Source organism: Oncorhynchus keta, unplaced genomic scaffold (assembly GCF_023373465.1).
Source record: "Oncorhynchus keta strain PuntledgeMale-10-30-2019 unplaced genomic scaffold, Oket_V2 Un_contig_24430_pilon_pilon, whole genome shotgun sequence".
NCBI lineage: Eukaryota > Metazoa > Chordata > Actinopteri > Salmoniformes > Salmonidae > Oncorhynchus > Oncorhynchus keta.
The window spans coordinates 1-62989 of record NW_026283898.1 but is presented as its reverse complement, the minus strand read 5'-3'; the positions used below and the strand labels follow the sequence as shown (position 1 = coordinate 62989).

General features: G+C 46.4%; 2 long non-coding RNA genes and 1 pseudogene across 46 annotated transcripts; 2 read left to right on the top strand and 1 right to left on the bottom strand.

Moving 5' to 3' along the window:
* Nucleotides 1-18998: 18998 nt before the first annotated feature.
* On the top strand, nucleotides 18999-20089 carry LOC127922049 (uncharacterized). 44 transcript variants are annotated; one of them, XR_008110331.1, is made up of 6 exons: nucleotides 19006-19127; nucleotides 19165-19361; nucleotides 19540-19679; nucleotides 19756-19805; nucleotides 19929-19954; nucleotides 20062-20089. It is a non-coding gene; the product is annotated as an uncharacterized LOC127922049 (long non-coding RNA). The 44 variants fall into 44 exon arrangements; XR_008110316.1 differs by having other exon boundaries at nucleotides 19756-19843; nucleotides 19891-19954; XR_008110315.1 differs by having other exon boundaries at nucleotides 19756-19869; nucleotides 19917-19954.
* Nucleotides 20090-21081: 992 nt separating this feature from the next.
* Nucleotides 21082-21586, top strand: LOC127922050 (uncharacterized). Of its 2 annotated transcripts, none has more exons than XR_008110341.1 (3): nucleotides 21082-21229; nucleotides 21291-21450; nucleotides 21514-21586. It is a non-coding gene; the product is annotated as an uncharacterized LOC127922050 (long non-coding RNA). The 2 variants fall into 2 exon arrangements; XR_008110340.1 differs by having other exon boundaries at nucleotides 21482-21586.
* Nucleotides 21587-24307: 2721 nt separating this feature from the next.
* Nucleotides 24308-62880, bottom strand: LOC118383387 (dual specificity protein phosphatase 16-like; annotated as a pseudogene).
* Nucleotides 62881-62989: the final 109 nt, after the last annotated feature.

Here is a 62989-nt window from a genome sequence, read left to right as displayed (position 1 = left end):
CACAGCATGGTAGCACCACAACATGACAACACAGCATGGTAGCACCACAACATGACAACACAGCATGGCAACAACACATGACAACACAGCATGGTAGCAACACATGACAACACAGCATGGTAGCAACACAACATGACAACACAGCATGCTAGCAACACAACATGACAACACAGCATGGTAGCAACACATGACAACACAGCATGGCAACAACACATGACAACACAGCATGGAGCAACACATGACAACACATGACAACACAGCATGGTAGCAACACATGACAACATAGCATGGTAGCAACACATGACAACAACACATGACAACACAGCATGGCAACAACACATGACAACACAGCATGGCAACAACACATGACAACACAGCATGGCAGCACCACAACATGGCAGCACCACAACATGGTAGCACCACAACATGGTAGCGTTACAACATGCAGCACCACAACATGGTAGCGTTACAACATGCAGCACCACAACATGGCATCACCACAACATGGTAGCATTACAACATGGTAGCAGTACAACATGGTAGCACCACAACATGGCAGCACCACTACATGGTAGCAGTGCAACATGGCAGCACCACAACATGGCAGCACCACAACATGGCAGCACCACAACATGGCAGCAGCACTACATGGCAGCACCACAACATGGTAGCAGCACTACATGGCAGCACCACTACATGGCAGCACCACAACATGGTAGCAGCACTACAGTGCAGCACCACTACATTGCAGCACCACTACATGGCAGCACCACAACATGGTAGCAGCACCACAACATGGTAGCAGCACTACAGTGCAGCACCACAACATGGCAGCACCACAACATGGTAGCACCACAACATGGCAGCACCACAACATGGCAGCACCACAACATGGCAGCACCACAACATGGCAGCACCACTACATGGCAGCACCACTACATGGCAGCACCACTACATGGTAGCACCACAACATGGTAGCACCACAACATGGTAGCACCACTACATGGCAGCACCACTACATGGTAGCAGCACGAGCATCAAAGCAGCCCAGGACCTTGAAGGAACCCTTGAACACAGCGAAAGAGTAGCAGGACATTCTTAGTCACCATGTAATCTTGCAGTGTGTGTGTGGGTGGTACCATACACTGGAGAGGAACGGCTAACAGAAGATAATGTATTTGGTCACGGTGCAGCGGACAGCATAGAGGTCAGAGTGATGAGAGGAAACAGAGAGACAGGGTGCAGCGGACAGCATAGAGGTCAAGTGAATGAGGAAGCAGAGACAGGGTGCAGCGGACAGCATAAGAGGTCAAGTGAATGAGAGCAGAGAGACAGGGTGCAGCGAAGAGGAATGAGGAAGCAGAGAGACAGGGTGCAGCGGACAGCATAGAGGTCAAGTGAATGAGGAAGCAGAGAGACAGGGTGCAGCGGACAGCATAGAGGTCAAGTGAATGAGGAAGCAGAGAGACAGGGTGCAGCGGACAGCATAGAGGTCAAGTGAATGAGGAAGCAGAGAGACAGGGTGCAGCGGACAGCATAGAGGTCAAGTGAATGAGGAAGCAGAGAGACAGGGTGCAGCGGACAGCATAGAGGTCAAGTGAATGAGGAAGCAGAGAGACAGGGTGCAGCGGACAGCATAGAGGTCAAGTGAATGAGGAAGCAGAGAGACAGGGTGCAGCGGACAGCATAGAGGTCAAGTGAATGAGGAAGCAGAGAGACAGGGTGTTGAGAACGACCATGTCTCAGAAGCGTAGTGATCTGAAGCGATGCAGGAAATAGCAGTGTACAGGTCTTTCTTCTCGTTAAAGACCATGTTTCATTCCCAAAGACTGGAAGACAGAGGGGACAGCAAGAATGTCCCAGTATTGACTTTTCTCTTTAACACTTTGACTTGGACTCAGAATTGACCCACAATGCTTCAACAGCCCATATTCTACATGATTTAACGGTATGCCTTTTTGTCTTGAATTACTTACGCTACGATCCAAATCAATTCAAAGTGTGTGAAAATATGTTGAAATGACATCCTAGCAGTTTGATTGACATTAGGAAGGAAGGGCTGGATCTCAAAGATATCAACGAGACCTCTGGTCCACCCCGCTATAAAAACAGAGAACACCCGTCCTACCAACCAGGGAACACCCTCCTACCAACCAGAGAACACCCTCCTACCAACCAGAGAACACCCTCCTACCAACCAGGGAACACCCTCCTACCAACCAGGGAACACCCTCCTACCAACCAGGGAACACCCTCCTACCAACCAGGGAACACCCTCCTACCAACCAGGGAACACCCTCCTACCAACCAGGGAACACCCTCCTACCAACCAGGGAACACCCTCCTACCAACCAGGGAACACCCTCCTACCAACCAGGGAACACCCTCCTACCAACCAGGGAACACCCTCCTACCAACCAGGGAACACCCTCCTACCAACCAGGGAACACCCTCCTACCAACCAGGGAACACCCTCCTACCAACCAGGGAACACCCTCCTACCAACCAGGGAACACCCTCCTACCAACCAGGGAACACCCTCCTACCAACCAGGGAACACCCTCCTACCAACCAGGGAACACCCTCCTACCAACCAGGGAACACCCTCCTACCAACCAGGGAACACCCTCCTACCAACCAGGGAACACCCTCCTACCAACCAGGGAACACCCTCCTGCCAACCAGGGAACACCCTCCTGCCAACCAGCGAACACCCTCCTACCAACCAGGGAACACCCTCCTACCAACCAGGGAACACCCTCCTACCAACCAGGGAACACCCTCCTACCAACCAGGGAACACCCTCCTACCAACCAGGGAACACCCTCCTGCCAACCAGCGAACACCCTCCTACCAACCAGGGAACACCCTCCTACCAACCAGGGAACACCCTCCTACCAACCAGGGAACACCGTCCTACCAACCAGGGAACACCGTCCTACCAACCAGGGAACACCCTCCTACCAACCAGGGAACACCTTCCTGCCAACCAGGGAACACCCTCCTACCAACCAGGGAACACCGGAACACAGTCCTACCAACCAGGGAACACCGGAACACCCTCCTACCAACCAGGGAACACCGGAACACCCTCCTACCAACCAGGGAACACCGGAACACAGTCCTACCAACCAGGGAACACCGGAACACCCTCCTACCAACCAGGGAACACCCTCCTACCAACCAGGGAACACCCTCCTACCAACCAGGGAACAGCCTCCTACCAACCAGGGAACAGCCTCCTACCAACCAGGGAACACCCTCCTACCAACCAGGGAACACCCTCCTACCAACCAGGGAACACCGGAACACCGTCCTACCAACCAGGGAACACCGGAACACCGTCCTACCAACCAGGGAACACCGGAACACCCTCCTACCAACCAGGGAACACCGGAACACCGTCCTACCAACCAGGGAACACCGAACACCGTCCTACCAACCAGGGAACACCGAACACCGTCCTACCAACCAGGGAACACCGGAACACCCTCCTACCAACCAGGGAACACCGGAACACCCTCCTACCAACCAGGGAACACCGGAACACCGTCCTACCAACCAGGGAACACCGGAACACCCTCCTACCAACCAGGGAACACCGGAACACCCTCCTACCAACCAGGGAACACCGGAACACCGTCCTACCAACCAGGGAACACCGAACACCCTCCTACCAACCAGGGAACACCCTCCTACCAACCAGGGAACACCCTCCTACCAACCAGGGAACACCCTCCTACCAACCAGGGAACACCCTCCTACCAACCAGGGAACACCCTCCTACCAACCAGGGAACACCCTCCTACCAACCAGGGAACACCGGAACACCGTCCTACCAACCAGGGAACACCGGAACACCCTCCTACCAACCAGGGAACACCGGAACACCCTCCTACCAACCAGGGAACACCGGAACACCCTCCTACCAACCAGGGAACACCGGAACACACTCCTACCAACCAGGGAACACCGGAACACAGTCCTACCAACCAGGGAACACCGGAACACAGTCCTACCAACCAGGGAACACCGGAACACCCTCCTACCAACCAGGGAACACCGGAACACCCTCCTACCAACCAGGGAACACCGGAACACCCTCCTACCAACCAGGGAACACCGGAACACCCTCCTACCAACCAGGGAACACCGGAACACCCTCCTACCAACCAGGGAACACCGGAACACCGTCCTACCAACCAGGGAACACCGGAACACAGTCCTACCAACCAGGGAACACCGGAACACCGTCCTACCAACCAGGGAACACCGGAACACCGTCCTACCAACCAGGGAACACCAGAACACAGTCCCCGAACCATAATAAAGGATGGCCAGCGGCCTGCCTCATCCGGCTGTGTTCACACAAACACTACTAACCTATTATTAGAATCTGCAGTAAGGATCAATAATGATGATTCCCGATGCTTAATTGATTGATAATCAATAAAGGGTATTTCATTGCACTAAGCTGTTTGATTCAGGAATAATAAATATATTTCATCTGATAGAGAACGGGCCTTCGGATAAGACTACCATCATTCATCACTGTGAATATATTTTCTTCAACAGTTATTGATTCTGTAGGCTATTCTGAAATAGCATCCTAAGCACCTATAGCTATGACAGAGAACGGAGCATGAGTTCCCAGCCCTAGTTACAGACAGCAGACAACCCTTTAGTAATGAGTTCCCCAGCCCTAGTTACAGACAGCAGACAACCCTTTAGTAATGAGTTCCCCAGCCCTAGTTACAGACAGCAGACAACCCTTTAGTAATGAGTTCCCCAGCCCTAGTTACATACAGCAGACAACCCTTCAGTAATGAGTTCCCCAGCCCTAGTTACAGACAGCAGACAACCCTTTAGTAATGAGTTCCCCAGCCCTAGTTACATACAGCAGACAACCCTTTAGTAATGAGTTCCCCAGCCCTAGTTACATACAGCAGACAACCCTTTAGTAATGAGTTCCCCAGCCCTAGTTACAGACAGCAGACAGCCCTTTAGTAATGAGTTCCCCAGCCCTAGTTACATACAGCAGACAGCCCTTTAGTAATGAGTTCCCCAGCCCTAGTTACATACAGCAGACAACCCTTTAGTAATGAGTTCCCCAGCCCTAGTTACATAGAGCAGACAACCCTTTAGTAATGAGTTCCCCAGCCCTAGTTACAGACAGCAGACAACCCTTTAGTAATGAGTTCCCCAGCCCTAGTTACATACAGCAGACAACCCTTTAGTAATGAGTTCCCCAGCCCTAGTTACATACAGCAGACAACCCTTTAGTAATGAGTTCCCCAGCCCTAGTTACAGACAGCAGACAACCCTTTAGTAATGAGTTCCCCAGCCCTAGTTACATACAGCAGACAACCCTTTAGTAATGAGTTCCCCAGCCCTAGTTACATACAGCAGACAACCCGTTAGTAATGAGTTCCCCAGCCCTAGTAACATACAGCAGACAACCCTTTAGTAATGAGTTCCCCAGCCCTAGTTACATACAGCAGACAACCCTTTAGTAATGAGTTCCCCAGCACTAGTTACAGACAGCAGACAACCCTTTAGTAATGAGTTCCCCAGCCCTAGTTACAGACAGCAGACAACCCTTCAGTAATGAGTTCCCCAGCCCTAGTTACAGACAGCAGACAGCCCTTTAGTAATGAGTTCCCCAGCCCTAGTTACAGACAGCAGACAGCCCTTTAGTAATGAGTTCCCCAGCCCTAGTTACATACAGCAGACAGCCCTTTAGTAATGAGTTCCCCAGCCCTAGTTACATACAGCAGACAACCCTTTAGTAATGAGTTCCCCAGCCCTAGTTACAGACAGCAGACAACCCTTTAGTAATGAGTTCCCCAGCCCTAGTTACAGACAGCAGACAACCCTTTAGTAATGAGTTCCCCAGCCCTAGTTACAGACAGCAGACAGCCCTTTAGTAATGAGTTCCCCAGCCCTAGTTACATACAGCAGACAACCCTTTAGTAATGAGTTCCCCAGCCCTAGTTACAGACAGCAGACAACCCTTTAGTAATGAGTTCCCCAGCCCTAGTTACATACAGCAGACAACCCTTTAGTAATGAGTTCCCCAGCCCTAGTTACATACAGCAGACAACCCGTTAGTAATGAGTTCCCCAGCCCTAGTAACATACAGCAGACAACCCTTTAGTAATGAGTTCCCCAGCCCTAGTTACATACAGCAGACAACCCTTTAGTAATGAGTTCCCCAGCACTAGTTACAGACAGCAGACAACCCTTTAGTAATGAGTTCCCCAGCCCTAGTTACAGACAGCAGACAACCCTTTAGTAATGAGTTCCCCAGCCCTAGTTACATACAGCAGACAACCCTTTAGTAATGCGTTACCCAGCCCTAGTTACAGACAGCAGACAACCCTTTAGTAATGAGTTCCCCAGCCCTAGTTACATACAGCAGACAACCCTTTAGTAATGAGTTCCCCAGCCCTAGTTACATACAGCAGACAACCCTTTAGTAATGAGTTCCCCAGCCCTAGTTACAGACAGCAGACAACCCTTTAGTAATGAGTTCCCCAGCCCTAGTTACATACAGCAGACAACCCTTTAGTAATGAGTTCCCCAGCCCTAGTTACATACAGCTGACAACCCTTTAGTAATGAGTTCCCCAGCCCTAGTTACAGACAGCAGACAACCCTTTAGTAATGAGTTCCCCAGCCCTAGTTAAGATACAGCAGACAAATTCTTTAGTAATGAGTTCCCAGCCCTAGTTATGGACAGCAGACAACCCTTAGTAATGAGTTCCTCAGCCCTAGTTACATACAGCAGACAACCCTTTAGCAATGAGTCTCAGCCCTAGTTACAGACAGCAGACAACCCTTAGTAATGAGCTCCCCAGCCCTAGTTACATGCCAGCACAACCCTTTAGCAATGAGTTCCCCAGCCCTAGCAGACAGACAACCCTTTAGTAATGAGTTCCCCAGCCCTATGCACCTCATCTACCTACGTTATACAGGTATGCACCTCATCTACCTACGTTATACAGGTATGCACCTCATCTACCTACGTTATACAGGTATGCACCTCATCTACCTACGTATACAGGTATGTACCTCATCTACCTACGTTATACAGGTATGCACCTCATCTACCTACGTGCGTGTATGTACCTCATCTACCTACGTTATACAGGTATGCACCTCATCTACCTACATTATACAGGTATGCACCTCATCTACCTACGTTATACAGGTATGTACCTCATCTACCTACGTTATACAGGTATGCACCTCATCTACCTACGTTATACAGGTATGTACCTCATCTACCTACGTTATACAGGTATGCACCTCATCTACCTACGTTATACAGGTATACACCTCATCTACCTACGTTATACAGGTATACACCTCATCTACCTACGTTATACAGGTATGCACCTCCTCTACCTACGTTATACAGGTATGCACCTCATCTACCTACGTTATACAGGTATGTACCTCATCTACCTACGTTATACAGGTATGCACGGTAGCTTTGACATCGGTTTTTAACATCTGCGTTAAACTAGACATCTGGCCGATACCGATGTTGGCATTTTTAGCTAATATCGTCCGATTCCGATATGTTCACCGATATATCGTCCGATTCCGATATGTTCACCGATATATCGTCCAATTCCGATATGTTCACCGATATATCCTACGTTATACAGGTATGCACCCATCTTACCTACGTTATACAGGTATGCACCTCCTCTTACCTACGTTATACAGGTATGCACTATAGCTTGACATCGGTTTTTAACATCTGCTAAACTAGACATCTGGCCGATACCGATGTTGGCATTTTTAGCTAATATCAGTCCGATTCCGATATGTTCACCGATATATCGTCCAATTACAGACAGCAGCCGACAAGTAGAAAAATAGAACTGTTGACCATGACATTCATTTAAATATTTAAATATTGGGGCGGCAGGGTCCTATATGTTCACCGAGCATCGTGCATCCTAGTTAAGACATATTATGCCTATTGGTTATAACAGGTAGCCTATTGGTTAGAGCAGGTAGCGGTTAGATCAGGTAGCCAAGGTTAGAGCAGGTAGCCTTTGGTTAGAGCAGGTACCCAATGGTAACGCAACAAATGGTTACATAGCCTAGTGGTTAAGAGCAGGTAGCCTATGGTTAGAGCGTGGACTTGGCTACAAATCAGCCATGGTTTAGCTACAAATCAGCCTAGTGGTTTAGAGCAAATCAGCCTATTGGTTTAGCCACAAATCAGCCTAGTGGTTAGGCAGGTCAGCCTATGGTTTAGCGTTGGACAAATCACCAGCATGATGGCGCATGGTTAGAGGCGTTGGACTAATAACTACATGGTAGCCTAGTGGTTAGATGCGTTTGGACTAGTAATCAGGTAGCCTAGTGGTTTGGCTACAAATCATCACATGGTTTAGCGTTGGACAAATCAGCAGGATGGCGCATGGTTTGGCTACAAATCATCACATGATGGCGCATGGTTTGGCTACAAATCATCACATGGTTTAGTTCAAATCATCAGCTGACAAGGTACAAATCATCTGGTTTGCCCCGAATCATCTCATGATGGCGCATGGTTCCTAGGCCGTCATTGAAAATAAGAATGTGTTTGGCTTAAATCCTTGCCTGATGGCGCATAAATTGGCTATTTCAAATCTACTGTTTTTATTTTACAAATCATCACATTGAATTTGGCATCTGTTCATCTTCACTGATGGCGCATTAATGGCAAAAACCTTGTCAACTTTGTTTGTCCTACAAATCATCTGCATGGTCACAGAGCTACAACGGATAAACCGTGTGGTTCCATGTTCAGCAGAGATCTTCTGTGTTAAAACATGCAGGAGAGGAAAAGATCTAACGACGCTCTTACAGTAGCCTTTCAATAGGATGGTTTTGGCTAGCAGAGATTGACCGATGTTCCTACGAAATCTAACGATTAATTTATTAGCAAAGACGCATTTTGGAAAAACCGGGCCCAGGTTTACGGTGCAACGGTCTAAGGCTACGGTCTATACGGTACGGTGATCGAGTTCAATACATGGTTTGAATAATAGTAAGTCAACACGTTCAATTGAATGTCTTGTCAGCGATGCAGGCTATGGATAGGATTCATATTACCTGGTTTGTAAATAATCAAAGGTGAATTCACCAATCGAGAGTCAATAGGTTACTGTTTTCATACACGAATAGGACCATATATATATGGTGTTTATTTAGTGGGAAAAAGCGAGAGAAGTCTGCACTTACCTGCTGAAAATGTCTTCACAAACCCTCTGTATTAGCGCATGGCACAAGCAGACCCCTATTATTTCTGGGAAGAATACAATAGCCCCGAAGTAGAGCATTAGTTGACTTCTATCACCTTGGTTTCCGAGCGGCGCGTCGCCGTATCCAGACCGCCTCGTCCTCTGCGACGCACCTGGCGTCAAAAGGTCACGCACAGGCTGGCAAAAGTGGAAAGTCGCAGGACCGTAGAAAACAGCGTTTGAACTAAACGGTTACGGTACTTCTATTGCAAATGTGTGGTCTGTTTCATCAAACTAAGATCCGCCTTTACCTCCCTCCCTCTCCCCTCTCTTCTCCCTCCCCTCTGGTCTGCAGGCACCGTTGCCGCTTTGGCACAAACGCCCTCTACCGCAATCAGGCCGTTTACGCACGAGCCGTACCGTATTCGGATTGTGCTACAAATCCCATGGACCTTGCTACAGGTCCTGAACCGGGAATGCGGAACCGTGGACCCACCGGGTGTGCAGGTTTTCCAGTGGAGGATGCTTAGTGGAGGAGGGTTTATAATAATGTCTGGAACGGAGTGGATGGAATCTAACTAAGAATGGTATTTGATACCATTCCACAAATTCCGCTCCAGCCATTACCAGGAGCCCGTCCTTCCCAATTAAGGTGCCACAAACCTCCTGTGGTTCCAACCCAACAACAAACATGTTCCAGCCAATGAAGAACTGACTGGCTGAATCAGGTGTTCAGAAGAAATAGAAGGTTTTCGTTGAATCAACGTTGTTTTCACATCATCATTTCAATTAAATGTCGTTGAACCAACGATGAATAGACGTTGTCTTGACGTCTGTGCCCAGTGGACTAGATGAAACATGTCTCTACGGCTGCATTTACACAGGCAACTTCCCAATGAACGTTATGGGCCCAATTTTGAAGCAATTTAATTTAATGTATCGCTAAATGTACCTTTATAGGAGAATCGTTTAATCTCTGCGCTGTTTCCTAAAACCATCTTTATTAATGTTGCACTTGAAAACGCGCATCTGCCTCCACTTGTAGAACAGCTAAATGCGTCTTTAGATTTTTTTTGTGCCGTGCCGCGTCACTTTATACACAAAAGCCTCCGATAAACATTGGTTTATCCGTCTCTCTGTGACCCCGAAAACTTCAGAACAAAGTTAACTCCAAATACAATTGCCATTGTCTTTGAAATTCACGTGACATAAACACAACGCTTCAAATTAAAACCGAGACGACTGCATTCAAATATATGTTCAACTAATTGACTTACCCTGGGTTACTCTGTCATTTGTTGCAATTTATTTCGTGTGTAGCAATGACGTGTCAAATCTGGGATTTAGTGATTTTTTTTATTGGGGGAGCATTAAAGATGAAAATAAACCACCTCGGTATTTTCGAACATAGGTGGTAATATCTCTCTAGGCGCAGATCCGTCTTCAGTTTATTTTCATTTGAACATTATTTAACTAGGCAAGTCAGTTAAGAACAAATTATTATTTACAATGACCACCTACCGGGGGAACAGTGGGTTTAACTGTCTTGTTCAGTAGCAGAAGGACAGATTTATACCTTGTCAGCTCAGGGATTCGATCCAGCAACCTTTCGGTTACTGACCCTCTAACCACTCGGCTACCTGCTGCCCCAAAATATTGTCTAATAATGATATTTATATTATGTATAATAATTATATAAGATTTGAATGGAGATGGCTGATCCGAGAGGAGCACTGGCTTTCTTTCAATCCTTTCCGTCTGGTCACATGATCCAATGGCGCCCTTGGCGACGGGTAGTTACCCTTGGCAACGGGTAGTTCAGTCTGGACACATGATCCAATGGCGCCCTTAGCGACGGGTAGTTACCCTTAGCAACGGGTAGTTCAGTCTGGACACATGATCCAATGGCGCCCTTAGCGATGGGTAGTTACCCTTAGCAACGGGTAGTTCAGTCTGGACACATGATCCAATGGCGCCCTTAGCGACGGGTAGTTACCCTTAGCAACGGGTAGTTCAGTCTGGACACATGATCCAATGGCGCCCTTAGCGACGGGTCCCGTAGCAACGGGTAGTTCAGTCTGGACACATGATTTGGCGCCCTTAGCGATGGGTAGTTACCCTTGGCAAAAGGTAGTTCAGTCTGGACACATGAAATGGCGCCCTTAGCGATGGGTAGTTACCCTTAGCAACGGTAGTTCAGTCTGGACACATGATCCAATGGCGCCTTAGCAAATCAAATCAAATCAAATGTTATTTGTCACATACCTGATGTTAGCATGCTTGTGCTTCTAGTTCCGACAATGCAGTGATAACCAACAAGTAATCTAACTAACAATTCCTAAACTACTGTCTTATACACAGTGTAATAAGGAATATGTACATAAGGATATATGAATGAGTGATGGTACAGAGCAGCATAGGCAAGATACAGTAGATGGTATTGAGTGCAGTATTTCCATATGAGATGAGTATGTAAAGTGGCATAGTTAAAGTGGCCAGTGATACATGTATTACATAAGGATGCAGTAGATGATATAGAGTACAGTATGACATATGAGATGAGTATGTAAACATAGTGGCATAGTTAAAGTGGCTTGATACATGTGTTACATAAGGATGCAGTCGATGATGTGGTACAGTATATACATATGCATATGAGATGAATAATGTAGGGTAAGTAACATTATATAAGGTAGCATTGTTTAAAGTGGCTAGTGATATATTTACATAATTCCCATCAATTCCCATTATTAAAATGGCTGGAGTTGGGTCAGTGTCAATGACAGTAAAGGCCACTCACTGTTAGTGGTGGCTGTTTAACAGTCTGATGGCCTTGAGATAGAAGCTGTTTTTCAGTCTCATCCCAGCTTTGATGCACCTGTACTGACCTCGCCTCTGGATGATAGCGGGGTGAACAGGCAGTGGTTCGGTGGTTGATGTCCTGATGATCTTTATGGCCTTCCTGTAACAACGGGTGGTGTAGGTGTCTGGAGGGCAGGTAGTTTGCCCCGGTGACGTTGTAGCAGTCCTCACTGCCCTCTGGAGAGCATTACGGTTGAGGCGGACAGTTGCCGTACCAGGCGGTGATACAGCCTCCGCCAGGATGCTCCGCGATTGTGCATCTGTAGAAGTTTGTGAGTGCTTTTGGTGACAAGCCGTAATTTCTTCAGCCTCCTGAGGTTGAATAGGCAGTGACCTTCTTCACGACGCTGTCACAGTGGTGGACCAATTCAGTTTGTCTGTCATGTGTATGCCGAGGAACTTAAACTAGACTACCCTCACTACTGTTCCATCGATGTGGCATAGGGGGTGTTCCCTCTGCTGTTTCCTGAAGTCACAATCATCTCCTTAGTTTTGTTCACGTTGAGTGTGAGGTTATTTTCCTCAACAGTGGACTTCAGAGGGCCCCATCACCTCCTCCCTGGAGAGGTCTCGTCGTTGTTGGTAAGAAGCCTACCACTGTTGTGTCGTCCAAACTTGATGATTGAGTTGGAGCGTGTTTAACGTCGTGGTGACAGGGAAGGAGAGGGCTCAGAACGACCCTTGTCCCCTTGCTGAGGATCCTTATCACAGTAAGTACAGTTTTACCCTCACCACCTGGGGGCGGCCCCGTCAAAAGTCAGTGTTAAGTTGCACAGGGGCGGGGTCCCATTACATCAAGTGACGATGCTTGGAGGGTACTATGGTGTTGAATGCCGTAGAGTAGTCGATGAACAGCATTCTCACATAGGTATTCCTCTTGTCCAGGTGGGTTAGGGCTTTGGCAGTGTAATTGAGTCCTGCATCGTCTGTGGACCTATTTGGGCGGTAAGCAAATTGGAGTGGGTCTAGGGTGTCAGGTAGGGTGGAGGTGATATGGTCCTTGAAGTCCATCAAAGCACTTCATGATGACGGAAGTAAGTGCTACGGGCAGGGTTCAACTCAGTTACCTTAGCACTTGGGAACAGGAACAATGGTGGCCCTCTTGAAGCATGTCAGCAGACTGGTATAGGGATTGATTGAGGCATGGTTCACCCAGCTGGTTGATCATGCTCTGAGGGGCGCGGCTTGGGATGGCAGGGTTGCAACCATAGGGTTAACACGTTTCCTTTGTAGATGTCTTACTCACCTCGGCTGCAGTGAAGGAGGACCGCATCGTTTCCGTTGCAGGCCGTGTCAGTGGCACTGTATTGTCCTCAAAGCGGGCAAAAACCTATTTAGTCTGCCTGGGAGCAAGACATCCTGGTCCGTGACTGGGCTGGATTTCATCTTGTAGTCCGTGATTGATGTAACCCTGCCACATGCCTCTTGTGTCTGAGCCGTTGAATTGAGATTCCACTTTGTCTCTGTACTGACGCTTAGCTTGTTTAATAGCCTTGCGGAGGGTAGCTGCACTGTTTGTATTCAGTCATGTTGCCAGACACCTTGCCCTGATTAAAAGCAGTGGTTCGCGCTTTCAGTTTCACCAATGCTGCCATCAATCAACGGTTTCTGGTTAGGGAATGTTTTTATCGTTGCTATGGGAACGACATCTTCGAACAACACGTTCTAATGAACCATGTCAGCGTATTCGTCAATATTCCCATCTGGCGCAATACGAAACATGTCCCAGTCCACGTGATGGAAGCAGTCTTGGAGTGTAGAGTCAGCTTGGTCTGACCAGCGTTGACAGACCTCAGCGTGGGAGCCTCTTGTTTTAGTTTCTGCCTGTAGGCAGGGATCAGCAAAATGGAGTCGTGGTCAGCTTTTCCGAAAGGGGCGGGGCAGGGCCTTATATGCCATTAGAGTAACAATGATCCACTGGTTTTACCACCCCTGGTTGGCAATCGATATGCTGATAAAATTTAGGGAGTCTTGTTTTCAGATTGGCTTTGTTAAAATCCCCAGCTACAATGAATGCAGCCTCCGGATAAATGTTTTCCAGTTTGCAAAGAGTTAAATAAAGTTCGTTTAACAGAGCCATCGATCATAACTGTAGGGGGGTTCAACCATCCATCATAACTGCTAGAAGGGCTAGAGGCAGGGTTCAACCATAGACCATGTCAACTGTAGAGGGCTAGAGGCAGGGTTCAACCATCGACCATGTCAACTGTAGAGGGCTAGAGGCAGGGTTCAACCATAGACCTAACATAACTGTAGAGGGCTAGAGGCAGGGTTCAACCATAGACCATGTCAACTGTAGAGGGCTAGAGGCAGGGTTCAACCATAGACCATGTCAACTGTAGAGGGCTAGAGGCAGGGTTCAACCATAGACCTATCATAACTGTAGAGGGCTAGAGGCAGGGTTCAACCATAGACCATGTCAACTGTAGAGGGCTAGAGGCAGGGTTCAACCATAGACCTATCATAACTGTAGAGGGCTAGAGGCAGGGTTCAACCATAGACCTATCATAACTGTAGAGGGCTAGAGGCAGGGTTCAACCATAGACCTATCATAACTGTAGAGGGCTAGAGGCAGGGTTCAACCATAGACCATGTCAACTGTAGAGGGCTAGAGGCAGGGTTCAACCATAGACCATGTCAACTGTAGAGGGCTAGAGGCAGGGTTCAACCATAGACCTATCATAACTGTAGAGGGCTAGAGGCAGGGTTCAACCATAGACCTATCATAACTGTAGAGGGCTAGAGGCAGGGTTCAACCATAGACCATGTCAACTGTAGAGGGCTAGAGGCAGGGTTCAACCATAGACCAACTGTAGAGGGCTAGAGGCAGGGTTCAACCATAGACCTATCATAACTGTAGAGGGCTAGAGGCAGGGTTCAACCATAGACCATGTCAACTGTAGAGGGCTAGAGGCAGGGTTCAACCATAGACCTATCATAACTGTAGAGGGCTAGAGGCAGGGTTCAACCATAGACCAACTGTAGAGGGCTAGAGGCAGGGTTCAACCATAGACCTATCATAACTGTAGAGGGCTAGAGGCAGGGTTCAACCATAGACCATGTCAACTGTAGAGGGCTAGAGGCAGGGTTCAACCATAGACCATGTCAACTGTAGAGGGCTAGAGGCAGGGTTCAACCATAGACCTATCATAACTGTAGAGGGCTAGAGGCAGGGTTCAACCATCGACCTATCATAACTGTAGAGGGCTAGAGGCAGGGTTCAACCATAGACCTATCATAACTGTAGAGGGCTTGAGGCAGGGTTCAACCATAGACCATGTCAACTGTAGAGGGCTAGAGGCAGGGTTCAACCATAGACCTATCATAACTGTAGAGGGCTAGAGGCAGGGTTCAACCATAGACCATATCAACTGTAGAGGGCTAGAGGCAGGGTTCAACCATCGACCTATCATAACTGTAGAGGGCTAGAGGCAGGGTTCAACCATAGACCATGTCAACTGTAGAGGGCTAGAGGCAGGGTTCAACCATAGACCATGTCAACTGTAGAGGGCTAGAGGCAGGGTTCAACCATAGACCATGTCAACTGTAGAGGGCTAGAGGCAGGGTTCAACCATAGACCATGACCTATCAACTGTAGAGGGCTAGAGGCAGGGTTCAACCATAGACCATGTCAACTGTAGAGGGCTAGAGGCAGGGTTCAACCATCACTATCATAACTGTAGAGGGCTAGAGGCAGGGTTCAACCATAGACCATGTCAACTGTAGAGGGCTAGAGGCAGGGTTCAACCATAGACCATGTCACTGTAGAGGGCTAGAGGCAGGGTTCAACCATCGACCTATCATAACTGTAGAGGGCTAGAGGCAGGGTTCAACCATAGACCATGTCAACTGTAGAGGGCTAGAGGCAGGGTTCAACCATAGACCTATCATAACTGTAGAGGGCTAGAGGCTTGGTTCAACCATAGACCATGTCAACTGTAGAGGGCTAGAGGCAGGGTTCAACCATAGACCATAACTGTAGAGGGCTAGAGGCAGGGTTCAACCATAGACCTATCATCAACTGTAGAGGGCTAGAGGCAGGGTTCAACCATAGACCATGTCAACTGTAGAGGGCTAGAGGCAGGGTTCAACCATAGACCATGTCAACTGTAGAGGGCTAGAGGCAGGGTTCAACCATAGACCATGTCAACTGTAGAGGGCTAGAGGCAGGGTTCAACCATAGACCATGTCAACTGTAGAGGGCTAGAGGCAGGGTTCAACCATAGACCATGTCAACTGTAGAGGGCTAGAGGCAGGGTTCAACCATAGACCATCATCAACTGTAGAGGGCTAGAGGCAGGGTTCAACCATAGACCATCATAACTGTAGAGGGCTAGAGGCAGGGTTCAACCATAGACCATGTCAACTGTAGAGGGCTAGAGGCAGGGTTCAACCATAGACCTATGTCATAGACTGTAGAGGGCTAGAGGCAGGGTTCAACCATAGACCATGTCAACTGTAGAGGGCTAGAGGCAGGGTTCAACCATAGACCATGTCAACTGTAGAGGGCTAGAGGCAGGGTTCAACCATAGACCATGTCACTGTAGAGGGCTAGAGGCAGGGTTCAACCATAGACCAACTGTAGAGGGCTAGAGGCAGGGTTCAACCATAGACCAAACTGTAGAGGGCTAGAGGCAGGGTTCAACCATAGACCAACTGTAGAGGGCTAGAGGCAGGGTTCAACCATAGACCATGTCAACTGTAGAGGGCTAGAGGCAGGGTTCAACCATAGACCAACTGTAGAGGGCTAGAGGCAGGGTTCAACCATAGACCAACTGTAGAGGGCTAGAGGCAGGGTTCAACCATAGACCAACTGTAGAGGGCTAGAGGCAGGGTTCAACCATAGACCAACTGTAGAGGGCTAGAGGCAGGGTTCAACCATAGACCAACTGTAGAGGGCTAGAGGCAGGGTTCAACCATAGACCAACTGTAGAGGGCTAGAGGCAGGGTTCAACTATAGACCAACTGTAGAGGGCTAGAGGCAGGGTTCAACCATAGACCAACTGTAGAGGGCTAGAGGCAGGGTTCAACCATAGACCAACTGTAGAGGGCTAGAGGCAGGGTTCAACCATAGACCATAGACCAACTGTAGAGGGCTAGAGGCAGGGTTCAACCATAGACCAACTGTAGAGGGCTAGAGGCAGGGTTCAACCATAGACCAACTGTAGAGGGCTAGAGGCAGGGTTCAACCATAGACCATGTCAACTGTAGAGCTAGAGGCAGGGTTCAACCATAGACTTCATACTGTAGAGGGCTAGAGGCAGGGTTCAACCAGGCCTGTAGGAGGGCTAGAGAGGGTTCAACCATAGACTTCCTGTAGAGGGCTAGAGGCATTCAACCATTTAGACCATTGTAGAGGGCTAGAGGCAGGGTTCAACCATAGACCAACTGTAGAGGGCTAGAGGCAGGGTTCAACCATTGACCTAACATGTAGAGGGCTAGAGGCAGGGTTCAACCATAGAGGTTAAAGTTCATAACTGTAGAGGGCTAGAGGCAGGGTTCAACCATAGACCATGTCAACTGTACCTAGAGGCAGGGTTCAACCATAGACCAACTGTAGAGGGCTAGAGGCAGGGTTCATACCATCTACCTATCATAGCTGTAGAGGGCTAGAGGCAGGGTTCAACCATTGACCAAACTGTAGAGGGCTAGAGGCAGGGTTCAACCACAGACCTATCATAACTGTAGAGGGCTAGAGGCAGGGTTCAACCATAGACCATCATAACTGTAGAGGGCTGAGGCAGGGTTCAACCATAGACCATGTCAACTGTAGAGGGCTAGAGGCAGGGTTCAACCATAGACCATCATAACTGTAGAGGGCTAGGGGGGTTCAACCATAGACCATCTAACTGTAGAGGGCTAGAGGCAGGGTTCAACCATAGACCATGTCAACTGTAGAGGGCTAGAGGCAGGGTTCAACCATAGACCAACTGTAGAGGGCTAGAGGCTGGGTTCAACCATAGACCATCACTGTAGAGGGCTAGAGGCAGGGTTCAACCATAGACCATGTCAACTGTAGAGGGCTAGAGGCAGGGTTCAACCATAGACTAACTGTAGAGGGCTAGAGGCAGGGTTCAACCATAGACCAACTGTAGAGGGCTCAGGCAGGGTTCAACCATAGACCAACTGTAGAGGGCTAGAGGCAGGGTTCAACCATAGACCTAATAACTGTAGAGGGCTAGAGGCAGGGTTCAACCATAGACCATGTCAACTGTAGAGGGCTCAGGCAGGGTTCAACCATAGACCAAGGTAGAGGGCTAGAGGCTGGGTTCAACCATAGACCATCATAACTGTAGAGGGCTAGAGGCAGGGTTCAACCATCGACCACTGTAGAGGGGTTAGAGGCAGGGTTCAACCATAGACCATCATACTGTAGAGGGCTCAGGCAGGGTTCAACCATAGACCACTGTAGAGGGCTAGAGGCAGGGTTCAACCATAGACCAACTGTAGAGGGCTAGAGGCAGGGTTCACCACCATGTCTCAACTGTAGAGGGCTAGAGGCAGGGTTCAACCATAGACCATGTCAACTGTAGAGGGCTGGAGGCAGGGTTCAACCATAGACCAACTGTAGAGCCTCAAGAGGTGCTGAATGCTTCATACTGTAAAGTGTTGTTCCAGGCCTGTAGGATGGTGAAGAAAACTCATCTTCCTGGTCATTGATCATGTAAAGGATCGTAATCACAGAGGTTAAAGTTCAGCGTGTCAATGTTAGAAAATAAACCACTGGTGTACCGTTTTCAGATTTTATTTCAACAGTCAACATACATCTACTGGTTATCAGCTTCATCCAAATGCCCACATTGTCTGTTGTAAAACTAGCTATATTCTGACACAGCAACAACAACCCCATAACAGGCCTTCTATCTCTCACACACGTCCACACTGTGGGAGGTCTGGACCACTGGTCTCAGGTCAGGGTTCAGGTCTGGGTCAGGACCACTGGTCTCAGGTCAGGGTTCAGGTCTGGGTCAGGACCACTGGTCTCAGGTCAGGGTCAGGACCACTGGTCTCAGGTCAGGTTCAGGTCTGGGTCAGGACCACTGGTCTCAGGTCAGGGTTCAGGTCTGGGTCAGGACCACTGGTCTCAGGTCAGGGTTCAGGTCTGGGTCTGGACCACTGGTCTCAGGTCAGGGTTCAGGTCTGGGTCAGGACCACTGGTCTCAGGTCAGGGTTCAGGTCTGGGTCAGGACCACTGGTCTCAGGTCAGGGTTCAGGTCTGGGTCAGGACCACTGGTCTCAGGTCAGGGTTCAGGTCTGGGTCAGGACCACTGGTCTCAGGTCAGGGTTCAGGTCTGGGTCAGGACCACTGGTCTCAGGTCAGGGTTCAGGTCTGGGTCAGGACCACTGGTCTCAGGTCAGGGTTCAGGTCTGGGTCAGGACCACTGGTCTCAGGTCAGGGTCAGGACCACTGGTCTCAGGTCAGGGTTCAGGTCAGGGTCAGGACCACTGGTCTCAGGTCAGGGTTCAGGTCTGGGTCAGGACCACTGGTCTCAGGTCAGGGTTCAGGTCTGGGTCAGGACCACTGGTCTCAGGTCAGGGTTCAGGTCTGGGTCAGGACCACTGGTCTCAGGTCAGGGTTCAGGTCTGGGTCAGGACCACTGGTCTCAGGTCAGGGTTCAGGTCAGGGTCAGGACCACTGGTCTCAGGTCAGGGTTCATGTCAGGGTCAGGACCACTGGTCTCAGGTCAGGGTTCAGGTCTGGGTCAGGACCACTGGTCTCAGGTCAGGGTTCAGGTCTGGGTCAGGACCACTGGTCTCAGGTCAGGGATTGGTCTCAGGAGGTCAGGGTCAGGACCACTGGTCTCAGGTCAGGGTTCAGGTCTGGGTCAGGGCCACTGGTCTCAGGTCAGGGATGGGACCACTGGTCTCAGGACAAGGTTCAGGTCTGGGATGGGACCACTGGTCTCAGGTCAGGGTTCAGGTCTGGGTCAGGGCCACTGGTCTCAGGTCAGGTCAGGACCACTGTTCTCAGGTCAGGGACTGGGAGGTTCAGTCACTGACCACTCCTTTACACAGGTTCAGGTCTGGGATTCACTGGTCTCAGGTCAGGATCAGGTCTGGGTCAGGTATCAGGTCAGGGTTCAGGTCATCAGGACCACTGGTCTCAGGTCAGGGATACCACTGGTCTCAGGACATTTCAGGTCATTCCTTTACCACTGGTCTCAGGTCAGGTCATCAGGTCTCAGGTCTGGGTCATCATTCACTGGTACCACAGGTCAGGACCACTGGTCTCAGGACAAGGTTCCTTTACCACAGGTATCAGTCATTCACATCATTCCTTTACCACAGGTATCAGTCATTACATCATTCCTTTACCAGGACAGGTATCAGTCTTACATCATTCCACAGGTATCAGTCATTACATCATTCCTTTACCACAGGTATCAGTCATTACATCATTCCTTTACCACAGGTATCAGGTCATTACATCATTCCTTTACCACAGGTATCAGTCATTACATCATTCCTTTACCACAGGTATCAGGTCATTACATCATGGTCTCAGGTCTTGACCTCAGGACAGTCATCAGATCTTTGGGACCACAGGTATCAGTCATTACATTCCTTTACCACAGGTATCAGTCATTACATCATTCCTTTACCACAGGTATCAGTCATTACATCATTCCTTTACCACAGGTATCAGTCATTACATCATTCCTTTACCACAGGTATCAGTCATTACATCATTCCTTTACCACAGGTATCAGTCATTACATCATTCCTTTACCACAGGTATCAGTCATTACATCATTCCTTTACCACAGGTATCAGTCATTACATCATTCCTTTACCACAGGTATCAGTCATTACATCATTCCTTTACCACAGGTATCAGTCATTACATCATTCCTTTACCACAGGTATCAGTCATTACATCATTCCTTTACCACAGGTATCAGTCATTACATCATTCCTTTACCACAGGTATCAGTCATTACATCATTCCTTTACCACAGGTATCAGTCATTACATCATTCCTTTACCACAGGTATCAGTCATTACATCATTCCTTTACCACAGGTATCAGTCATTACATCATTCCTTTACCACAGGTATCAGTCATTACATCATTCCTTTACCACAGGTATCAGTCATTACATCATTCCTTTACCACAGGTATCAGAATTACATCATTCCTTTACCACAGGTATCAGTCAACATCATTCCTTTACCACAGGTATCAGTCATTACATCATTCCTTTACCACAGGTATCAGTCATTACATCATTCCTTTACCACAGGTATCAGTCATTACATCATTCCTTTACCACAGGTATCAGTCATTACATCATTCCTTTACCACAGGTATCAGTCATTACATCATTCCTTTACCACAGGTATCAGTCATTACATCATTCTTTACCACAGGTATCAGTCATTACATCATTCCTTTACCACAGGTATCAGTCATTACATCATTCCTTTACCACAGGTATCAGACAAAACCCACAACCACACCGTTAATAATATATCATATTTACTTTAATCAAAGTGATTTACAGTCATGCGTTCGTAATTTTATTTCTGGTAGCTGTTCGGGAATCTGTTACTACAACCGGGGTACAAGCTGTTACCAACTAGCTGTTCGGGAACTGTTCGGTCAGCTGTTCGGGAACTGTTCGGTTCAGCTGTTCGGGAGCTGTTCGGTCAACTGTTCGGTAGCTGTTCGGTAGCTGTTCGGTATCTGTTCAGTTATTACTGTTCGGGAACTGTTCGGTAGCTGTTCGGGAACTGTTCGGTAGCTGTTCGGTATTCTGTTCGGTATCTGTTCGGTATCTGTTCGGTATCTGTTCATTAACTGTTCGGTAGCTGTTCGGTACTGTTCGGTAGCTGTTCGGGAACTGTTCGGGAACTGTTCGGGAGCTGTTCGGGAGCTGTTTGGTAACTGTTCGGGAGCTGTTCGGGGCTGTTCGGTACTGTTCGCTGGGAGCTGTTCGGGGAACTGTTCGGAGCTGTTCGGGAACTGTTCAGGAACTGTTCCAGCATCTTTTCTTGCTGCTCAAATAGACTGTTTGAATTGTCAATCAGAAGAAGACAGAGGAACAGGAAAAGTTCTAACTTGGATGTTCGTAGGTATTGGATGATTTGGGAACAGTTCGGATCTCTGTTCCCGTTCTTTCATAAACTGCTTCATAAAGACTTCATAAAGACTTCATAAGGTTCATAAAGACTGTTCGAGACTGTTAAGGCTGTCATAGAGACTTCATAGCTGTTCAGCTGTTCGACTGTCATAAGGTTCATAAAGACTTCATAGAGCTGTTAAGGCTGTTCGGGAGCTGTCATAAGGCTTCATAAAGCTGTTCATAGCTTTCATAGCTGTTCATAAACTGCTTCATAAAGACTTCTTAAGCTGCTTCATAAATACTTCATAAGGTTCATAAATACTTCATAAGCTTCATAAAAGAATTCTTAAGGCTTCATAAAGCTGTTAAGGAACTCATTGGGAACTTCATAGCTTCATAAAGACTTCATAACTTTTAAAACTGACTTCATAGCTGTTCATAGACTTCATAACTGCTTCATAAACTGACTTCATAAGACTTTCATAAGGCTTCATAACTGTTCATAGCTGCTTCATAAATGTTCATAAGGCTTCATAAAGACTGCTTAGGCTTCATAAATAAAAAGACTTCATAAGGCTCGGGAAAGTTCATAACTGCTTCATAAAGACTTCATAAGGCTTCATAAAACTTTCGGTAAGTTCATAAAGACTTCATAGCTTCATAAAGACTTCATAGACTGTTCGGGAACTGCTTCATAAAGACTTCATAGACTTCATAAGACTTCATAAAGGCTGTTCATAAACTGTTCATAGGCTTCATAAAGACTTCATAAGGCTTCATAAAGACTTCATAACTGACTTCGGGAGCTGCTTCATAAAGGCTTCATAAAGACTGTCATAAGGCTTCATAAACTGTTCATAAGCTGTTCATAAACTGTTAACGACTTTCATAAGGCTTCATGGGAACTTCATAAAGACTTCATAAGGCTTCATAAGTTCATAGAACTTCATAAGGCTTCATAAAGACTTCATAGGTATCTGACTTCTTAAACTGTTCATAGCTGTTAAAGAACTTCATAAGCTGTTCGGGAACTGTTCATAAGCTGTTCGGGAACTGTCATAAAGCTGTTCAGTTGTTCCAGCATCTTTTCTTGCTGCTCAAATAAGACCTGAGATTTGAATTGTCAATCAGAAGAAGACAGAGGAACAGGAAAAAGCCTTCATTTGGATGTCATAAGGTATTGGATGATTTCATACAGGGCTATCATAAAGATCTTCATAAGGTTCTTCATAAAGACTTCATAAAGACTTCATAAGGCTTCATAAAGACTTCATAAGGCTTCATAAAGATTTCATAAGGCTTCATAAGACTTCTAAGGCTTCATAAAGACTTCATAAGGCTTCATAAAGACTTCATAAGGCTTCATAAAGACTTCATAAGGCTTCATAAAGACTTCATAAGGCTTCATAAAGACTTCATAAAGACTTCTTAAGGCTTCATAAATACTTCATAAGGCTTCATAAAGACTTCATAAGGCTTCATAAAGACTTCATAAGGCTTCATAAAGACTTCATAAGGCTTCATAAAGACTTCTTAAGGCTTCATAAAGACTTCATAAGGCTTCATAAAGACTTCTTAAGGCTTCATAAGACTTCATAAGGCTTCATAAAGACTTCATAAGGCTTCATAAAGACTTCATAAGACTTCATAAGGCTTCATAACGACTTCATAAGGCTTCATAAAGACTTCATAAGGCTTCATAAAGACTTCATAAGGCTTCATAAAGACTTCATAAAGACTTCATAAGACTTCTTAAAGACTTCATAAAGCTTCATAAGGCTTCATAAAGACTTCATAAGACTTCATAAAGACTTCATAAGGCTTCATAAATACTTCATAAGACTTCATAAAGACTTCATAAGGCTTCATAAAGACTTCATAAAGACTTCATAAAGACTTCATAAAGACTTCATAAGGCTTCATAAAGCTTCATAAAGACTTCATAAAGACTTCATAAAAGGCTTCATAAAGACTTCATAAAGACTTCATAAGACTTCATAAGACTTCATAAATAGGCTTCATAAAGACTTCATAAAGACTTCATAAGGCTTCATAAAGACTTCATAAGGCTTCATAAAGACTTCATAAAGACTTCATAAAGACTTCTTCATAAATACTTCATAAGGCTTCATAAAGACTTCTTAAGACTTCATAAAGACTTCATAAGGCTTCATAAAGACTTCATAAGGCTTCATAAAGACTTCATAAAGGCTTCATAAAGGCTTCATAAAGACTTCATAAGGCTTCATAAAGACTTCATAAGGCTTCATAACGACTTCATAAAGACTTCATAAAGACTTCATAACGCTTCATAAAGACTTCATAAGGCTTCATAGAGACTTCATAAAGCTTCATAGAGACTTCATAAGACTTCATAAGGCTTCATAAAGACTTCATAAGGCTTCATAAAGACTTCATAAGGCTTCATAAAGACTTCATAAGGCTTCATAGAGACTTCATAAGCCTTCATAGAGACTTCATAAGGCTTCATAGAGACTTCATAAGGCTTCATAAAGGCTTCATAAGGCTTCATAAAGACTTCATAAGGCTTCATAAAGACTTCATAAAGGCTTCATAAAGACTTCATAAAGACTTCATAAGGCTTCATAAAGGCTTCATAAGGCTTCATAAAGACTTCATAAAGACTTCATAAAGACTTCATAAGGCTTCATAAAGACTTCATAAGGCTTCATAAAGACTTCATACGGCTTCATAAAAGCTCCATGAATCCAACGTCAGGCAGACATCTACTGCTCCTTGACGACGATCATCAACATTCAGAAATAAATGAAAACGATGAACACTCATCCAAACCAAAGACTCAGTCCTCTCAGAGTTCACCTCTTCATCACATTCATCATCGTCACACAGCTGCTTTCTGCTTCCAGGTCAAAGTTCAACTACATTAATGCCAACTGTCGCGACACAAGTACACATAGAGCCGCTTAGATCAGTTCAAGGTTCAAGTCCCTAGTGGGACAATAAGATGGGTCCATAACAAGTCTTTCCCCTCAACATGGGTCTGATCTGAGGAGGTTATACTCCCTAGAACAGACGTCTCCATTCAAATCAATGATTCCGTAAGGGGTGGCCTGGAGGCCATATTGAATGTCCCTCTCAGGACACCTCTATGACCTCCATGCTTCCTGAGAAGCTGCTGTGACTCCCCATCTCCTCCCTGGATCTAGTCTCGCCTCCTCCTCTCATCCTGTCTCCGAGTTCCATCTGACAGCTCCGGCTCTTCAGCTGCTTCTCCAAGGTGCTCTCCTCGTGCCAGCTCCTCCGTGAGTCCCCGTGGTCGCCGCTCCTCTGCCGCCCGCGCCGCCGCACCTCCTCCAACCCCTGACTCACGCTGTACGCCGCCACGCTGCCACCCCCAGAATGTTAGCCCCGCCTCCCAAGATGGCGGAGGTGGAGTAGAAGTGGTGTGACTCGGAGAGGTACCATCCCCCCGACGACACGGTGACGGGACCCAATAGGATGTCAGAGTGCCAGCCCTTCAGGGCGGAGCCTAGGTTAGGGGCGGGCTTGGACAGGTGCTGCTGGGAACGCGATAGGCCGAACAGGAAGCCGGTGGTGTGAGGGGTGTTAGAGCTCTCCTCCATACTGCCACTACGGTGGAGCTGCTGGGAACAGGAGAGGGGAGGTGGAGGAGGCTTAGCCTGGCTGGGCTGCTTCATGCTGGGCTGGTTGGAGGTGGTAGTGGTGCTGGTTGTGGTGGAGACGACAGGAGCAGCAGTGGGAGCTGCAGACGTAGCAGCAGGGTCTGCGGGACCGTCGTCCTGCTCCTTGTCAGGGCTCGGCTCAGGTGTAGACTGCTCTGACATCTCCTTCACAGGAGAGAACTGATACGGTTTCCCTGCAGGCTCCTTGAAGCTCACGGATGGGTTATAATACTCCTGGGCTCCGGGGTGGGATGTAGGGTGGGGGTACGGCCTCATGGGGGCGCTGCTGCAGCCTCCTGGCTCCCTGTACGACTTGATGTCCAGAGAGAAGGACCTTTTCAGCCGGGCAGCGCTGTCCTCCGTCCCCTGGTCCAGCTGAAGACCTTGGAGCCCCTGGAGAGCCTGGGCCAGGAGCCTCTCCTCTGGAGGCCAGGGGGCCAGGACACACGGCAGGGTCAGGGGCTCCAGCAAGGCCAAGGCAGGGTCTGGGAGGCTGGGGGTAGGGTTAGGGGGTCGTGCTCTAGTGGGGGTGGAGGAGAGGAGAGGGTTGACCCCGGTGGTTTCTCTGATCTCCGACCTTCCAGGAGTCGTGATCTTCTTCTCAAAGTCCAGCAGCTGACCCAGGAAGTTGAAGTTAGGAGAGATGGTGGGTCTCTTCTCCTTCACGAACCTGGAGAGGAAAGACAGAAACAAACAGGACATCAGTAGAGACACACTGGGTTGTTACAGAGTTGGGAAAACCTAGAGGGTCAAGACAGGGGTCATTTATAACTATAGAGACACACTGGGTTGTTACAGAGTTGGGAAAACCTAGAGGGTCAAGACAGGAATAGAGACACTGGGTTGTTACAGAGTTGGGAAAACCTAGAGGGTCAAGACAGGGGACATTTATAACTATAGAGACACACTGGGTTGTTACAGAGTTGGGAAAACCTAGAGGGTCAAGACAGGGGTCATGAGACACACAGTGTTAATCAGGGGTCATGTGACACACAGTGTTAATCAGGGGTCATGTGACACACAGTGTTAATCAGGGGTCATGTGAGGTTGGTTTCATTAAGACAGACAGGAAGAGGGGGTATCCTCTTAGGGTCAAGACAGGAGAAACTTAGGAGACACACAGTGGTTGCTGAGGGTCAAGTCCATGTTAATCAGGGGTCAGGTGACATGAGGCCATCTCACCTGTAAATCCTTATTATGGGTCCTCAGGGTTAATCATCACCAGTAAATCCTTATTAGGTCCTACAGGGTTCAATCATCTCACCTGTAAATCCTTATTATGGTCCTACAGGGTTCAATCATCTCACCTGTAAATCCTTATTATGGTTCTACAGGGTTCAATCATCTCACCTGTAAATCCTTATTATGGTCCTACAGTGTTAATAATCATCTCACCTGTAAATCCTTGATTATGGTCCTACAGGGTTCAATCATCTCACCTGTAAATCAGGGGTTATGGTCCTACAGGGTTCAATCATCTCACCTGTTAATCAGTATTATGGTCCTACAGGGTTCATCATCTCACCTGTAAATCCTTATTATGGTCCTACAGGGTTCAATCATCTCACCTGTCAATCCATATTAGGAAGGTTCAATCATCTCACCTGTAAATCCTTATTATGGTCCTACAGGGTTCAATCATCTCACCTGTAAATCCTTATTATGGTCCTACAGGGTTCAATCATCTCACCTGTAAATCCTTATTATGGTCCTACAGGGTTCAATCATCTCACCTGTAAATCCTTATTATGGTCCTACAGTTCAATCATCTCACCTGTAAATCCTTATTATGGTCCTACAGGGTTCAATCATCTCACCTGTAAATCCTTATTATGGGTTCAATCATCTCACCTGTAAATCCTTATTATGGTCCTACAGGGTTCAATCATCTCACCTGTAAATCCTTATTATGGTTCTACAGGGTTCAATCATCTCACCTGTAAATCCTTATTATGGGTTCAATCATCTCACCTGTAAATCCTTATTATGGTCATACAGGGTTCAATCATCTCACCTGTAAATCCTTATTATGGTCCTACAGGGTTCAATCATCTCACCTGTAAATCCTTATTATGGTCCTACAGGGTTCAATCATCTCACCTGTAAATCCTTATTATGAGTTCAATCATCTCACCTGTAAATCCTTATTATGGTCCTACAGGGTTCAATCATCTCACCTGTAAATCCTTATTATGGTCCTACAGGGTTCAATCATCTCACCTGTAAATCCTTATTATGGTCCTACAGGGTTCAATCATCTCACCTGTAAATCCTTATTATGGGTTCAATCATCTCACCTGTAAATCCTTATTATGGTCCTACAGGGTTCAATATACTCACCTGTAAATCCTTATTATGGTCCTACAGGGTTCAATCATCTCACCTGTAAATCCTTATTATGGTCCTACAGGGTTCAATCATCTCACCTGTAAATCCTTATTATGGTCCTACAGGGTTCAATCATCTCACCTGTAAATCCTTATTATGGTCCTACAGGGTTCAATCATCTCACCTGTAAATCCGTATTATGGTCCTACAGGGTTCAATCATCTCACCTGTAAATCCTTATTATGGTCCTACAGGGTTCAATCATCTCACCTGTAAATCCTTATTATGGTCCTACAGGGTTCAATCATCTCACCTGTAAATCCTTATTATGGTCCTACAGGGTTCAATCATCTCACCTGTAAATTCTTATTATGGTTCTACAGGGTTCAATCATCTCACCTGTAAATCCTTATTATGGGTTCAATCATCTCACCTGTAAATCCTTATTATGGTCCTACAGGGTTCAATCATCTCACCTGTAAATCCTTATTATGGTCCTACAGGGTTCAATCATCTCACCTGTAAATCCTTATTATGGTCCTACAGGGTTCAATCATCTCACCTGTAAATCCTTATTATGGTCCTACAGGGTTCAATCATCTCACCTGTAAATCCTTATTATGGGTTCAATCATCTCACCTGTAAATCCTTATTATGGTCCTACAGGGTTCAATCATCTCACCTGTAAATCCTTATTATGGTCCTACAGGGTTCAATCATCTCACCTGTAAATCCTTATTATGGTCCTACAGGGTTCAATCATCTCACCTGTAAATCCTTATTATGGTCCTACAGGGTTCAATCATCTCACCTGTAAATCCTTATTATGGTCCTACAGGGTTCAATCATCTCACCTGTAAATCCTTATTATGGTCCTACAGGGTTCAATCATCTCACCTGTAAATCCTTATTATGGTCCTACAGGGTTCAATCATCTCACCTGTAAATCCTTATTATGGTCCTACAGGGTTCAATCATCTCACCTGTAAATCCTTATTATGGTCCTACAGGGTTCAATCATCTCACCTGTAAATCCTTATTATGGGTCCTACAGGGTTCAATCACCTCACCTGTAAATCCTTATCATGGTCCTACAGGGTTCAATCATCTCACCTGTAAATCCTTCGTTAGTGACAGGGTCCAATCATCTCACCTGAAATCCGATATTATGGTCCTACAGGGTTCAATCATCTCACCAGTAAACCACACAGGCGTTGGAGGCTTTGGCAATCATCTCACCTGTAAATCCCTTATTATCTGTCCTAACCAGGGAATCATCTCACCTGTAAAGCTTATTATGGAACTCCTACAGGAAGTGAATCATCTCACCTGTAAATCATTATTATGGTCCTAGATCTCACCTGGAGGGAGGAATACAGCTGGGTTCAATCATTTACACCTGTCACTTCCTGCAGAGGATGGTCCTACAGCTGGTTCAATCATCTCACCTGTGAGACTCAGGGATGTAGTCTGGTTTGGGACATGTGTTACAATCATTCAGGACTGTAAATCTCATTCTGCTGCATGGTTCCTGCAGGGAGGGAGGAATCTCAGCTGGTTAAATGCTTTTACACAGGAAGTGAGACTCAGGGATGTAGTCTGGTTTGGGACATGTGTTACTGGCATTCAGGACCTCGCTATCTCATTCTGCTGCATCACTTCCTGCAGATCTGAGGGAGGAATACAGCTGGTTAGAATGCTTTTACACAGGAAGTGAGACTCTGTCTGGTTTGGGACAGGAACATTCAGGACGTACGCTATCTCATTCTGCTGCATCACTTCCTGCAGAGGAGGGAGGAATACAGCTGGTTAGAATGCTTTTACACAGGAAGTGAGACAGGGGATGTCAATCTGGTTTTGGGACATGTCATTCTGGGTTCAGGACTTCCTGGACAGGAGGAGAAAGGAGAGAATTGGTTTGGGAATGCTACTGGACATTCAGGACGTACGCTCCTGATTCATTCTGCTGCATCACTTCCTGCAGAGGAGGGAGGAATACAGCTGGTTAGAATGCTTTTACACAGGAAGTGAGACTCGGGGATGTAGTCTGGTTTGGGACATGTGTTACTGGCATTCAGGACGTACGCTATCTCATTCTGCTGCATCACTTCCTGCAGAGGAGGGAGGAATACAGCTGGTTAGAATGCTTTACACAGGAAGTGAGACTCAGGGATGTAGTCTGGTTTGGGACATGTGTTACTAGCATTCAGGACGTACGCTATCTCATTCTGCTGCATCACTTCCTGCAGAGGAGGGAGGAATACAGCTGGTTAGAATGCTTTTACACAGGAAGTGAGACTCAGGGATGTAGTCTGGTTTGGGACATGTGTTACTGGCATTCAGGACGTACGCTATCTCATTCTGCTGCATCACTTCCTGCAGAGGAGGGAGGAATACAGCTGGTTAGAATGCTTTTACACAGGAAGTGAGACTCGGGGATGTAGTCTGGTTTGGGACATGTGTTACTGGCATTCAGGACGTACGCTATCTCATTCTGCTGCATCACTTCCTGCAGAGGAGGGAGGAATACAGCTGGTTAGAATGCTTTTACACAGGAAGTGAGACTCGGGGATGTAGTCTGGTTTGGGACATGTGTTACTGGCATTCAGGACGTACGCTATCTCATTCTGCTGCATCACTTCCTGCAGAGGAGGGAGGAATACAGCTGGTTAGAATGCTTTTACACAGGAAGTGAGACTCGGGGATGTAGTCTGGTTTGGGACATGTGTTACTGGCATTCAGGACGTACGCTATCTCATTCTGCTGCATCACTTCCTGCAGAGGAGGGAGGAATACAGCTGGTTAGAATGCTTTACACAGGAAGTGAGACTCGGGGATGTAGTCTGGTTTGGGACATGTGTTACTGGCATTCAGGACGTACGCTATCTCATTCTGCTGCATCACTTCCTGCAGAGGAGGGAGGAATACAGCTGGTTAGAATGCTTTTACACACATCACTTCCTGTAGAGGAGGGAGGAATACAGCTGGTTAGAATGCTTTACACACATCACTTCCTGCAGAGGAGGGAGGAATACAGCTGGTTAGAATGCTTTACACACATCACTTCCTGTAGAGGAGGGAGGAATACAGCTGGTTAGAATGCTTTACACACATCACTTCCTGTAGAGGAGGGAGGAATACAGCTGGTTAGAATGCTTTACACACATCACTTCCTGCAGAGGAGGGAGGAATACAGCTGGTTAGAATGCTTTACACACATCACTTCCTGCAGAGGAGGGAGGAATACAGCTGGTTAGAATGCTTTACACACATCACTTCCTGCAGAGGAGGGAGGAATACAGCTGGTTAGAATGCTTTACACACATCACTTCCTGCAGAGGAGGGAGGAATACAGCTGGTTAGAATGCTTTACACACATCACTTCCTGTAGAGGAGGGAGGAATACAGCTGGTTAGAATGCTTTACACACATCACTTCCTGCAGAGGAGGGAGGAATACAGCTGGTTAGAATGCTTTTACACACATCACTTCCTGCAGAGGAGGGAGGAATACAGCTGGTTAGAATGCTTTACACAGGAAGTGAGACTCAGGGATGTAGTCTGGTTTGGGACATGTGTTACTAGCATTCAGGACGTACGCTATCTCATTCTGCTGCATCACTTCCTGCAGAGGAGGGAGGAATACAGCTGGTTAGAATGCTTTTACACAGGAAGTGAGACTCAGGGATGTAGTCTGGTTTGGGACATGTGTTACTGGCATTCAGGACGTACGCTATCTCATTCTGCTGCATCACTTCCTGCAGAGGAGGGAGGAATACAGCTGGTTAGAATGCTTTTACACAGGAAGTGAGACTCGGGGATGTAGTCTGGTTTGGGACATGTGTTACTGGCATTCAGGACGTACGCTATCTCATTCTGCTGCATCACTTCCTGCAGAGGAGGGAGGAATACAGCTGGTTAGAATGCTTTACACAGGAAGTGAGACTCAGGGATGTAGTCTGGTTTGGGACATGTTACTGGCATTCAGGACGTACGCTATCTCATTCTGCTGCATCACTTCCTGCAGAGGAGGGAGGAATACAGCTGGTTAGAATGCTTTACACAGGAAGTGAGACTCGGGGATGTAGTCTGGTTTGGGACATGTGTTACTGGCATTCAGGACGTCTTATCTCATTCTGCTGCATCACTTCCTGCAGAGGAGGGAGAAACAGCTGGTTAGAAGCTTTTACACACATCACTTCCTGTAGAGGAGGGAGGAATACAGCTGGTTACTGAATGCTTTACACACATCACTTCCTGCAGAGGAGGGAGGAATACAGCTGGTTAGAATGCTTTACACACATCACTTCCTGTAGAGGAGGGAGGAATACAGCTGGTTAGAATGCTTTACACACATCACTTCCTGTAGAGGAGGGAGGAATACAGCTGGTTAGAATGCTTTACACACATCACTTCCTGCAGAGGAGGGGAGGTTACTGTATTAGAATGCTTTTACACACATCACTTCCTGCAGAGGAGGGAGGAATACAGCTGGTTAGAATGCTTTACACACATCACTTCCTGCAGAGGAGGAGGAATACAGCTGGTTAGAATGCTTTACACATCACTTCCTGCAGAGGAGGGAGGAATACAGCTATTAGAATGCTTTACACACATCACTTCCTTAGAGACACTAGAGGTTACTGTATTAGAATGCTTTACACACATCACTTCCTGCAGAGGAGGGAGGTTACAGCTATTAGAATGCTTTACACACATCACTTCCTGCAGAGGTTAGGTATTAGAATACAGCTGGTTACTGCTTTACACACATCACTTCCTGTAGAGGAGGGAGGAATACAGCTGGTTAGAATTAGCTTTACACACATCACTTCCTGCAGAGGAGGGAGGAATACTAGCTGGTTACTGTATTAGAGACATCACTTCCTGCAGAGGAGGGAGGAATACAGCTGGTTAGAATGCTTTAGACATCACTTCCTGCAGAGGAGGGAGGAATACAGCTGGTTAGAGATACTAGACATCACTTCCTGCAGAGGAGGGAGGAATACAGCTGGTTACTATATTTACACACATCAGGTTCCTGCAGAGGAGAGAATACTAGAGGTTAGTATGCTATAATATATAGTAATATATCTAATACCTTGTTGGTTACTGTCTCTGAGAGCCCAGGTAGAGGTGACTGTATTAGAGACCCAGAGGTGTTGAGGGGCAGGCAGGGCTAGAGACACTAGAGAGGCAGGTGTTACTGTATTAGAGAAGAGCCTTACTTATTAGACCTAGAAACAGCTGGGAAAAGGCTGAGGTTACCACCTGATGACAGACACACAGAAACATCCCAATCAAATACAGGAAGACAGAGGTTACTGTGTTAGATACTAGAGGTTACTGCTATATTAGAGACACTAGAGGTTACTGTATTATAGATACTAGAGGTTACTGTATTAGAGATACTAGAGGTTACTGTATTATAGATACTAGAGGTCACTGTATTAGAGATACTAGAGGTTACTGTATTAGAGATACTAGAGGTTACTGTATTAGAGATACTAGAGGTCACTGTATTAGAGATACTAGAGGTTACTGTATTAGAGATACTAGAGATACTATATTAGAGATACTAGAGGTTACTATATTAGAGACACTAGAGGTCACTGTATTAGAGATACTAGAGGTTACTGTATTAGAGATACTAGAGATTACTGTATTAGAGATACTAGAGGTTACTATATTAGAGATAGAGGTTACTGTATTAGAGATACTAGAGGTTACTGTATTAGAGATACTAGAGGTTACTGTATTAGATACTAGAGGTTACTGTATTAGAGATACTAGAGGTTACTGTATTAGAGACACTAGAGGTCACTGTATTAGAGATACTAGAGGTTACTGTATTAGAGATACTAGAGGTTACACATCAAACTTAGGTGTGAATGATAGATGCGTCAAAATGTATTAGTATTTTTTTTACTAGAGTTACTGTATTAGGTAACAAAAGGCCTTACTGTATCTAAGATCACAAGAAGTCACTGTATTAGAGATACTAGAGGTTACTGTATTAGAGATACTAGAGATGCTAGCATTAGCAGAAACTGAATGGTTACTGTATTAGATTATTACTAGTAGTCACTTATAGAGATACTAACCTGACCTGCTGTATTAGAGATACTAGAGATTACTGTATTAGAGACCCTAGCGTTACATATTAGAGACACACACACGGACACACACACGCAGACACTAGAGCCACCTGTATTAGAGACCCTCAGACAACTGTCCTAGTTACTAGAGGTTACTGTATTAGAGATCTCCAGCCTACTGTATTAGAGATCTGTTACTGTATTAGAGATACTAGAGGTTACTGTATGGATACTAGAGGTTACTGTATTAGAGATACTAGAGGTTACTGTATTAGAACACTAGAGGTTCTGGGAGCTGTATTAGAGATAGAGGTTACTGTATTAGATACTAGAGGTTACTACATTGAACTGAGCCCCTGGGCTATAGATGATAGGGTCATTCCGTTCCCTACATGGAATAGTGCACTTTTGAACTGAGCCCCTTGGTAAAAAAAAAGGATAGGTGCCAAACTCTATGTATTGTACTAACAGAGTTCGAGACATGCACCATCATAAACCAGGCCATTCCGTTCCTGCATAGTAAGTGTACTACTAAACCTGCCTAGCAACTGGGCCAAACTGAGGGCTCTGTGTTGTACATTCTGTTCCCTGCATAGTAATGTGTACATACAGTAGTGTTTAAGAGGACCAACCTGACCTGCTGGGGAGTCCATTACACAATAAGTGATACACTGCCTTCAGCACCCAGCGACACACACACCATTCACACCTGCATGGTACACACACACGACACACACCCAGCCACCTGTACCATTCTGACCCTGCATAGTAAGCCCAGTCCTAGTTGAACTGAGACCCCTGGGCTATAGGGGATGGCTCTCCAGCCTCTGCTTCAGATCTGTTGAACTAAGCCATGGATCCATCCTAAACGAAACCCCGTTCCTGCATGGTAAGTGCACTACAGTTGAACTGAGCCCCTGGGCTATATAGGGGATAGGGTGCCATTCTGTTCCCTGCATGGTAAGTGTACTACAGTTGAACTGAGCCCCCTGGGCTATATAGGGGATAGGGTGCCATTCTGTTCCCTGCATAGTAAGTGCACTACAGTTGAACTGAGCCCCCTGGGCTATATAGGGGATAGGGTGCCATTCTGTTCCCTGCATAGTAAGTGTACTACAGTGGAACTGAGCCCCCTGGGCTATATAGGGGATAGGGTGCCATTTCGTTCCCTGCATAGTAAGTGTACTACAGTTGAACTGAGCCCCCTGGGCTATATAGGGGATAGGGTGCCATTCCGTTCCCTGCATGGTAAGTGCACTACAGTTGAACTGAGCCCCCTGGGCTATATAGGGGATAGGGTGCCATTCCATTCCCTGCATAGTAAGTGCACTACAGTTGAACTGAGCCCCCTGGGCTATATAGGGGATAGGGTGCCATTCCGTTCCCTGCATGGTAAGTGCACTACAGTTGAACTGAGCCCCCTGGGCTATATAGGGGATAGGGTGCCATTCCGTTCCCTGCATGGTAAGTGCACTACAGTTGAACTGAGCCCCCTGGGCTATATAGGGGATAGGGTGCCATTCCGTTCCCTGCATAGTAAGTGTACTACAGTTGAACTGAGCCCCCTGGGCTATATAGGGGATAGGGTGCCATTCCGTTCCCTGCATAGTAAGTGCACTACAGTTGAACTGAGCCCCCTGGGCTATATAGGGGATAGGGTGCCATTTAGGACTCAGCCCAGGAGGACTTAATGTGGAAATGTTCTGCAAGCTCACAGAAACAACCACATCATGCATCTGTCCTCATATCTCTCCTCCTCTCTCATCGTCACTCCGCCTCTCTCCACCTCTCTCCTCCTCTCTCCACCTCTCTCCACCTCTCTCCTCCTCTCTCCTCCTCTCTCTTCCTCTCTCCTCCTCACTCATCGTCACTCATCGCCTCTCTCCACCTCTCTCCACCTCTCTCCTCTCTCATCCTCACTCTGCCTCTCTCATCGTCACTCTGAATCTCTCCTCTTTCCTCCTCTCTCATCGTCACTCTGCCTCTCTCCTCTTTCCTCCTCTCTCATCGTCACTCTGCCTCTCTCCTCCTCTTTCCTCCTCTCTCATCGTCACTCTGCCTCTCTCCTCTTTCCTCCTCTCTCATCGTCACTCTGCCTCTCTCCTCCTCTTTCCTCCGCTCTCATCGTCACTCTGCCTCTCTCCTCCTCTTTCCTCCTCTCTCATCGTCACTCTGCCTCTCTCCTCTTTCCTCCTCTCTCATCGTCACTCTGCCTCTCTCCTCCTCTCTCCTCTCTCCTCCTCTCTCCTCCTCTCTCCTCCTCTCTCCACCTCTCTCATCGTCACTCATCGTCACTCATCGTCACTCTGCCTCTCTCCACCTCTCTCCTCTCTCATCGTCACTGCCTCTCTCCTCCTCTCTCTCCCTCTCCCTCCTCTCTCTCCCTCTCTCCTCCTCTCTCCACCTCTCTCCTCCTCTCTCATCGTCACTCTCCACCTCTCTCCACCTCTCTCCTCCTCACTCACATTACAGCATTACTGATGAACCCATCTGATTTATAACATACAGGATGGATGTACAGCTGTGTATTGTATCCAGGGTCAGGAACCTTCCTCTGTGGGAAATAAACAGGGACTCTACTGGATGTGGAAGCTTAGTGGTTTGAGTGACACAGTTTGATCAGTCTCATTTCAACACAGTCACTTCCCCATAGCAACCGTGGAGCTGCCGGATCAATGTCCATACTGCAACGTACCGCACCTGTCGTTAAGAGATAAGCTGATGTCCGATAAAGTCTAATGTTACAGGTGTCGTCGGTTCTTCATTTGGAGGGAAGTTCCAACCTGATGACATCATCATAGAAACAGGAAGCGTATCTGAAAGGAAACAACTTCCTGACTGAGGTTTGAGACAGGAACTACAGAAAGCGGATCGAAAGGTACTTTTAAATGTCATCTGGGACTCTCTTTAAGTCTGACAGCGGTCCAGAATAAAGCCGAGAGACTTGGACAACTTGTCTGGTGTAAATACACTCATTTAACCCATTCACATCCTCATTAAACCCATTCACATCCTCATTAAACCCATTCACATCCTCATTAAACCCATTCACATCCTCATTTAATCCATTCACATCCTCATCTAATCCATTCACATCCTCATTAAACCCATTCACATCCTCATCAAACCCATTCACATCCTCATCAAACCCATTCACATCCTCATTAAACCCATTCACGTCCTCATTAAACCCATTCACATCCTCATTAAACCCATTCATCCTCATTCAAACCACATCATTCACATCCTCATTAAACCCATTCACATCCTTAAACCCATTCACATCCTCATCTAATCCTCATTAAACATTCATTTAACCCATTCACATCCTCATTTAACCAAACCCATTCATTAAACATCCTCATCTAATCCCATTCACATCCTCATTAAACCCATTCACATCCTCATTAAACCCATTCACATCCTCATCTAACCCATTCACATCCTCATTTAACCCATTCACATCCTCATTAAACCCATTCACATCCTCATTAAACCCATTCACATCACTCATTAAACCCATTCATCCTCATTAAACCCATTCACATCCTCATTAAACCCATTCACATCCTCATTAAACCCATTCACATCCAAACTTCATTAAACCCATTCACATCCTCATTAAACCCATAATTCTCATTAAACCCATTCACATCCTCATTAAACCCATTCACATCCTCATTAAACCCATTCACATCCTCATTAAACCCATTCACATCCTCATTTAACCCATTCACATCCTCATTTAACCCATTCACATCCTCATCTAATCCATTCACATCCTCATTAAACCCATTCACATCCTCATCAAACCCATTCACATCCTCATTTAACCCATTCACATCCTCATTAAACCCATTCACATCCTCATTAAACCCATTCACATCCTCATTAAACCCATTCACATCCTCATTAAACCCATTCACATCCTCATTAAACCCATTCACATCCTCATTTAACCCATTCACATCCTCATTTAACCCATTCACATCCTCATTTAACCCATTCACATCCTCATTAAACCCATTCACATCCTCATCAAACCCATTCACGTCCTCATCAAACCCATTCACGTCCTCATTAAACCCATTCACATCCTCATCAAACCCATTCACATCCTCATTAAACCCATTCACATCCTCATCAAACCCATTCACATCCTCATTTAACCCATTCACTCATTAAACCCATTCACATCCTCATCAAACCCATTCACGTCCTCATCAAACCCATTCACGTCCTCATTAAACCCATTCAATCCCATTCACGTCCTCATTAAACCCATTCACATCCTCATCAAACCCATTCACATCCTCCTCAAACCCATTCACGTCCTCATCAAACCCATTCACGTCCTCATCAAAACCCATTCACGTCCTCATTAAACCCATTCCTCATTCACGTCCTCATCAAACCCATTCACGTCCTCATCAAACCCATTCACGTCCTCATCAAACCCATTCACATCCTCATTAAACCCATTCACATCCTCATTTAACCCATTCACATCCTCATCTAATCCATTCACATCCTCATTAAACCCATTCACATCCTCATCAAACCCATTCACATCCTCATCAAACCCATTCACGTCCTCATCTAACCCATTCACGTCCTTATCAAACCCATTCACGTCCTCATCAAACCCATTCACGTCCTCATCAAACCCATTCACGTCCTCATTAAACCCATTCACATCCTCATTAAACCCATTCACATCCTCATTAAACCCATTCACATCCTCATCAAACCCATTCACGTCCTCATCAAACCCATTCACGTCCTCATTAAACCCATTCACGTCCTCATTAAACCCATTCACATCCTCATTAAACCCATTCACATCCTCATTTAACCCATTCACATCCTCATCTAATCCATTCACATCCTCATTAAACCCATTCACATCCTCATCAAACCCATTCACATCCTCATCAAATCCATTCACATCCTCATTTAACCCATTCACATCCTCATTAAACCCATTCACATCCTCATTAAACCCATTCACATCCTCATCAAACCCATTCACATCCTCATCAAACCCATTCACATCCTCATTAAACCCATTCACGTCCTCATCAAACCCATTCACATCCTCATCAAACCCATTCACATCCTCATCAAACCCATTCACGTCCTCATTAAACCCATTCACGTCCTCATTAAACCCATTCACATCCTCATCAAACCCATTCACGTCCTCATCAAACCCATTCACGTCCTCATTAAACCCATTCACGTCCTCATTAAACCCATTCACATCCTCATCTAATCCATTCACATCCTCATTAAACCCATTCACATCCTCATTAAACCCATTCACATCCTCATTAAACCCATTCACATCCTCATTAAACCCATTCACATCCTCATTTAATCCATTCACATCACATTAAACCCATTCACGTCCTCATTTAACCCATTCCCATTTAACCCATTCATCCTCATTAAACCCATTCACATCCTCATCAAACCCATAAACCCATTCACGTCCTCATTTCAATCCCATTCACGTCCTCATTAAACCCATCCTCATTAAACCCATTCACATCCTCATTAAACCCATTCAATCCTCATTCACGTCCTCATTAAACCCATTCACGTCCTCATTAAACCCATTCACATCCTCATTAAACCCATTCACATCCTCATTTAACCCATTCACATCCTCATTTAATCCATTCACGTCCTCATTAAACCCATTCACATCCTCATTTAAACCCATTCACGTCCTCATTTAACCCATTTAACCCATCACATCCTCATTAAACCCATTCACATCCTCATTCACGTCCTCATTAAACCCATTCACATCCTCATCAAACCCATTCACATCCTCATTAAACCCATTCACATCCTCCTCATTTAACCCATTCACGTCCTCATTAAACCCATTCACGTCCTCATTTAACCCATTCACGTCCTCATTAAACCCATTCACATCCTCATTAAACCCATCCTCATCAAACCCATTCACGTCCTCATTAAACCCATTCACGTCCTCATTAAACCCATTCACGTCCTCATTCACATCCTCATTAAACCCATTCCTCATTAAACCCATTCACATCCTCATTAAACCCATCCTCATTAAACCCATTCCTCATTTAACCATTCACATCCACATTAAACCCATTCACGTCCTCATTTAACCCATTCAACGTCCTCATTAAACCCATTCACGTCCTCATTAAACCCATTCACGTCCTCATTAAACCCATTCACGTCCTCATTAACCCATTCACGTCCTCATTTAACCCATTCACGTCCTCATTAAACCCATTCACGTCCTCATTAAACCCATTCACGTCCTCATTAAACCCATTCACGTCCTCATTTAACCCATTCCGCATTCCGTCCTCATTAAACCCATTCACGTCCTCATTAAACCCATTAAACCCATTCACGTCCTCATTTAACCCATTCACGTCCTCATTAAACCCATTCACGTCATTAAACCCATTCACGTCCTCATTAAACCCATTCACGTCCTCATTAAACCCATTCACGTCCTCATTAAACCCATTCACGTCCTCATTAAACCCATTCACGTCCTCATTAAACCCATTCACATCCTCATTAAACCCATTCACATCCTCATTTAACCCATTCACGTCCTCATTTAACCCATTCACGTCCTCATTAAACCCATTCACGTCCTCATTAAACCCATTCACGTCCTCATTAAACCCATTCACGTCCTCATTAAACCCATTCACGTCCTCATTAAACCCATTCACATCCTCATTAAACCCATTCACATCCTCATTAAACCCATTCACATCCTCATTTAACCCATTCACATCCTCATTTAACCAATTCACGTCCTCATTAAACCCATTCACGTCCTCATTAAACCCATTCACGTCCTCATTAAACCCATTCACGTCCTCATTAAACCCATTCACGTCCTCATTAAACCCATTCACGTCCTCATTAAACCCATTCACGTCCTCATTAAACCCATTCACGTCCTCATTTAACCCATTCACATCCTCATTAAACCCATTCACATCCTCATCAAACCCATTCACGTCCTCATGTAACCGATTCACGTCCTCATTTAACCCATTCACGTCCTCATTTAACCCATTCACGTCCTCATTAAACCCATTCATGTCCTCATTACACCCATTCATGTCCTCATTACACCCATTCACGTCCTCATTAAACCCATTCACATCCTCATTAAACCCATTCACGTCCTCATTTAACCCATTCACATCCTCATTTAACCCATTCACGTCCACAATTAACCCATTCACGTCCACATTTTCAGTTAGCTGTCCTATCACCAGCAGCCATTTTCAGTTAGCTGTCCTATCACCAGCAGCCATTTTCAGTTAGCTGTCCTATCACCAGCAGCCATTTTCAGTTAGCTGTCCTATCACCACCTCACTGGCCAGTGATTAATGAGTGAATGAGGGGAAGAGAGGAAAGGGAGAGAGAGAGAGGCAGTGAGGAAGATGAAGGGCTGGAGGGGGAGGGAGGAGGAAGAGAGGAAGGGAGAGAGAGAGAGGCAGTGAGGAGGATGAAGGGCTGGAGGGGAGGGAAAGAGAGGAAGGGGAGAGAGAGAGAGGCAGTGAGGAGGATGAAGGGCTGGAGGGGGAGGAAAGAGAGGAAGGGGAGAGAGAGAGAGTCAGTGAGGAGGATGACGGGCTGGAGGGGGAGGGAGGAGGGAAAGAGAGGAAGGGGAGAGAGATAGGCAGTGAGGAGGATGAAGGGCTGGAGGGGGAGGGAGGAGGGAAAGAGAGGAAGGGGAGAGAGAGAGGCAGTGAGGAAGATGAAGGGCTGGAGGGGAGGGAGGAGGGAAAGAGAGGAAGGGGAGAGAGAGAGAGGCAGTGAGGAGGATGAAGGGCTGGAGGGGGAGGGAGGAGGGAAAGAGAGGAAGGGGAGAGAGAGATAGGCAGTGAGGAAGATGACGGGCTGAGTGAGTGTCTAACCTGAGAGCAGGTGTACGGAAGGGAAGCTCCTCTCCAGCTTGTCCAATAGGACGGTAAGGAAGGCCTCCGAGGGAAGAGTCAAGGGGTCAGATGAACTTTGGTCATACACCACCACTTCCTGACCGCCCACTCGCTCCAACTAGGAGAAAAAGAGAGAGAGGGGAAGATGAAGAGTTAACAGAAACATTCAGAGAGAGAGGAGGAAGATGAAGGGTTAACAGAAACATTCAGAGAGAGAGGAGGAAGATGAAGGGTTAACAGAAACATTCAGAGAGAGAGAGAGGAGAAGATGAAGAGTTAACAGAAACATTCAGAGAGAGGGAGGAAGATGAAGAGTTAACAGAAACATTCAGAGAGTGAGAGGAGGAAGATGAAGGGTTAACAGAAACATTCAGAGAGAGAGGAGGAAGATGAAGAGTTAACAGAAACATTCAGAGAGAGAGAGGAGGAGATGAAGATGAAGGGTGAAGGGTTAACAGAAACATTCAGAGAGAGAGAGGAGGAAGATGAAGGGTTAACAGAAACATTCAGAGAGAGGAGGAAGATGAAGAGTTAACAGAAACATTCAGAGAGAGAGGAGGAAGATGAAGGGTTAACAGAAACATTCAGAGAGAGAGGGAGGAAGATGAAGAGTTAACAGAAACATTCAGAGAGTGAGAGGAGGAAGATGAAGGGTTAGAGAGAGAGGAGGAAGATGAAGGGTTAACAGAAACATTCAGAGAGAGAGGAGAGCAACATTCAGAGAGGAGGAAGATGAAGGGTTAACAGAAACATTCAGAGAGAGAGGAGGAAGATGAAGGGTTAACAGAAACATTCAGAGAGAGAGGAAGATGAGGAAGATGAAGGGTTAACAGAAACATTCAGAGAGAGAGGAAGATGAAGGGTTAAGAAACATGAAGAGTTAACAGAAACATTCAGAGAGAGAGGAGGAAGATGAAGGGTTAACAGAAACATTCAGAGAGAGAGAGGAGGAAGATGAAGAGTTAACAGAAACATTCAGAGAGAGAGAGGAGGAAGATGAAGGGTTAACAGTAACATTCAGAGAGAGAGGAGGAAGATGAAGAGTTAACAGAAACATTCAGAGAGAGAGGAGGAAGATGAAGGGTTAACAGAAACATTCAGCGAGAGAGGAGGAAGATGAAGGGTTAACAGAAACATTCAGAGAGAGGAGGAAGATGAAGGGTTAACAGAAACATTCAGAGAGAGAGGAGGAAGATGAAGAGTTAACAGAAACATTCAGAGAGAGGAGGAAGATGAAGGGTTAACAGAAACATTCAGAGAGAGAGGAGGAAGATGAAGAGTTAACAGAAACATTCAGAGAGAGGAGGAAGAGTTACTCAAACAGTCTTGTAATCTAATCTAATCATTGATTATGTATTGCTGGTCTAAATATTTTAGTGATCAGACAATCACAAAGTCAACACTCAGATCACTGGCTGCCCCGGCAACACAATCCCAAAGCAGAACCTGTCATGCTGTCTCTCTGAACCAGGAGGAGCTGTCATTCTCCCTCTGTTGGAGACGTTGTACCAGTCAGGTTGATATGTCATGTTGATATGTCCTGTACCAGTCAGGTTGATATGTCCTGTACCAGTCAGGTTGATATGTCATGTACCAGTCAGGTTGATATGTCCTGTACCAGTCAGGTTGATATGTCCTGTACCAGTCATGTTGATATGTCCTGTACCAGTCATGTTGATATGTCCTGTACCAGTCAGGTTGATATGTCATGTACCAGTCATGTTGATATGTCATGTACCAGTCAGGTTGATATGTCATGTACCAGTCAGGTTGATATGTCCTGTACCAGTCATGTTGATATGTCCTGTACCAGTCAGGTTGATATGTCCTGTACCAGTCAGGTTGATATGTCCTGTACCAGTCATGTTGATATGTCATGTACCAGTCATGTTGATATGTCATGTACCAGTCATGTTGATATGTCCTGTACAAGTCATGTTGATATGTCATGTACCAGTCATGTTGATATGTCATGTACCAGTCATGTTGATATGTCATGTACCAGTCATGTTGATATGTCATGTACCAGTCATGTTGATATGTCATGTACCAGTCATGTTGATATGTCATGTACCAGTCATGGTGATATGTCATGTACCAGTCATGTTGATATGTCATGTACCAGTCATGTTGATATGTCCTGTACCAGCCATGTTGATATGTCATGTACCAGTCATGTTGATATGTCATGTACCAGTCATGTTGATATGTCATGTACCAGTCATGTTGATATGTCATGTACCAGTCATGTTGATATGTCCTGTACCAGTCATGTTGATATGTCCTGTACCAGTCATGTTGATATGTCATGTACCAGTCATGGTGATATGTCATGTACCAGTCATGGTGATATGTCATGTACCAGTCATGGTGATATGTCATGTACCAATCATGGTGATATGTCATGTACCAGTCATGGTGATATGTCATGTACCAGTCATGGTGATATGTCCTGTACCAGTCAGGTTGATATGTCCCGTACCAGTCAGGTTGATATGTCATGTACCAGTCAGGTTGATATGTCATGTACCAGTCAGGTTGATATGTCCTGTACCAGTCAGGTTGATATGTCCTGTACCAGTCAGGTTGATATGTCATGTTGATATGTCCTGTACCAGTCAGGTTGATATGTCATGTACCAGTCATGTTGATATGTCCTGTACCAATCATGTTGATATGTCATGTACCAGTCATGGTGATATGCCCTGTACCAGTCATGTTGATATGTCCTGTACCAGTCAGGTTGATATGTCCTGTACCAGTCATGTTGATATGTCAGGTTGATATGTCCTGTACCAGTCATGTTGATATGTCATGTACCAGTCATGTTGATATGTCATGTACCAGTCATGTTGATATGTCCTGTATCAGTCAGGTTGATATGTCCTGTACCAGTCAGGTTGATATGTCCTGTACCAGTCATGTTGATATGTCATGTACCAGTCATGTTGATATGTCCTGTACCAGTCAGGTTGATATGTCCTGTACCAGTCAGGTTGATATGTCCTGTACCAGTCATGTTGATATGTCCTGTACCAGCCAGGTTGATATGTCATGTACCAGTCATGGTGATATGTCCTGTACCAGTCAGGTTGATATGTCAGGTTGATATGTCCTGTACCAGTCATGTTGATATGTCCTGTACCAGTCATGGTGATATGTCATGTACCAGTCAGGTTGATATGTCAGGTTGATATGTCCTGTACCAGTCATGTTGATATGTCCTGTACCAGTCATGGTGATATGTCATGTACCAGTCAGGTTGATGTGTCATGTACCAGTCAGGTTGATGTGTCCTGTACCAGTCAGGTTGATATGTCCTGTACCAGTCAGGTTGATATGTCCTGTACCAGTCAGGTTGATATGTCCTGTACCAGTCATGTTGATATGTCCTGTACCAGTCATGTTGATATGTCCTGTACCAGTCATGGTGATATGTCCTGTACCAGTCAGGTTGATATGTCATGTACCAGTCAGGTTGATATGTCCTGTACCAGCCAGGTTGATATGTCATGTACCAGTCATGGTGATATGTCCTGTACCAGTCATGTTGATATGTCATGTACCAGTCATGTTGATATGTCATGTACCAGTCATGTTGATATGTCCTGTATCAGTCAGGTTGATATGTCCTGTACCAGTCAGGTTGATATGTCCTGTACCAGTCATGTTGATATGTCATGTACCAGTCATGTTGATATGTCCTGTACCAGTCAGGTTGATATGTCCTGTACCAGTCAGGTTGATATGTCCTGTACCAGTCATGTTGATATGTCCTGTACCAGCCAGGTTGATATGTCATGTACCAGTCATGGTGATATGTCCTGTACCAGTCAGGTTGATATGTCAGGTTGATATGTCCTGTACCAGTCATGTTGATATGTCCTGTACCAGTCATGGTGATATGTCCTGTACCAGTCAGGTTGATATGTCAGGTTGATATGTCATGTACCAGTCATGTTGATATGTCCTGTACCAGTCATGGTGATATGTCATGTACCAGTCAGGTTGATGTGTCATGTACCAGTCAGGTTGATGTGTCCTGTACCAGTCAGGTTGATATGTCCTGTACCAGTCAGGTTGATATGTCCTGTACCAGTCAGGTTGATATGTCCTGTACCAGTCATGTTGATATGTCCTGTACCAGTCATGTTGATATGTCCTGTACCAGTCATGGTGATATGTCCTGTACCAGTCAGGTTGATATGTCATGTACCAGTCAGGTTGATATGTCCTGTACCAGCCAGGTTGATATGTCATGTACCAGTCATGGTGATATGTCCTGTACCAGTCAGGTTGATATGTCATGTACCAGTCAGGTTGATATGTCATGTACCAGTCATGGTGATATGTCCTGTACCAGTCAGGTTGATATGTCCTGTACCAGTCAGGTTGATATGTCCTGTACCAGTCAGGTTGATATGTCCTGTACCAGTCAGGTTGATATGTCCTGTACCAGTCAGGTTGATATGTCATGTTGATATGTCCTGTACCAGTCATGTTGATATGTCCTGTACCAGTCAGGTTGATATGTCCTGTACCAGTCAGGTTGATATGTCATGTACCAGTCATGGTGATATGTCATGTACCAGTCAGGTTGATATGTCCTGTACCAGTCATGGTGATATGTCATGTACCAGTCATGTTGATATGTCCTGTACCAGTCAGGTTGATATGTCCTGTACCAGTCATGTTGATATGTCATGTACCAGTCATGGTGATATGTCATGTACCAGTCATGGTGATATGTCATGTACCAGTCATGTTGATATGTCCTGTACCAGTCATGGTGATATGTCAGGTTGATATGTCCTGTACCAGTCATGGTAATATGTCATGTACCAGTCATGGTGATATGTCATGTACCAGTCATGTTGATATGTCCTGTACCAGTCATGTTGATATGTCCTGTACCAGTCATGGTGATATGTCCTGTACCAGTCATGGTGATATGTCCTGTACCAGTCATGTTGATATGTCCTGTACCAGTCATGTTGATATATCATGTTGATATGTCATGTACCAGTCATGTTGATATGTCATGTTGATATGTCCTGTACCAGTCATGGTGATATGTCAGGTTGATATGTCATGTACCAGTCATGGTGATATGTCCTGTACCAGTCATGGTGATATGTCAGGTTGATATGTCCTGTACCAGTCATGTTGATATGTCCTGTACCAGTCATGTTGATATGTCCTGTACCAGTCATGTTGATATGTCCTGTACCAGTCATGTTGATATGTCCTGTACCAGTCATGTTGATATGTCCTGTACCAGTCATGTTGATATGTCCTGTACCAGTCATGTTGATATGTCATGTTGATATGTCCTGTACCAGTCATGTTGATATGTCCTGTACCAGTCATGTTGATATGTCATGTACCAGTCATGTTGATATGTCCTGTACCAGTCATGTTGATATGTCCTGTACCAGTCATGTTGATATGTCCTGTACCAGTCATGTTGATATGTCCTGTACCAGTCATGTTGATATGTCCTGTACCAGTCATGGTGATATGTCCTGTACCAGTCATGGTGATATGTCATGTACCAGTCAGGTTGATATGTCATGTTGATATGTCATGTACCAGTCATGTTGATATGTCCTGTACCAGTCAGGTTGATATGTCCTGTACCAGTCATGTTGATATGTCATGTTGATATGTCCTGTACCAGTCAGGTTGATATGTCATGGTGATATGTCCTGTACCAGTCATGTTGATATGTCCTGTACCAGTCATGTTGATATGTCCTGTACCAGTCATGTTGATATGTCATGGTGATATGTCCTGTACCAGTCATGTTGATATGTCCTGTACCAGTCATGTTGATATGTCCTGTACCAGTCAGGGTGATATGTCCTGTACCAGTCAGGGTGATATGTCCTGTACCATTCATGTTGATATGTCCTGTACCAGTCAGGGTGATATGTCCTGTACCAGTCAGGGTGATATGTCCTGTACCATTCATGTTGATATGTCCTGTACCAGTCAGGGTGATATGTCCTGTACCAGTCAGGGTGATATGTCCTGTACCAGTCAGGGTGATATGTCCTGTACCAGTCAGGTTGATATGTCCTGTACCAGTCAGGTTGATATGTCCTGTACCATTCATGTTGATATGTCATGTACCAGTCATGTTGATATGTCATGTTGATATGTCCTGTACCAGTCAGGTTGATATGTCCTGTACCAGTCAGGTTGATATGTCATGTACCAGTCATGGTGATATGTCCTGTATAACCGGTTGGAAACAGAGTGATCGTGTGGTTTATAGTTCTATGGTCCTATTCTAGGGTGGAAAGTACCGCTGCGGTGCCCTTGAACACACACACACACACACACACACACACACACACACACACACACACACACACACACACACACACACACACACACACACACACACACACACACACACACACACACACACACACACACACACACACACACACACCTGACCTAAATAGCTTGTTGATATCCAGTTTCCACTGCTATGAATAGATATGATTTGAGTCCTCCTGTAGACTAAAGCCTGATGTACATTACATGTTGTTATTCCCCAACTGCAGGCTACCAACAGCTCATGGAGATCTTTTCCAAATGGGAAGAAATCGGAGCAAACCTAACCTGGAAGCACATAGCCCAGGTTGATGGGCTCCCGAGAACTCTACTGGCACTTAAGGCACCCCAATAACTTCTATACATGTTGAATATTTTATTTATTATTTTATTTAACGAGTCAGTTAAGAACAAATACTTATTTACTATGACGACCTAGGAACAGTGGGTTAACTGGTCTAGGAACAGTGGGTTAACTGGTCTAGGAACAGTGGGTTAACTGGTCTAGGAACAGTGGGTTAACTGGTCTAGGAACAGTGGGTTAACTGGTCTAGGAGCAGTGGGTTAACTGGTCTAGGAACAGTGGGTTAACTGGTCTAGGAACAGTGGGTTAACTGGTCTAGGAGCAGTGGGTTAACTGGTCTAGGAACAGTGGGTTAACTGGTCTAGGAACAGTGGGTTAACTGGTCTAGGAACAGTGGGTTAACTGGTCTAGGAACAGTGGGTTAACTGGTCTAGGAACAGTGGGTTAACTGGTCTAGGAACAGTAGGTTAACTGGTCTAGGAACAGTGGGTTAACTGGTCTAGGAACAGTGGGTTAACTGGTCTAAGGAACAGTGAGTTAACTGGTCTAAGGAACAGTGAGTTAACTGGTCTAGGAACAGTGGGTTAACTGGTCTAAGGAACAGTGAGTTAACTGGTCTAAGGAACAGTGAGTTAACTGGTCTAGGAACAGTGGGTTAACTGGTCTAGGAACAGTGGGTTAACTGGTCTAGGAACAGTGGGTTAACTGGTCTAGGAACAGTGGGTTAACTGGTCTAGGAACAGTGGGTTAACTGGTCTAGGAACAGTGGGTTAACTGGTCTAGGAACAGTGGGTTAACTGGTCTAGGAACGGTGGGGTAACTGGTCTAGGAACAGTGGGTTAACTGGTCTAAGGAACAGTGAGTTAACTGGTCTAAGGAACAGTGAGTTAACTGGTCTAGGAACAGTGGGTTAACTGGTCTAGGAACAGTGGGTTAACTGGTCTAGGAACAGTGGGTTAACTGGTCTAGGAACAGTGGGTTAACTGGTCTAGGAACAGTGGGTTAACTGGTCTAGGAACGGTGGGGTAACTGGTCTAGGAACGGTGGGGTAACTGGTCTAGGAACAGTGGGGTAACTGGTCTAGGAACAGTGGGTTAACTGGTCTAGGAACAGTGGGTTAACTGGTCTAGGAACAGTGGGTTAACTGGTCTAGGAACAGTGGGTTAACTGGTCTAGGAACAGTGGGTTAACTGGTCTAGGAACAGTGGGTTAACTGGTCTAGGAACAGTGGGTTAACTGGTCTAGGAACAGTGGGTGAACTGGTCTAAAAACAGTGGGTTAACTGGTCTAGGAACAGTGGGTTAACTGGTCTAGGAACAGTGGGTTAACTGGTCTAGGAACAGTGGGTTAACTGGTCGTGGAACAGTAGGTTAACTGGTCTAGGAACAGTAGGTTAACTGGTCTAGGAACAGTGGGTTAACTGCCTAGGAACAGTGGGTTAACTGCCTAGGAACAGTGGGTTAACTGGTCTAGGAACAGTGGGTTAACTGGTCTAGGAACAGTGGGTTAACTGGTCTAGGAACAGTGGGTTAACTGGTCTAGGAACAGTGGGTTAACTGGTCTAGGAACAGTGGGTGAACTGGTCTAAAAACAGTGGGTTAACTGGTCTAGGAACAGTGGGTTAACTGGTCTAGGAACAGTGGGTTAACTGGTCTAGGAACAGTGGGTTAACTGGTCTAGGAACAGTGGGTTAACTGGTCTAGGAACAGTAGGTTAACTGGTCTAGGAACAGTAGGTTAACTGGTCTAGGAACAGTGGGTTAACTGCCTAGGAACAGTGGGTTAACTGCCTAGGAACAGTGGGTTAACTGGTCTAGGAACAGTGGGTTAACTGCCTTGTTCAGGGTCAGAAAGACAGATTTGTACCTTTCATCTCAGGGATTCTATATTGCAACCTTTCGGTTACTAGTCCAACGCTCTAACCACTAGGCTACCTGCTGGTTACTAGTCCAACGCTCTAACCACTAGGCTACCTGCTGGTTACTGGTCCAACGCTCTAACCACTAGGCTACCTGCTGGTTACTAGTCCAACGCTCTAACCACTAGGCTACCTGCTGGTTACTGGTCCAACGCTCTAACCACTAGGCTACCTGCTGGTTACTAGTCCAACGCTCTAAGCACTAGGCTACCTGATGGTTACTAGTCCAACGCTCTAACCACTAGGCTACCTGCTGGTTACTAGTCCAACGCTCTAACCACTAGGCTACCTGCTGGTTACTGGTCCAACGCTCTAACCACTAGGCTACCTGCTGGTTACTAGTCCAACGCTCTAACCACTAGGCTACCTGCTGGTTACTAGTCCAACGCTCTAACCACTAGGCTACCTGCTGGTTACTGGTCCAACGCTCGAACCACTAGGCTACCTGCTGGTTACTAGTCCAACGCTCTAACCACTAGGCTACCTGCTGGTTACTGGTCCAACACTCTAACCACTAGGCTACCTGCTGGTTACTAGTCCAACGCTCTAACCACTAGGCTACCTGCTGGTTACTAGTCCAACGCTCTAACCACTAGGCTACCTGCTGGTTACTAGTCCAACGCTCTAACCACTAGGCTACCTGCTGGTTACTGGTCCAACACTCTAACCATTAGGCTACCTGCTGGTTACTAGTCCAACGCTCTAACCACTAGGCTACCTGCTGGTTACTAGTCCAACGCTCTAACCACTAGGCTACCTGCTGGTTACTAGTCCAACGCTCTAACCACTAGGCTACCTGCTGGTTACTAGTCCAACACTCTAACCACTAGGCTACCTGCTGGTTACTAGTCCAACGCTCTAACCACTAGGCTGCCTGCTGGTTACTGGTCCAACGCTCTAACCACTAGGCTACCTGCTGGTTACTAGTCCAACTCTCTAACCACTAGGCTACCTGCTGGTTACTAGTCCAACGATCTAACGACTAGGCTACCTGCTGGTTACTGGGCCAACGCTCTAACCACTAGGCTACCTGCTGGTTACTGGTCCAACGCTCTAACCACTAGGCTACCTGCTGGTTACTAGTCCAACGCTCTAACCACTAGGCTACCTGCTGGTTACTAGTCCAACTCTCTAACCACTAGGCTACCTGCTGGTTACTAGTCCAACGATCTAACGACTAGGCTACCTTCTGGTTACCGGTCCAATACTCTAACCACTAATCTGCCTGCTGGTTACTAGTCCAATGCTCTAACCACTAGGCTACCTGCTCTTACCACTAGGCTACCTGCTGGTTACTAGTCCAACGCTCTAACCACTAGGCTACCTGCTGGTTACAAGCAATACGCTTGTCCTCATCTTTACTAGAGGCTGCTCACCTACTCACCTCACTGCAACACCTCTCCAGGTCTCTCTCTGATCACTACTTTGTTCTCCTTTCTGTCTCCCTTTCCAACTCTAACCACTCACCCTACACAGTCACGCACCGACTGACACACTCTCCCACTACCCCTCTACTATCCTATCATCTCTAACCACTCAGCCCCTACCCAGATGGTCTCTCTCTCTCCTACTACTCTCTCATCTATCCTATCATCTCTAACCACTCAGCCCCTACCCAGATGGTCTCGCTCTCCCACTACTCTCTCCTCTTCTATCCTATCATCTCTAACCACTCAGCCCCTACCCAGATGGTCTCTCGCTCTCTCCCACTACTCTCTCCTCTTCTATCCTATCATCTCTAACCACTCAGCCCCTACCCAGATGGTCTCTCTCTCTCTCCTACTACTCTCCTCTTCTATCCTATCATCTCTAACCACTCAGCCCCTACCCAGATGGTCTCTCTCTCTCTCCTACTACTCTCTCATCTATCCTATCATCTCTAACCACTCAGCCCCTACCCAGATGGTCTCTCTCTCTCTCCTACTACTCTCTCATCTATCCTATCATCTCTAACCACTCAGCCCCTACCCAGATGGTCTCTCGCTCTCTCCTACTACTCTCTCCTCTTCTATCCTATCATCTCTAACCACTCAGCCCCTACCCAGATGGTCTCTCTCTCTCCACTACTCTCTCCTCTTCTATCCTATCATCTCTCCCCTTCTGCTAAATCCTTCTCCTTCCGGTCTCCTAATTCTGCCTCTTCGACCTCACTCTCCTACCTTTTCGCATCCTATGTCTCACACTGTCCCAGTCCAAGCTCTTCTCTGTCCTGGTACCCCAATGGTGGAACCAGCTTCTCCGTGAAACGAGGACATCTTCTGAAAACATCTGAAACCTCTTCAAAGAGTATATTAAATAATCCCCTCCCACCCTTACTAGCTCTAACTTAGCTGACAGATACTTTACTGACTATGACTGGTCCACCTAGCTATCTGAAGATGAATGTACTGACTATGACTGGTCCACCTAGCTATCTGAAGATGAATGTACTGACTATGACTGGTCCACCTAGCTATCTGAAGATGAATGTACTGACTATGACTGGTCCACCTAGCTATCTGGAGATGAATGTACTGACTATGACTGGTCCACCTAGCTATCTGGAGATGAATGTACTGACTATGACTGGTCCACCTAGCTATCTGAAGATGAATGTACTGACTATGACTGGTCCACCTAGCTATCTGAAGATGAATGTACTGACTATGACTGGTCCACCTAGCTATCTGGAGATGAATGTACTGACTATGACTGGTCCACCTAGCTATCTGGAGATGAATGTACTGACTATGACTGGTCCACCTAGCTATCTGAAGATGAATGTACTGACTATGACTGGTCCACCTAGCTATCTGGAGATGAATGTGCTGACTATGACTGGTCCACCTAGCTATCTGGAGATGAATGTGCTGACTATGACTGGTCCACCTAGCTATCTGGAGATGAATGTACTGACTATGACTGGTCCACCTAGCTATCTGGAGATGAATGTACTGACTATGACTGGTCCACCTAGCTATCTGGAGATGAATGTACTGACTATGACTGGTCCACCTAGCTATCTGGAGATGAATGTACTGACTATGACTGGTCCACCTAGCTATCTGGAGATGAATGTACTGACTATGACTGGTCCACCTAGCTATCTGGAGATGAATGTACTGACTATGACTGGTCCACCTAGCTATCTGGAGATGAATGTACTGACTATGACTGGTCCACCTAGCTATCTGGAGATGAATGTACTGACTATGACTGGTCCACCTAGCTATCTGGAGATGAATGTACTGACTATGACTGGTCCACCTAGCTATCTGGAGATGAATGTACTGACTATGACTGGTCCACCTAGCTATCTGGAGATGAATGTACTGACTATGACTGGTCCACCTAGCTATCTGGAGATGAATGTACTGACTATGACTGGTCCACCTAGCTATCTGAAGATGAATGTACTGACTATGACTGGTCCACCTAGCTATCTGGAGATGAATGTACTGACTATGACTGGTCCACCTAGCTATCTGAAGATGAATGTACTGACTATGACTGGTCCACCTAGCTATCTGAAGATGAATGTCCTGACTATGACTGGTTCACCTAGCTATCTGGAGATGAATGTCCTGACTATGACTGGTCCACCTAGCTATCTGTAAATGAATGTCCTGACTATGACTGGTCCACCTAGCTATCTGGAGATGAATGTACTGACTATGACTGGTCCACCTAGCTATCTGAAGATGAATGTACTGACTATGACTGGTCCACCTAGCTATCTGGAGATGAATGTACTGACTATGACTGGTCCACCTAGCTATCTGGAGATGAATGTACTGACTATGACTGGTCCACCTAGCTATCTGGAGATGAATGTACTGACTATGACTGGTCCACCTAGCTATCTGGAGATGAATGTACTGACTATGACTGGTCCACCTAGCTATCTGGAGATGAATGTGCTGACTATGACTGGTCCACCTAGCTATCTGGAGATGAATGTACTGACTATGACTGGTCCACCTAGCTATCTGGAGATGAATGTACTGACTATGACTGGTCCACCTAGCTATCTGGAGATGAATGTACTGACTATGACTGGTCCACCTAGCTATCTGGAGATGAATGTACTGACTATGACTGGTCCACCTAGCTATCTGAAGATGAATGTACTGACTATGACTGGTCCACCTAGCTATCTGATGAATGTCCTGACTATGACTGGTCCACCTAGCTATCTGGAGATGAATGTACTGACTATGACTGGTCCATCTAGCTATCTGGAGATGAATGTACTGACTATGACTGGTCCACCTAGCTATCTGAAGATGAATGTCCTGACTATGACTGGTCCACCTAGCTATCTGGAGATGAATGTACTGACTATGACTGGTCCACCTAGCTATCTGAAGATGAATGTACTGACTATGACTGGTCCACCTAGCTATCTGAAGATGAATGTCCTGACTATGACTGGTCCACCTAGCTATCTGGAGATGAATGTACTGACTATGACTGGTCCACCTAGCTATCTGGAGATGAATGTACTGACTATGACTGGTCCACCTAGCTATCTGGAGATGAATGTACTGACTATGACTGGTCCACCTAGCTATCTGAAGATGAATGTACTGACTATGACTGGTCCACCTAGCTATCTGAAGATGAATGTCCTGACTATGACTGGTCCACCTAGCTATCTGGAGATGAATGTACTGACTATGACTGGTCCACCTAGCTATCTGAAGATGAATGTACTGACTATGACTGGTCCACCTAGCTATCTGAAGATGAATGTACTGACTATGACTGGTCCACCTAGCTATCTGGAGATGAATGTACTGACTATGACTGGTCCACCTAGCTATCTGAAGATGAATGTACTGACTATGACTGGTCCACCTAGCTATCTGAAGATGAATGTCCTGACTATGACTGGTCCACCTAGCTATCTGGAGATGAATGTCCTGACTATGACTGGTCCACCTAGCTATCTGAAGATGAATGTACTGACTATGACTGGTCCACCTAGCTATCTGGAGATGAATGTACTGACTATGACTGGTCCACCTAGCTATCTGGAGATGAATGTACTGACTATGACTGGTCCACCTAGCTATCTAAAGATTAATGTTCTGACTATGACTGGTCCACCTAGCTATCTGGAGATGAATGTACTGACTATGACTGGTCCACCTAGCTATCTGGAGATGAATGTACTGACTATGACTGGTCCACCTAGCTATCTGGAGATGAATGTGCTGACTATGACTGGTCCACCTAGCTATCTGAAGATGAATGTACTGACTATGACTGGTCCACCTAGCTATCTGGAGATGAATGTACTGACTATGACTGGTCCACCTAGCTATCTGGAGATGAATGTACTGACTATGACTGGTCCACCTAGCTATCTGGAGATGAATGTACTGACTATGACTGGTCCACCTAGCTATCTGGAGATGAATGTGCTGACTATGACTGGTCCACCTAGCTATCTGAAGATTAATGTGCTGACTATGACTGGTCCACCTAGCTATCTGGAGATGAATGTACTGACTATGACTGGTCCTCCTAGCTATCTGAAGATGAATGTACTGACTGGTCCTCCTAGCTATCTGAAGATGAATGTACTGACTATGACTGGTCCACCTAGCTATCTGGAGATGAATGTACTGACTATGACTGGTCCACCTAGCTATCTGGAGATGAATGTACTGACTATGACTGGTCCACCTAGCTATCTGGAGATGAATGTGCTGACTATGACTGGTCCACCTAGCTATCTGAAGATGAATGTACTGACTATGACTGGTCCACCTAGCTATCTGTAGATGAATGTGCTGACTATGACTGGTCCACCTAGCTATCTGCAGATGAATGTGCTGACTATGACTGGTCCACTGAGCTATCTGCAGATGAATGTACTGACTATGACTGGTCCACCTAGCTATCTGAAGATGAATGTACTGACTATGACTGTGATATGTGGTTGTCCCTCCTAGCTATCTGAAGATGAATGTCCTGACTATGACTGGTCCACCTAGCTATCTGCAGATGAATGTACTGACTATGACTGGTCCACCTAGCTATCTGGAGGTGAATGTACTGACTATGACTGGTCCACCTAGCTATCTGGAGATGAATGTACTGACTATGACTGGTCCACCTAGCTATCTGGAGATGAATGTACTGACTATGACTGGTCCACCTAGCTATCTGGAGGTGAATGTACTGACTATGACTGGTCCACCTAGCTGACTATGACTGGTCCACCTAGATATCTGGAGATGAATGTACTGACTGTAAGTCTCTCTGAGGGCGTCTGCTAAATGACTAACATGTCAAAGTAAATTTATTTTTCGGAGCATAACAATGCCCATACATGGAACGCGGTACCTTCCTCGGTTGCCACGATGATTTCCTTACTGAACATGCGCAAACCTGCACAGCAAATATAGCCCGATTCTCACCCAATTGTCCAATCGTACCGCCCGGAGGTGCCACCAGGTGTGTGTACTACACCGATTACTAGTTCACTAGGATTTGGCTGGACTGAATCGCTCAATGGGATAGTATCTCCAATGGTTCAAATCCTGTAGTGTGTTTCAGCCTCAAGATGTGTCTTGACAACAGTAAAGGAGAGATGATGATGAGGAGGAGGAGGAAGAGGAGGAGGAGCAGGTGGAGGAAGAGAAGGAAGAAGAGGAGGAGGAAGATGAGGAGGAGGAGAGGCAGGTGGAGGAGGAGGAAGAGGAGGAGGGGAGGAGGTTGCAGGTGGAGGAGATGGAGGAGGAGCAGGTGGAGGAGGAGGAAGAGGAGGAGGAGCAGGTGGAGGAGGAGGAAGAGGAGGAGCAGGTGGAGGAGGAAGAGAAAGAGGAGGAGGAGGAAGAGGGAGAGGAGGAGGAGGAAGAGGGAGAGAAAGAGGAGGAGGAGGAAGAGGGAGAGGAGGAAGAGGAGGAAGAGGAAGAGGAGGGGGAGGAGGAGAAAGAGGGAGAGGAGGAGGAGGGAGAGGGAGAGTAGGAAGAGGAGGAAGAGGAAGAGGGAGAGAAAGAGGAGGAAGAGGGAGAGGAAGAGGAGGAAGAGGAGGAAGAGGAAGAGGAGGGGGAGGAGGAGGAAGATGAGCCATCCAGATACTGAAACAGTTTCATCTGTATCTGGCTCTTTGACTTTGGTCTGAAGTCTGAGAGCTGCACCGACACAGTGAAGACCCCTCACAACTTCAGCCTTAATGACGTGATTGTTGAGTATATTGTCTGTCTGTCATGTTGCTAACTGGAGGCAGAACACAGACCTAAAGAGCCCTGTTTGAGCAGATGGAAATGGAAGTGTGTAAGTACCTGTCTCTCTCAGTCCCTGAGCCTCAGATGACCCTCAGACTATTTCCACTAAGGACCTCTGTGGCTTGGTAGCAGCTCAGAATTCAACACACTCAAGGAAGCTCTACTTTCCCTACCGCGTTAAGAAGCTCTACTTTCCCTACCGCGTTAAGAAGCTCTACTTTCCCTACCGCGTTAAGAAGCTCTACTTTCCCTACCGCGTTAAGAAGCTCTACTTTCCCTACCGCGTTAAGAAGCTCTACTTTCCCTACCGCGTTAAGAAGCTCTACTTTCCCTACCGCGTTAAGAAGCTCTACTTTCCCTACCGCGTTAAGAAGCTCTACTTTCCCTACCGCGTTAAGAAGCTCTACTTTCCCTACCGCGTTAAGAAGCTCTACTTTCCCTACCGCGTTAAGAAGCTCTACTTTCCCTACCGCGTTAAGAAGCTCTACTTTCCCTACCGCGTTAAGAAGCTCTACTTTCCCTACCGCGTTAAGAAGCTCTACTTTCCCTACCGCGTTAAGAAGCTCTACTTTCCCTACCGCGTTAAGAAGCTCTACTTTCCCTACCGCGTTAAGAAGCTCTAATTTCCCTACCGCGTTAAGGAGCTTAACTTTCCCTACCGCGTTAAGAAGCTCTACTTTCTCTACCGTGTTAAGAAGCTATACTTTCCCTACAGCGTTAAGAAGCTATACTTTCCCTACCGCGTTAAGAAGCTATACTTCCCCTACCGCGTTAAGAAGCTCTACTTTCCCTACCGTGTTAAGAAGCTCTACTTTCCCTATCGCGTTAAGAAGCTCTACTTTCCCTACCGCGTTAAGAAGCTCTACTTTCCCTACAGCGTTAAGAAGCTCTACTTTCCCTACCGCGTTAAGAAGCTTAACTTTCCCTACCGCGTTAAGAAGCTCTACTTTCCCTACCGCGTTAAGCTTAACTTTCCCTACCGCGTTAAGAAGCTCTACTTTCTCTACCACGTTAAGAAGCTATACTTTCCCTACCGCGTTAAGAAGCTCTACTTTCCCTACCGCGTTAAGAAGCTCTACTTTCCCTACCGCGTTAAGAAGCTCTACTTTCCCTACCGCGTTAAGAAGCTCTACTTTCCCTACCGCGTTAAGAAGCTCTACTTTCCGTAACGCGTTAAGAAGCTCTACTTTCCCTACCGCGTTAAGAAGCTCTACTTTCCCTACCGCGTTAAGAAGCTCTACTTTCCCTACCGCGTTAAGAAGCTCTACTTTCCCTACCGCGTTAAGAAGCTCTACTTTCCCTACAGCGTTAAGAAGCTCTACTTTCCCTACCGCGTTAAGAAGCTCTACTTTCCCTACCGCGTTAAGAAGCTCTACTTTCCCTACCGCGTTAAGAAGCTCTACTTTCCGTAACGCGTTAAGAAGCTCTACTTTCCCTACCGCGTTAAGAAGCTCTACTTTCCCTACCGCGTTAAGAAGCTCTACTTTCCCTTCCGCGTTAAGAAGCTATACTTTCTCTACCGCGTTAAGAAGCTATACTTTCTCTACCGCGTTAAGAAGCTATACTTCCCCTACCGCGTTAAGAAGCTCTACTTCCCCTACCGCGTTAAGAAGCTCTACTTTCCCTACCGCGTTAAGAAGCTCTACTTTCCCTACCGCGTTAAGAAGCTCTACTTTCCCTACCGCGTTAAGAAGCTCTACTTTCCCTACAGCGTTAAGAAGCTCTACTTTCCCTACCGCGTTAAGAAGCTTTACTTTCCCTACCGCGTTAAGAAGCTTAACTTTCCCTACCGCGTTAAGAAGCTCTACTTTCCCTACCGCGTTAAGAAGCTTAACTTTCCCTACCGCGTTAAGAAGCTCTACTTTCTCTACCGCGTTAAGAAGCTATACTTTCCCTACAGCGTTAAGAAGCTCTACTTTCCCTACCGCGTTAAGAAGCTCTACTTTCCCTACCGCGTTAAGAAGCTCTACTTTCCCTACAGCGTTAAGAAGCTCTACTTTCCGTAACGCGTTAAGAAGCTCTACTTTCCCTACCGCGTTAAGAAGCTCTACTTTCCCTACCGCGTTAAGAAGCTCTACTTTCCCTACCGCGTTAAGAAGCTCTACTTTCCCTACAGCGTTAAGAAGCTCTACTTTCCCTACCGCGTTAAGAAGCTCTACTTTCCCTACCGCGTTAAGAAGCTCTACTTTCCCTACCGCGTTAAGAAGCTCTACTTTCCGTAACGCGTTAAGAAGCTCTACTTTCCCTACCGCGTTAAGAAGCTCTACTTTCCCTACAGCGTTAAGAAGCTCTACTTTCCCTACAGCGTTAAGAAGCTCTACTTTCCCCTACCGCGTTAAGAAGCTCTACTTTCCCTACCGCGTTAAGAAGCTCTACTTTCCCTACCTCTTTCTAGAAGTTGTTATTTCTCTACCTCATTGCACAGAGTTAACTACAACTTACAATCATAGGAAAATGTTGCCTAAGTCGTAAAACAAGCAGACAGACGTCCTTAAAACTTGTTATTCCAAACTGTCGCCAAACCACGAGAGGGGAGTGACTGGATTCTACAACATCACTCAGTAAATATCTTTGTAAAATATAATAATGCCCTCTGATTCAGACAACTGATTCCTGGATTATGTCAGTCTGAAGTCAGTGAGAGTGTGTCAGATCTCCTCCTGGCTCTGCATGTGAAACTCCCCGTCTCTCCGAGACTCCTGGCAGATCAGTGATCTGGGTTAGAGTTAGTTAAAGAGAAACTCCCTGTCTCTCCTAGACTCCTGGCTGATCAGTGATCTGGGTTAGAGTTAGTTAAAGAGAAACTCCCTGTCTCTCCTAGACTCCTGGCAGATCAGTGATCTGGGTTAGAGTTAGTTAAAGAGAAACTCCCTGTCTCTCCTAGACTCCTGGCAGATCAGTGATCTGGGTTAGAGTTAGTTAAAGAGAAACTCCCTGTCTCTCCTAGACTCCTGGCTGATCAGTGATCTGGGTTAGAGTTAGTTAAAGAGAAACTCCCTGTCTCTCCTAGACTCCTGGCAGATCAGTGATCTGGGTTAGAGTTAGTTAAAGAGAAACTCCCTGTCTCTCCTAGACTCCTGGCAGATCAGTGATCTGGGTTAGAGTTAGTTAAAGAGAAACTCCCTGTCTCTCCTAGACTCCTGGCAGATCAGTGATCTGGGTTAGAGTTAGTTAAAGAGAAACTCCCTGTCTCTCCTAGACTCCTGGCTGATCAGTGATCTGGGTTAGAGTTAGTTAAAGAGAAACTCCCTGTCTCTCCTAGACTCCTGGCAGATCAGTGATCTGGGTTAGAGTTAGTTAAAGAGAAACTCCCTGTCTCTCCTAGACTCCTGGCTGATCAGTGATCTGGGTTAGAGTTAGTTAAAGAGAAACTCCCTGTCTCTCCTAGACTCCTGGCAGATCAGTGATCTGGGTTAGAGTTAGTTAAAGAGAAACTCCCTGTCTCTCCTAGACTCCTGGCAGATCAGTGATCTGGGTTAGAGTTAGTTAAAGAGAAACTCCCTGTCTCTCCTAGACTCCTGGCAGATCAGTGATCTGGGTTAGAGTTAGTTAAAGAGAAACTCCCTGTCTCTCCTAGACTCCTGGCAGATCAGTGATCTGGGTCAGAGTTAGTTAAAGAGAAACTCCCTGTCTCTCCTAGACTCCTGGCAGATCAGTGATCTGGGTTAGAGTTAGTTAAAGAGAAACTCCCTGTCTCTCCTAGACTCCTGGCAGATCAGTGATCTGGGTCAGAGTTAGTTAAAGAGAAACTCCCTGTCTCTCCTAGACTCCTGGCAGATCAGTGATCTGGGTTAGAGTTAGTTAAAGAGAAACTCTCTGATACAGGAACTCACCTTCTTCTTAGCAGAGTGTTGCAGCAGTTCGTTGATCTGAACCTTGTCCTGTTGCAGCCGTCTCTTCATCAGTTTTGAACAGTTCACATTGACCGCCTCCAGGATGTGGGAGGAGTTAAATTCTACGAAGGGCCGGCTGTCAATCAACAACACGCTGTCCAGACCCCCCTCCAGCAGGGCGACCAGCCCCTCGGCCCCGATGGGACGCACCGAACCCTGCCTGGTCCCGGATGCCGGGCCTGATACAGGCCCTGAACCTTTGACTCCAGTCCCAGCTCGGGGTCCATTCCCCACCCCAGGTCCAATCCCAGTCCCTCCAGTCCCAGCTCGGGGTCCATTCCCCACCCCAGGTCCAATCCCAGTCCCTCCAGTCCCAGCTCGGGGTCCATTCCCCACCCCAGATCCAATCCCAGTCCCTCCAGTCCCAGCTCGGGGTCCATTCCCCACCCCAGATCCAATCCCAGTCCCTCCAGTCCCAGCTCGGGGTCCATTCCCCACCCCAGATCCAATCCCAGTCCCTCCAGTCCCAGCTCGGGGTCCATTCCCCACCCCAGGTCCAATCACAGTCCCTCCAGTCCCAGCTCGGGGTCCATTCCCCACCCCAGGTCCAATCCCAGTCCCTCCAGTCCCAGCTCGGGGTCCATTCCCCACCCCAGATCCAATCCCAGTCCCTCCAGTCCCAGCTCGGGGTCCATTCCCCACCCCAGATCCAATCCCAGTCCCTCCAGTCCCAGCTCGGGGTCCATTCCCCACCCCAGATCCAATCCCAGTCCCTCCAGTCCCAGCTCGGGTCCATTCCCCACCCCAGGTCCAATCTCAGTCCCTCCAGTCCCAGCTCGGGGTCCATTCCCCACCCCAGGTCCAATCACAGTCCCTCCAGTACCAGCTCGGGGTCCATTCCCCACCCCAGATCCAATCCCAGTCCCTCCAGTCCCAGCTCGGGGTCCATTCCCCCACCCCAGGTCCAATCCCAAACCCCCAGTCTCAGCTCCAGTGCAGGCTCCCACTCCCACGGGACGTTCCGACATGATGACCCCTTCTTTATCCCTTTCTCACAGCCCCTCCTCCTCTTCCTCTCTCCTCCTCCTCCTCTTCCCCTTAGGTGGGTGTAGGTGGGTGGGTGGCTAGCGGTCCAGT